At 45.8% G+C, this 70,677-nt stretch overlaps 1 protein-coding gene and 1 long non-coding RNA gene across 5 annotated transcripts; both read left to right on the forward strand.

The window, feature by feature from the left end:
- The first annotated feature begins 3,125 nt into the window (after positions 1-3,125).
- On the forward strand, positions 3,126-6,852 carry LOC148111616 (uncharacterized). The gene is made up of 4 exons (XR_015730387.1): positions 3,126-3,200; positions 3,349-3,444; positions 4,481-4,566; positions 6,553-6,852. It is a non-coding gene; the product is annotated as an uncharacterized LOC148111616 (long non-coding RNA).
- A 1,342-nt stretch (positions 6,853-8,194) lies between these two features.
- LOC148111617 (maestro heat-like repeat family member 5) lies at positions 8,195-49,593 on the forward strand. 4 transcript variants are annotated; one of them, XM_087880824.1, is made up of 29 exons: positions 9,376-9,473; positions 10,461-10,527; positions 13,934-14,109; positions 19,730-20,150; positions 20,869-21,005; positions 22,469-22,564; positions 23,608-23,724; positions 24,558-24,680; positions 25,213-25,362; positions 25,968-26,087; positions 26,648-26,727; positions 27,244-27,379; positions 27,738-27,833; positions 29,314-29,418; positions 29,995-30,130; positions 39,317-39,435; positions 39,771-39,920; positions 40,120-40,274; positions 41,878-42,025; positions 43,416-43,567; positions 43,928-44,065; positions 44,578-44,692; positions 45,599-45,742; positions 46,486-46,662; positions 47,207-47,356; positions 47,608-47,733; positions 48,065-48,167; positions 49,122-49,187; positions 49,307-49,593. In XM_087880824.1, exons 4-29 carry the CDS (start codon positions 19,769-19,771, stop codon positions 49,468-49,470), a joined length of 3,585 nt encoding a protein of 1,194 aa, XP_087736950.1. In that variant the 5' UTR covers positions 9,376-9,473; positions 10,461-10,527; positions 13,934-14,109; positions 19,730-19,768; the 3' UTR covers positions 49,471-49,593. The 4 variants fall into 4 exon arrangements, with proteins under 4 accessions (XP_087736952.1, XP_087736950.1, XP_087736949.1 ...); XM_087880826.1 differs by having other exon boundaries at positions 8,195-10,527; positions 19,730-20,008; XM_087880823.1 differs by lacking the exons at positions 9,376-9,473; positions 10,461-10,527; positions 13,934-14,109 and adding an exon at positions 19,041-19,227.
- Positions 49,594-70,677: the final 21,084 nt, after the last annotated feature.

Consider the following 70,677-nt stretch of genomic DNA (forward strand, 5'->3'; position numbering starts at 1 on the left):
CTTAGTTTACTGGCGAAGGCGTTGCGGTTCCCTTCGTGTTTACTGATGTAAAGTATGTCGTCCACGTAGACTAGGATGTATTCTGGTGAATCCCCCTCTCTCCTAGTGAAAAAACAGTTGTCGGCTATGGTTGCTGTAAATCCCATTGACTTCAGGACCTCAACCAGGCACTCATACCAGCGTTTGCCGGATTGTTTCAGTCCATATAGGTTTTTGTGAAGTAGCCAGGTGTCCCCCCCTGTTGGTCTCTTTACTGTGTGGTGCCCTAACGTATATTTCCTTATCTAGGTTGGCATGCAGGTAAGCTGTCTATACATTGAACTGATGTACCTCTAGTCCTAGCAGGGAAGCGATGACCAGGGCACTCTTGACACTTTCAGTCCTTACAGTTGGTGAGTAAGTGTCAGTGTAGTCTTCTGGGAACCTCTGGGCAAATCCCTGGGCAACCAGCCTAGCCTTGTACAGGTTTTGGCCACCCTCCAGGTTCTTGATTTTGAAGATCCACCTGGTACCTATCGTATTTTTGCCCTCTGGAACCTCGGCTGGAATGTAAACTTCTAGCTCTCTCAGACTGTCCATTTCCTTGGCCATGGCTGATTCCCATTTCGACCTCTCCTCTTGTGGTAGTCTCAATACCTCTTCATATGAGTTAGGTGTGATATGGTTCGTGTGTATGTGCATCTTGGTAATTGGTTCCTGGTTGATCTGACTGGCCTATCTGTCGTTTGTTCGGTGTCATGTAAGTACCTGGCTTCCTTTTGTGTTAGTGAGTCTACACTTATCTTGGGGTGATTCCCTTTCCATTCCTCAACCTTGATGCCTTGGAGCTTGGGTTTGTGTTCCTTCCTTTCCTGTCTATCTGCCGTTTCGTGTTTATCTTGCACTTGCTCGTCTGGCCTAGTCTCCTGCCTGGTGGATACCTCGTTGAGGTGTATCCTGGACCAGTTAGCTTGTTCATGGAATACCGCTGTCCTAGAGATCACGAATCTGTCGTTATTGTCCACAAATCTGAACCCCTTGGTACCTGGCTCGTACCCCATAAATCTCAGTCTCCTGGATACTTTGTCCCCCTTCCTGCGCAGCTGTTTGGGTATATGGACATCAGCAGTTACGCCGAATACATGTAGGTGTGCTATCTGTGGTTTTTTGTTGTACATGAGTTCGTATGGCGTTTTGTCTATTACACTGGACCAGGTTCTGTTGAGTGTGTAGTTTGAGTAAACTAAGGCCTCAGACCAAAAATGTTGACCAATTCCCGCGTCCTCTAAAGCGCACCTGATCATAGTCTGTAGCGTGGAATTTCGTCGTTCTGCGACACCGTTCTGAAAGGCCGAGAACGGGGACGACGTAAAGTGAAGCACGCCTTTGGATCTGAGCCAATGAGAGAAATCCTTTGACAGGAACTCAGATCCTCTGTCTGTCATGATTTGTTTGATTTGTGTGTTGTTTTGAGTCTCTACCCTTTTGTAGAACTCTTTGAATTTTTGGAAGGCCTCATCCTTTCGTTTTAGAGTATAGACGAAGCCATAACGACTATAATCGTCTACGATGGTGAGAAAGTATCTTTTCTTGTATTTCATGGATGGCCTTAGGGGCCCCACCAGATCCATATGGACTAAATTGAATACTTGTTTGGTGGCGCGTGAGGATTTCTTAGGTCTGGGTTTGACCTTTAGCTTAGAACATTAGCACACTGAGCACTCGAGGTAATTTTCACAACTCTTTATTTTGACGCCCTCGGTACAGTTGGCCATTTTTTGGATTACGGGGAAACTGGCGTGCCCTAGTCTCCGGTGTAGTAAGTGAACACAGTCGTCGTGCATGAGGTTGCCTATCGATGGCCTTCCCTGGGTGTGTTTGGTGGAGTGTGTTTCATGTGTCCTGTTCTCCTCACTCTCTGTCTCTCTCTCATTCACCTGTTCTTCCTCAGCTTTGTCCTGGTTAGTGTCCTTCGTGTATTCTGAGTTGGTGTATATGCTGGGTGTGTTATTCTCATGGAATGTTATGTATGGTAGCCCTTGCTTGATTGTCACTCTACCTACTCCCTCTCTACCCTTGCTGACGTGAGCCTTCCCTTCTGCAAAGGTTACCTTGATCCCTGATTCTTCACTGAGTTTTAATGCAGCCAATATGTTGTGGGGTATCTCCGGGACCAGTAATACCCCCTCTATTTTCCCTATGCCTGGTAGCGTAACTACCCCCCTGCCTGTTACCTTAACCTCGCTTTGGTTTGCAACCTTGATTGAAAAATTCTCCTCTGTGAATGAGGAGAGCAGTTTTTGGTTATAGGTCGTGTGGTTGGAGGCCCCAGAGTCCAGAAGCCACGAATTGGCCTCCCCATCCTGACATGTTATGTGGGTGCGCTCCCCTATCCCATATAATGATCCTGTTCTGCTGTCACGTGAACTATCCCTGTTCCCCCTCCTGTCTCTGGGATTGGGTGAGTCCCTGCGTCTGTACCTCTCTTCAGAAGTGTGTCTCTCTTTCTGTCTGAATCTATGTTCCGGTCTGCTTCTCTCTCTGTGGTTCTTGGGGCAGTCTCTCTTGAGATGTCCCCTTGACCCGCAGCTATAGCACTCTGTTACGCCATGCTGCCTGTCTTGGAAGGCTACTTTCTTTTCATGTTTATGTTCTCTGGAGGGACCAGAGCGGCTCCTTTTCAAATTGTCTTCAGCGATCAGTTTGTTAGACAGCTTCTCAACGGACAGGAGGCCTAGACTAACAGTATCTAAGTGTGCTAAGAAGCTGTCCCATGAGTGATCTAAAGAGTTAATTATTACACTCTTCATGATCTGATCTGATATGACTTCCCCCCTAAGGTGTAGTTCTGCCCTGGTAGCGTTTAGGGACACCAGGTGCTCGCTTATGGGGGTCCCTGGTTTGACTCTGGCAGAGAAGAAATCTTTGGAAATCTGGGTAGTGGTTGCCACACTTTCACTGTAAAATAACCCAAACATTTTTTGTATGATTTCTGACACAGTGAGATTGTGACCAATGCTATGGTAAATTGTGGGAGATATGCTAGAAATTAAAAGGTAAAATGCCCTATGGTGCATACAGTCCAACTCTAAAGTCCATGGTCTCTCTGGGGGGGTCATTAATAAAATGTGACATGTTTTCTTTTAGGAACACCACCTGAAGCTGCTGTCACCACTCTAGGATATTGCCCCAATCCATCCTCAACTTTGGAAAGTCACTTGGTAAGTTCCCAGCATTATTTGTAAAATTACTTACTGCAGGCTGCTGTCCATGGTTCTTTATGTGCCTATAACAGCAGTACGGCATGGGAACGCTTGCCGGCAGTTTAAAAGTCCCTCTCTGTAATTTTTTTCTTTTTTCTTCCTCTAGGTGAAACAGCGCATGCGCGAAGTCCATTTCAGCTCTGCCGTCATCGTGGAAGGACCTGTTCATTGCAGCTCCGGCGTAGAGGTCTCTATCTCTCAGGTAGGCCTCGGCTTCGGTCTTGGGGGTCCAGGTGTGCTCCGGAAGGTGTCGTCTTGCAGCGGCTTCGTCAAACTGAAGATCCTGATGGCGTTGGAGTCCCGGCGCCGAATGCAGGTAGCTGCCCAAATCCCTGCGTTCTGGGGTGCGTGGCCTGGGCGATCGGAGGCGCGGTGTCCTTGGGGTGCATAGGGGGGTTGGCGCGCTGGCGTGGGCATCGGTAGTCCTCGGGTGGGTGTTCCGGTGCCCCTCTCCTCGCTTTCCTTTTTGCTTGGGCCCCTCTGGTTCCCCTTTTGCGATTTTGAGGCCTGGGCTGAAGGCGGCGGCAAGGGTCTTCATGGCCTTATCGACTTGCCACTCGGTCGGGGTGCATCTGGAGTCCGAATCGGATTCTGTCCCCTCACCCCGGTCACTTTCTTCGCCGCTTAGGGTCGGGTATTTTTCGCGCGCCGGCCATTTTGAATTCTGGCTACCGATTGGACGGGAGTCGGCCATCTTGTCTGACCACGTGGTCAAAGATGGCCGCCGTTTCAAATTTTGAGTGGGGCTTCGCGGCTCGGTGACTGCTGTGGGGTCTTTTTGGGGCGATCCACTCACCGAGTTCAGCTTTTCGAGCTCCGGATCCTAGTCTTCCTCGCTCCTCGCCACATCGCGGTCCATTATGAAGCTTCGCAGGTCCGCGAGAAGGTTCTTGTCGCTGGCTCGCTCCTTTAGTAATCATAGGACGTCGAGTCGTAGTCTTTCTTCCTCCCGGTCATCATGGTCTGCTATTTTTCCTTTCTTGACCTCCCCCTTTTCTTCTGTTGCGGTGGCCTTGGGGTCGATCGAGGTTTCTGCCTTCCCTGGCGATCCCGCTGGGTTGCCCTCTCGTTGCTTCGGTGTCGTTGCCATCTCGTTGGCAGCGATGTGTCCTCATTGCGTGATCGGGAGTTATTGGGCCATAAAACCATCCTCTGCTACCATATTGTTACAGAATCCATGGATCAGGCCCAATAACTGGCACGAGTCAATCATTTGAATAAGTCTCTTTTATTTACAGGTTCATCATTACATCACATACTGCATCTGGAAGTGGAAGTCGGGGAAGAGTGTGTCTACTTTTTATACTTGTGGGCAGAGATTCAGGTAAGGAGTGGTCAGTGGGTGGTACTGACCAAGTGAGTATTGTAGTTAACCCCTGCACTACTGTGTCCCTGTTGACCCCTGGCATGAGTAAGGCATTTATTTCTGACAGGACCTGCTTGCGTATTCTGTACCCGTACCCCTAATTTAGTCGTAAGGTAGGCATGTTGTTTGCTGGGTAGAGGTTTGGTCAGGATGTCTGCGGCTTGCTCGGCGGTCTCACAATGTACAGCCTTAATAAAACCAATGTTTGTTAATTCTCTGACATGTTTGTGCTTAATGTCTATATGTCTGGACCTTTGGCCTACTGCTTCTGCCATGGATATGTCTATGGCTGCTTTGTTGTCCTCATGTATTACTATCGGGTAGGCCGATTCATTCATCTTTTGTACCATTGGAAAACTAGCGTGGCCTAGTTTTCTGTGTAGTAAGTGGGCGCACCCATCATGAATGGGTTTGCCAATATGTGGTTTCCCTTTGTGTGTTGTGTTTGTGGTGGGTTTGCCTCCTGCGGTGTGTTCTCCTTCACCCCCTCTATTTTCTGTGGGCATGCTTGTCCCTTTCTCGTTACTTTCTGAGTTAGTGTTTGAGTGCTCTTGGGGCACTAAGTAGGATAGTCCCCCTTCTATGATGATCTTTCCTATGCTTCTCTTTCCTTTGGTCATATATGCTTTCCCTTCCCTGAAGGTTGTCTCAATGCCCAAGTCTTTACTTAGTTTGAGTGTTGCTAATATATTGTGGGGTATTTCTGGGATGAATAGTACCCCCTCTATCTTCCCTATTCCATCTATGTGTGCGCTCCCTTCTCCTTTCACCAATACCTTGTTCTGGTTGGCTACATTGATGTGGTATTCCTTAGGTGTGAATGCCTCCAGTATGTTCCTATTGTTGGTGGTGTGATTGGTGGCTCCTGAGTGAATGAACCATGTGTTCCTTCCTTTTGCCTGGGTGTTTGGGTGTTGGTGGTCTCTAAGTTCGTATAGTGACCCAGTCTGACTATCCCTGGAGCTATCCCTATATCCTCTCCTGTCCCTGGGGTTGGGTGAGTCCCTGTGCCTGAACCTGCTTTCTGGGGAGCGCCTGTCTGAGTAACCTGGTTTGCGGCCTTGCCTTTCCCTATGGTAGCTGTGGTCCCTGTCCCTCTGGTTTCTGGGCAATCTCTCCTATAGTGATTCCTAGACCCACAGTTAAAACATTCTGGCTTATCTTGGTCCCTGGTCTGGAAGTCTACCCTTTTTGTTGGTCTGCTTTCCCTGAGGCTTGATGAGCGTTCCCTTCTCAGGCTGTCCTCCGCAATCAGCCTGTTGGATAACGTCTCTAAAGAGAGGTGCTCTATGTTGAGACTATCCAGTTGCATGATAAAGTTCTCCCAACTGGGGTTTAGGGAGTTTATGATGATGCTTTTCATGATATTATCAGAAATGGTTTCCCCCCTTTGTATGAGTTCTGCCCTGGTGGTGTTTAGCTTGAGTATATGTTCCCCCATGGGTGTCCCTGCCTTATGCCTGGCTGAGTAAAATTCCCTGGATATTTTGGTTGTAGTGGCTGCACTCTTACTGTAAAATAAATTAAGTATTTTTTATAGTATCTCTGCCACGGTTAAGTGGTGGCCAAGACTGGGGTAAATGCTGGGTGACAAGCTAGACATTAGCAGATAGTAAGCCCTGTGGTGCAAACGGTCAATCTCAAAAGTCCATGGCTTCTTGGGTGGGTCATCAAATAAGTACAACATATTTTCTTTCAGAAAAGCAATCTGTAGTTGGTGGTACCACTCCAAAAGATTGGCCCCATCTAATTTCAATTTGTAATTGTCAGCAGTGAAAGTTATATTACTTACAGTCTGTTGCTGTCCATGGTTCTTTATGTGAGTGAACTCACAATATGCTGGGGGAATGCTTGTTGCCAGTCTGAACTGACTTATCTCTATGTTCCTTGTACTTATCTCTATGTTCCTTGTACTTATCTCTATGTTCCTTGTACTTCCTGTAGGTGGCGACTGGGCATGCGCGAGGCTCATTTCGCGCCGGAGGTCGTCTGGTGAGGAGCTCCTTATTGCTGCTCTCAGGCCTAGGCCTAGGCCTGCTGGTGGGGGGCTGGGCTCGCTCCTGGCGGGCCCGTAGCCCTCCCTGGGCGTCGGATGCCATGGCTGGGCCCCTGCATCTTGGGCGAAGGCTGGAAGAAGGCGAGGAGGTGAGGCGGTCGCAGGTCGAGGATCCCTGGAGACGGTGGCGGCGGCTGTCGTAAGTCGAGGATCTCCCGGATTCGGCAGCACGGTAGCGGCGGTGTCAGGTATGCTTCCTTTAATATCCAGGAAAGAAAAACCCAAACTCAATCATTTTAAAGAGCTTAGTACTTTTACTGAATATGAAATGATCGCAACCCAGGTAAAGCTGGAAGTGAGCAAAATGCGCGAAATAGCATCTACTAAGCTTCTCCCCCCCCATGTCCATTGACCATCATCCAATCCAAAGGTCTCCCAAAGGTCAGGTGGCATCACGTCTGGCAACGTCATTCATCAGGAATGTAGGGCAGTTGGTCAGCCGGCCCCTTTGGAGATTCACTTTCGTTTCTTGGGAAGACACGTCCTACAATGGAAAAAACACCTCCTGCACCTTCCCCCCCTTCGCCCCCTTTACTAGTCCCTCCCCCCGTTTCTTATGGCAGCTGAAGCAGGCAAAGCTGAGGCTGACATTCGGCCCCTCTTGCAGAAGAGAAGTTATTCCTAAATAAGAGAAAGGGAAAAAAGAGAGAAACAGAATATATACAATAATTATGGTTTATCTGGGTATTTGGTATAGAATTGCTGTATTTTCTTGGGCGCTCGGACATCCCGTTTATTCACCCATTCAGCCGGAGACAAAGGGAAATGTTTCCAGGCTATCAGATATTGGACTTTACCATGGTGTTTCCTAGAGTCCAAGATTTCCTTAACTTCAAAATGTTGCTCCCCCTCTATGAGAATGGGAATTGGAGGGGTGCTTTGATCAGCCCTCAGGGGAGACGAGTGTTCAGGTTTTAATAAACTAACATGAAATACAGGATGTATACGTCTCAATGTTTTTGGCAATTCCAATTCAACTGTTACTGGATTAATCAGTCTAATCACACGAAATGGTCCTACATACTTAGGGCCAGTTTTTTCGACTTCTGGGTAGTCTGTAAATATTTAGTAGATAAATAAACTTTATCACCCACTTTATAAATGTGAGCTGGGGACCTTTTCTTATCGGCTTGCGCCTTATGGGCCCGGTGTGCCTCATCTAATGCCTTCCGAGTCACTGCCCATGTGCTCTTTAATTGTTCAATCCAATCCATCAAAGAGGGATTCTGGGGATCATCTTGTGGTAGCTCGGGAATGGGTACGAAATCCTGGCCCGAAGCGACCTTAAAAGGAGTGAATCCGGTGCTACTGTGTACGGAATTATTATATGCCACCTCTGCAAATGGCAACAAGTCTACCCAATTGTCTTGCTGGTAATTTACGTAACACCTCAGGTATTGTTCTAGAACCCCATTGGTTCTTTCATAGGCCCCATTTGTCTGAGGGTGGTGACTGGAACTCAGCCCCTGGGCGGAGCCTATCAACTTCAAAAACTCTGTCCAGAAACTGGAAGTAAATTGCACACCCCTTGGAGATCCATGTAGCCGGTAAATCTGCCGAATAAACAGTTTTGCAAGGGTTTTTGCTGAAGGGATCTTTGAGCAAGGGATGAAATGTACTTGTTTGGAAAACAAATCAGTTACTACCCAAATGACAGTGCAGCCTTCACTCTCTGGTAAGTCCACAATAAAATCCATAGATATTTCCTTCCATGGGGCATTCGGTCTGGCCACACCTTGCAGTAATCCAGGAGGTTTTCCTGGAGGTCTTTTAGCCGAGGCACATACTGGACAGCTAGCCACATATGCCTCTATGTCCTTTTTAAGTGCAGGCCACCAAAATTGTCTCTTAACAAGATGTAGAGTCTTGACAAACGCAAAGTGTCCCACGGCCTTGGCATCATGAGCATATTTCAATACGGTTGTTCTTAATGTGGTCGGAACATACAATTTCGATCCAACCCAAGCTAGTCCGTCACAAAGTGTGCATTCATTCGAGTGGTTCTTAAACCACTCGTCAGTTTTTAGCGCTTCTCGCAATTTTTCGAGTAAATCCCCCAAGAGTTCTGGTTCGGGTTTTCCCTGCGCTCTGGTAGTGACAGGTGTTGCCAATTGTGTCGAGGGGATCATAGGTTGAACCACCTCCTTCTTGATGCTGTTATACTGCGGCAATCTGGAAAGTGCGTCCGCCATGAAGTTCTTTCCACCAGGAAGATAACGTAGGGTGAAATTGAAACGATTGAAATGTTGGGCCCAACGAGCCTGTTTTGGTGATAGTTTGTGTGGTGTTTTTAATGCCTCTAAATTCTTGTGATCAGTCCACACTTCGAAAGGGTGTTTCGCCCCTTCTAAAAATTGTCTCCATGTTAACAGCGCCCATCTAACTGCAAACGCCTCTTTCTCCCATATGGCCCATCTCCTTTCCGTTTCTGATAGTTTACGGGACGTGTAAGCACAGGGTTGTAATATCCCGTTCTCATTCTTTTGCAAGAGTATTGCTCCTACAGCTACGTCACTGGCGTCAGCTTGTACTACAAAAGGTTGTTCCATGTCGGGGTGTTTGAGCATTGGTTCAGCCGCAAACAGCTGTTTCAATTTTTCAAAAGCGGCTTGACAATCCATAGTCCATTCTAGTGGTTTCGAGGGTTTGGGCTCTACTTCCCCTTTCCTTTTTAGCAAGTCTGTAATTGGTAATGCGGTTTCTTATGGCAGCTGAAGCAGGCAAAACTGAGACTGACAGGCAGTGGATCCTGGGCGACGTTGGAGGACCTCCGGATGGGCCAGGAAGCCTGGTGGAGGCCGCGTGGTTGGTGAGTCATTGTTTCTTCTCCTCATTCCGCGGCCTAGGGAAGTTGGTGCGGCGGGTGGCGAGTGCGAATCCTGCAGGTATTCAGTCCTGCAGGCGGCTGGGTCTTGGGTGTAGTTTTTGGGGTGCGTTGTCCCACGTGGTGTCTGCTGGCGTGCTGCAAGAGTTCCAGTGGCTACCCTGCTTCTCTTTTGGGGGTGCTGAGCGTCGGTTTGTTTCTTCCTGGCTCCTGGGGGCTTGAGTGCTGAGCCGAGTGCTGCAGCCAGGTTTTCGATTGTTTCGTCTGCTTCGGGCTCGATGGGTGAGCCCCCGCAGGCTTGTGATCTTGCTTGGGTGCTGTTTTGGGGGTCTTCCCCAGCGAAGTTGGGGTTCTCGCTGTTTCCCGCCATTCTATTTGAATCTCAGCTTCCCATTGGCTGTTGGCCATTCCAAGATGGCCACCGAGAGCATGGCGCGGAAATGAAATCCTCTATGTCCGGAGCTTCAGCTTGGGGATACCTTCCTCTTGCCGGGCTGAGGATTTCTTCTCTCTGTTGCTCGGTGCTCATCGCTGCTCCATTGCTTTCGAGTAGGCTTTGGAGTTTCGCAATGAGCTCCTCTTTGCTGGCAGTCGCTTCCATCATCCCCAGGATGGTGGATCGGAATTCTTCGTTGCTTGGTGGCTCTGCCCTTTCGCAGTAGTAGGTTTCTTCTCTTGGCCCTTCGTCCCTGAGTTGTGGACTCGGGTTGTAGTCTCCATCACCTTCAGTTGTGGTGGTCCTTGCTGTGGCACCTTCGAGAGCCTGCAGTTCTTTCATCTGTTTGATGTAGGCTCTGGTGGCCATTCTTTTCTCTGCCTCTGTCTGGGTTCTTGATTCTGCCATCTCTGTGAGTTGCGGGTAAACCGTCCTCTGCTACCAACCTGTGACTGATTTCTAGGATCTTACCCAATAACTCCAAACACAGGATGCAGTGAACCAATTCTCTTTATTGATCAATGTTTCTATTACAGGTATTTAGCTGGAAGTGGCCCCTGGACGCCTGGACCATGTCTTAAGTACCTGGGAGGCGGAGCTAAGGTAAGGAGGGGTCAGGGGAGGATCTAGGTGGATGTAGAGTTAACCCTTATCATACCTGGGATGGTGAATGGTGGGCATTTATACATAACAGAACCAGCCTATGCCAGTCTTCAAAGCCCTGAAACCTCATTGAACATCAGTTAACTCTGCATTCGTATTTGTCTTTATCTCCCCTCCCATTTGTGTTTCCTTATTTATTTATTTTATTAAGTTTCTATACCGCCCTTCTCCTGAAGGACTCAGAGCGGTGAACAGCCAGAAGATAAAACACAGAGATACAAAAATTTAAAATAGATTAAAAACGAATTAAATAATTTGGCTGAATTTAAAATACCCCATAATTTAAACAGATTAAAATTTGTATTTAAAATTTATATTTAAAAGGGGAGAAGATTTAGGCCAGGCCAGCTTGATGAAAGAAAAACGTTTTAAGCATTTTTGCAGGACTAACATCTCTGAAAAAGGGGGCAGAATGTCAGAACTGCAATCTTCAACTTGGCACTTCACTGGCGTCCTGCCACCAATTGTTAGGGGAGAGGATGGAGGCAATTGTCATGGACAGGGTAGAGTTGGCCTACAGGGAGGGCGTGTAACAGGCTTCAAAGAAACCACAGGTGTGAGAACCAGCCTGTTCCAGTCTTCAAGTCCACAAAGCCTGAGAAAAGAATGCAAACTCCACCAAGAGGCACCAAACATCTGAGCGGTTCCCCAAACACCTCCTCGGCACACCATTGGTTGAAGACGGACCGGTCGGGGTGGGTGGATGGGATGGTGAGAAGGGGAGAAATTTGCAAATTTTTGACCAGGAGCTTTAGTTCTAGCCGGCTTTTGCTGCAACCACTAATTCCTCTTTTAAAAACCTATCACTTCAACCAAGTGACACTTCAACCAAGTGTCCGGGAGGATCCCGGATCTGCGCACCTTCCGTCGCGCGCTTAAAACGTTTTTATTTCATCAAGCTGGCCTGGCCTAAATCTTCTCCTCTTTTAAATTTAAATTTTAAATACAAATTTTAATCTGTTTAATTATGGGGTATTTTAAAATTCAGCCAAATTATTTAATTCGTTTTAATCTATTTTAAATTTTGTATCTCTGTGTTTTATCTTCTGGCTGTTCACCGCCCTGAGTCCTTCGGGAGAAGGGCGGTATAGAAATTTAATAAAATAAATAAATAAATAAATAAAACGGAGTGGAGGGTCTTTCTTTCCTAACGACCTACTTTTGGCAAGCCTAACAACATCATCCTGGGCAAAGGAAGGAGGCCAGGAACTTCCTGACATGATTGGGATACCTACTAGAAACACTCACGTCAAAGGACTCTTCCACCACATTTTTGTTGCGATTTGGCGAGATCTGGCCATGAATGGTGTGGATGGGTTTTAATTGTTTTCTTTTATTGAAAAGTTTTACAAACAAGAATTTTTTTTCCAAATATTTCCCCTCCCCCGCTCCTTTCCCTCCCCCCTCTACCCCCCCCCGGACTTCCCAGAACAAAATACAGGTAAAACAATTAACAGTCATATGCTAAGCTAAGCTAACTAACTACAGATTCCTATCCCCCCCCTCGACACTTTAACTCACCTTTTACTTAACTAAATATACATACTCTTAACTTTTCCATTCATTCATAAGCTATTTGATACTCTTTAGTCCGATATTTGTTTTGAATATAATCAGTCCATCTTCTCCATTCCAATATATATTTTTCTTGTGAGTGATCTTTCAAATATGCTGAAATTTTCGCCATTTCTGCCAAATTTGCCACTTTTAATGTCCACTCTTCAATAGTAGGCAATTCTTCCTTCTTCCAGTATTGCGCCACCAAAAGTCTAGCTGCAGTTATTAAATTTAAAATCCATTTAGTCTCTATAACCGTACAATTATACCCAAGAAAAACAATTGTGGGGTAAACTTTATCTTCTTTTTAAGAATATTTTGGATAATCCACCATATTTTAATCCAAAATGCTTTAACTTTTTTACAAGTCCACCATATATGATAATCACAATCACATCTCCAACACTTAGATTGCAAATTCGGATACATACAAGCCAACTTTTTAGGATCTAAATGCCATCTGTAAAACATTATATAAAAATTTTCTCTTAAATTTTGTGCTTGCATAAATTTTACATTTGTTTCTATTTCTTGCATAAGTATCTTGGTTACCCAAACCATGTCTATTCTGGACCAGGACTTATGGGGGTTAGAATAATATGTGAATTTCTTTACCTCGGAATTATAAAATCTGCAACCATCTATTAAATTCACTTCTTGTACTAAATCCATAAAAGTTCTAGGCAGTACATTTTTCTTTTTTTTATTACTCTGATCACTGCTATAATCCTTTTTACATCTACAATTGCGTTGAAATCGCCGATCAAACATATATTCCCTATTTTTTCTTCTATTATCTTTTGATGTACTTTTTTTTGTAAAATTCTAATTGTCCACTGTTCGGCGCATAGATAACCACCAATAACATACTTTTATATTTAAATTTTACTTCTATCATCAATATTCTTCCTACTGAATCTGCATATCTCAATTTACACTCTATTCCTTCTTTAATGTACACCACTATTCCTCTTTTCTTTTCTTCCGCTAGTGTTACAAATGATTCCCCTAATTTTTTACGTAATAAGTATTTTTCATCTTGTTTTCTTATGTGTACCTCTTGAAGGCACACAATATCCATTTTTTGTTTTATCACTTTTCTAAAAATTTGATGTCGTTTAGCCAGAGAATTGAGAGCATTTACATTTAATGATAAGATTTTAAAATTTTGTTCCATTCCTTTGTGGTTCTACTATGCGATATTTCCTATTACTTCCTGTCCTTTCTCTTAGCTCTTCTTTTCACTCCTTCTTCCTCTTGAGGTTCCCCTTCTTCCTCTTTATCTCCTTCCTCTAGTAGTTTTTCTCGCTCTTCCTGTTTTTGTGTCCTTTAAGTCCTCCGTTCCGGTTCCTCCCTGTTACTATTTGCTCCTTCTATGCCCATCATTTGGTCATGCAGGTTCTGTGCTCTGTGCTGTGAATCCACTTTTATTTTTTTCCCTTGCCACGACACCACCATTCCTTCCGGTATTATCCATCTAAATGGTATATGCCGTTTATTTAATAATGTGGCTAGGAACCAATATTCTTTTCTTAGTTCTCTTATTCTCTTAGGTACTTGCTTTACCGTAATTATTTCTTTGCCTTTATAAAACATGGGTTCATTTTTTGTCATTTTATAAACAATGTCTCTTATTTGGAGGTGGGGGTGGGGATACAGTACAGCCTCAATTAATAGGACTAAAAACCCAATGTCAGACCAAGCTATAATAATAATGCAAATCCAGAGCATGTAAATAAAAATATCAATCTCTGCTATAATTTTCTGTTGATGTAATTTTTTGTTGCAGTGAATGAAACAATACTGATTTGGTGCGCAGGACATCTGCCAGGACCCCTCTGAAGGCTTCTCAGGGGGAGATGGAGCCTGGCCTGAAAGAGCCCCCTCCCTTGCCAAGGAGGCCCGAGAGGGAAAGGGCTCCGGGGAGAAAACGCTCACCAGACGCCGTCCTTCCCTCATATCCAGGTATAGGCGCTACAGGGCTGGGCTACCTATGGAACCAGCCTTGTCCTATCACATCAGCCCACCCCACACAATCAATCCATCCATCCCTCCATCAATCAATCCATCAGGACAGAGCCAGAAGGGAAAGGTGTGACGAATTTGCCAAGGCTCTGGGGGAAAGGTTTACCCTGAAGTCGTTGGGGCGGGTTGACAGGTACCTGGGTGTACATATCTTGGCCACTAAAAAGGGATTTGCATTATCCCCCCCCCCAAAAAAAGATTGAGGAGTTGTTGGCCAAATGCAAAATGGCGGAGTCTAACTCAACGCATAGCCCCATGCAAAGTGACTACTATAGCCATAATGACAAGGACAGCCCTGAGTTCACAGATAATAAATTTTATAGATCTGTGATTGGCTCCTTGCTATACATTAGCAATTGGAGCAGGCCTGACATCGCTTTAGCTGTAAATCTATTGTCCAGGCATGTGGAAAACCCAAAGGAATTCCACTGGAATGCTGTCAAGAGGGTACTTAGGTACCTCAGGGGCACGGCCGATGCCCTCTTTATGCTGGAACCAGAGAAGGGGAAGCCGGCCCAGCTCTCCGCTTACTCGGACGCAGACTGGGCTGGTGACACCAAGAGTAGACGGAGCACCTCTGGTTTCCTCATACTGCTAAATGGCTGTCCTATCCATTGGCATGTTAGGCAGCAAAAATTTGATTCTTGCTCCACGGCCGAGGCAGAATATGCCAGCCTATCGGGCACAACAAACGACTTGATTTGGTTCAATGCTCTGGTAATGAGCATCTGGGCACCTCCTACTCTGCCCATCCAAATTCAAGAAGATAACACGGCCGCAATTGGAATCTCGGGGGCGTACACGGTGGGCTCTAGGTCACGCCACATAGACATCCGCTACAAGAATGTCAGGTAGCTTGCCAGAATGGGGTTTGTACACATCAAACATTGTAATACAACCGACCAGTTAGCTGATCTGTTCACAAAACCTGTGCCCATTGACCGACACAACCTTCTGTGTAAGCGTTTGTGTTTGCTCCTGTAAACGATGCATCTGCATGTCTATGACGCCTGCTCACCCCCTCACTCATACTCACTGGCACCTGTCATTGGCTGGCAAGAAGGGGAATTGTTAGGTGTTTTGTGCCAGCCATGGCAGTTTCTTAAAAGGCCACCAGATGGGAGCAAAGAGGCACCTTTGATCCCACTGGTGGGCCAAAGGGCTCCGGCCCCTGCAGCCCCATTGGGGAGAGTTAATGGCCCTCCGGCCCCCTCACACTTTGGTAAGGGAGAGGCCAGGGGCCCCTCTAAGAATCCCTGCACAGGGGCTGCTCTTTGGCTCTTGTTCTAACTTCCTACAGGACTGAACCAGGGGCTCAATCCAGGCATGGATGCCTCCTTTTACTCTACTTTACTTCTAAATAAAGATTCAACGTGATTGCATCCTTGTGTGCTGCCTTTTCTTGGAAGTGGCCTCAACGAACCATCGATCTTTGTGAGATCCCTCACATCCCCATCATCTTTGCTGGTCAGAAAGTCAGAAAAGGGGTCATGGGACCCCGGGACATTGCAACCGTCATAAGTACATGCCAGTTGCCAAGCCTCTTGAGCTGAATTGTGGCTGTACGTCTAGGTAGCCCAGCCCCAGAGACGAGGCAGGCCCCCAACCTCCTGACCTTCCCCAAGAGCATGAAGACTCAACTCTGCCAGCTGTCTGGGGGCCCAAGGGGGCCCTGCAAGCCATGGGGGGGGGTTGGGGGCCGAAGGAGCTTCCTCTCCTTTCAACTCTGCAATTGTCCCTTTTGCCTTTTTTAAAAAAACAAACCTCTTTGGCTTTTTTTAAAAAAAACTTTGCTTTCAACTGCAGCTTTTGTCTCGTTGGAGAGTTTTACCAAAACTACTACAACACTTCAGCGATGATGGGCAGTGCAGAAACTGGACCCCCCCAAAAAATCATATATACAAGTAGTCCTCGATTTACGACCACAACTGAGCCCAACATTTTTGTTGCCAGTTGTTAAGTGAATCACTGCAATTCCTAAATTAGTAACATGGTTGTTAAGTGAATCCGGTTTCCCCCTTGGCTTTGCTTGTCAGAAGGCTGCAAAAGGGGATCACGTGACTCCTGGGACACGGCGACTGTCATAAATGTGAGTCACTTGCCAAAGGTCCAAATTCTGATCATATGACCGTGGAGATGCCAGAATGGTCATAAGTGTGAAAAATACTTTGTTCAGTGCTGTTGTAATTTGAACCAGCACTAAAAGAACGGTTGTAAGCCAAGGACTCCATAAGAATAGAATAGAATAGAATAGAATAGAATAGAATAGAATAGAATAGAATAGAATAGAATAGAATAGAATAGAATAGAATAGAATAGAATAGAATTAGAATTAGAGAGTTGGAAGGAACCTCGGAGGTCTCCTAATCCAACCCCCTGCCCATGCAGGAAACCCTACACCAGTATATCATATCTCCTATATCTCATATCTCATAATAAGAAAAATTAAAAAACCAAGCTCGGTAGCAGACTTAGCCAATCAAAGAACAAAGTTGATCAGCCTTAATCTTGGTTAGGTTCTTTTGAGATCTAGCACGTTGAGGGACACCATCACACTGGGTCATTCCATAGTGACCCCTAGTTTTGCTCCCCATAATGTCGCTAATGTTTTTTGTGGTTTTTTTGAGAAACTTTATTGAGATTTTTTACAAAAAAGAAAAAAAACATAAGTGTACTGACATTTTCAGTTAGTATCAGATGTGCAGTGTTTTAACTATATACATAAATAATACTTGGTGATATTTCAAATCACTTTTTACCGTTATTTAACACACCTTTAGGTCTTTCTTTCATTTTATCATGCATCCACTTGTACCACCTTTCCCACACAATATAATAAACTGACTTCTCATCATCGTTTAATTCATGAGTTAATTTAGTCATCTCTGCGCACTCCAATATTTTCCTAATTGTGAGCTCTTCTGGTGGTTGGGTTTTCTCTTTCCAGTACTGTGCGTATGCCAATCTGGCGGCTGTAATTATGTGGATCATTAAATGTATCTTTTCCTTTCCATATGGCTTCTTTACTATTCCCAGGAGAAATATCTCTGGTGTTAATTCAATATCTTCGCCAATTATTTCATATAACCATCTCCTGATCTTGTTCCAATATCCTTTCGCTTCCGGGCATGTCCACCACATGTGAAAGAAGGTGCCTTGACCGTGGCCACATTTCCAACAATTAGGATGTATATTAGGGTATATCTTTGCTAGTCTGGCCGGGACTAAATACCATCTATGTAGCATTTTATAATGGTTTTCCTTGTATGTCGCCGCTGTAGTCAATTTAAGATTCCTATTCCATGCCTCCTCCCATTCCCCAAAATTTATATCACGCCCTATATTTTTCTCCCATGCATTTATTTGATTCTTTGTGATATCTTCGGACTTGTCATCACCTAATAAATAGTTGTATAGTTTGGCCAGAATCTTTTTATTTGTTCCCATCAGGACTTTATCCAATCCATTTGATCCAAGTTCTAAACCGTATTGTTCTTTGTCTTTGTGATATCTAGATTTTATTTGTGAATAGGTCCACCAATCTAAAGTTATTCCTTGCTCTCGTAAAGTATCATTTGATTTAAGATTCCCTCCTTCGTCTAAGATATCTTTGTACCAGCCCATTTTCTCCATCCCCCATCTATTGGGGTGGATCAGGGCCTCCATCGTTGAGAGCCAACTTGGAATTTTTTTGTAATATCTTTGCCTAATCGGGGTCCATGTTTGTATCAATGAGTCTCTAATTTTATGTCTATGGAAATATGTCTTCCTTTTCTTCTCTACATCCCAAATGTGGGCATGCCACCCTTTTTGCAAATCGTGGCCTTCTAGGGTAAGAATCCTCTCATTTTCCAGGGTGATCCAATCTCTTATCCAGACTAGCTTAGCTGCCCTGTAATATATTTCCCAATCGGGGAGTCCAAATCCACCTATATCTCTTTTGCCCCTTAAAATTTTAATAGAAAACCTCGGTTTTTTCCCCTCCCATATAAATTCTCTGATGATTTTGTCTAATTCTAAAAAAAACTTTTTCTCTAAATTTACCGGTATGTTTTGGAATAAAAATAGTATTCTGGGGAGAATATTCATCTTAATTGTGGCTATCTTGCCCAAAAGTGATCATCTTATTTTCTTCCATCTGTCAAGGTCTTGTTTCATCTTCCTAATTAGGGGAGTATAATTGTCGTCTTTTAAGGTCGAACATCTTGATGTAATCCAAATTCCTAGGTATTTAATTTTTTTGGCAACCTGTAGTCCTAATACTTGTTTTTCTGGCTCTCAGTTGTATTCTTAATCAATACTTTGGTTTTGGTTTTGTTCAATGTGAAGCCTGCCACCTCTCCATATTTACTTAATTCCTCTAGCACTTTTGGTCCTGATTCTATGGGGTCTTCAAGGATTAAGGCTACATCGTCTGCAAATGCTTGCGTCTTGTAAATTTCCTTCCTGATCTTCAGTCCTTTTATTTCCTCATTAATTCTAATTTTCCGTAAAAGAACTTCTAAGGCCAAAATAAACAATAATGGGGATAGGGGGCAACCTTGCCTTACTCCCTTACTAATTTGGAATGTTTTAGTCCTATGCTCAGTGGCAGACTTAGCCAATCAAAGAACAAAGTTGATCAGCCTTAATCTTGGTTAGGTTCTTTTGAGATCTAGCACATTGAGGGACACCATCACAGTGGGTCATTCCATAGTGACCCCTAGCTTTGCTCCCCATAATGTCGCTAATGTTATCAAGGGGGTTATCCAGGGGACCCTCCATATCCCATCCCTATTATCTTGGGGAGTAAGAGGCCCCTTGGGTCATGACACCAGCTGTCCCCCATGAGAACATAATGCGGTGATGTCACAGCCCCTGGGGCAGAGATATAAAGGCAGAAGGGATGAGAGGGGAGCTGTGGAGAGTTGAGGAGAGTAGAGGATAGTTGAGTTCAGTTGAGTTGTGTTGAGCAGAGTAGAGCAGAGCAGAGCGGAGGGGAGTGTTCTACTTTGTCAAATACCTCGCTGAAGCCTTTCAACTTTTATTTCTAGTCTGTCTTTCACAGTTACGTTGTTGGTAGGTTGGGCTATAGTTTCTTTTTGCATGCAAAGAACGAGTTAAGCAACTCTGCTTTCTCTCTGCTGCCTGTAATTTCCTTGCCGTCTTCTCTCTTTAGGGGACTTTTAGTTTGGTTGCTGTGCCAAACCAGACAGTTGTAGAGGTACAAAGGAGAGACTCCCAAATTCCTCTGTAGATCAGCAGCTCCTTGGGCAGTCTGAGCTTCTTGACCCAGGAAGAACATGTGATAAATAGAGATAGATAGATAGACAACTAGATAGATAGATAGATAGATAGATAGATAGATAGATAGATGATAGATGATAGATGATAGATGATAGATGATAGATGATAGATGATAGATGATAGATGATAGATGATAGATAGATAGATAGATAGATAGATAGATAGATAGATAGATGATAGATAGATAGATAGATAGATAGATAGATAGATAGATAGGAGCACCAAGGACCCCTCCTTTCAACCTGGAGTTACAAAACTTCTCCTTTATTGACAGGATCTCCATCCAGTTCAAGAACTCCCTCTTCACGAGAGGATGGACCACATGCTAAAAAAGTTGCCCTTCTTGAAGAAGGAGGACAGCAAGGAGTCCCATCCACAAATTACGAATAATGACCCATGGCAGTGGAACAGTCACTTCTCTGGCTCCCACCCGTCCACTTCTTCGGCCACTCAAAGAACCACGCAGGTCTTGCCCCTTCTTGTAAAGGGTTCCCCAGCTCCAGTGGACATGAGCAAGAAGGTGCAGCCTCCAGCACTGGTGCTGCCAGAATTGGTGCGCAGGACCCCTCTGAGGGCTTCTCAGGGGGAAATGAAGCCTGGCCTCAAAGACCCCCCTCCCTTGCCAAGGAGGCCCGAGAGGGAAAGGGCTCCGGGGAGAAAAAGCTCTCAAGACACCATCCTTCCCTCATATCCAGGTATAGATGCTACAGGGCTGGGCTACCTATGGAACCAGCCTTGTCCTATCACATCAGCCCACCCCACACAATCAATCCATCCATCCCTCCATCAATCAATCCATCAGGACAGAGCCAGAAGGGACCTTAGAGGTCTTCCTTCTCCAGAGACCAATTGCATTAAGCAATAAGTTTCTCTTCCTACCTTCTAGTGCTTTGGAAAATAAGTTGGCCCCCTCCTCTGTGTGCCAGCCCCTCAAATACTGGAAGACTGCTCTCATGTCACTAGTACACCCTTCCTTCCTTTTCCTAACTACCCAAATCCAAATCCTGCAATCGTCCTTCATCAGGTAGGGACGTTATGGTGCAGACTCCATCAGTCAAAGAGTTTCGACTGTGGGGCCTAGGAAGAGGGTCTTCTCTACTGCTGCCACTGTATTAGGGAACATCTTACCCTCAGAGGTGAGGAAAGACCCCTCCCTCTTAGCCTTTTTCAAAGGCTAGATCTAAATTATAAGATTACAACATCATGAAATTTCAAAGCAATAAAAAATTCCAATTCCATATATAAGATGGTTGTCTAAGGACAGGAAGATCAGGGCCTCGAGACTTATGACACGTTTGACCCCTCCCTCAGGCTCAGCCTGGTGATCCACTACGCACTCCTTGTCTCTCTCTGCTTTGAGAAGGCTTGTCCTGTCGAATTGCCCATCAATCTCTGTCTGTCTCTTCTTCTCAGAACTCTCTGACGAGTCTTTCAAAAATTTATGGGAGAGCAGGAAGCCATTAAAAGGCAGACCCGTCAAAGAAATCTTGGATCTCATGGACGAGAGAGAAATATTAGAGACCATCTTGGACCATCTTCGTCCTTTCCAGGTAAGCAGCTGGGTTTGTGTCGCGGTGGGCCCTGAGGTCCATCGTGGAGAGGGTCCAGAAGCCAGGGCTGCCTCGGTGGAGATCATTTATCCCAAAAGTAGACAAATGTAGTTATGGAGAATTTGCTGAACTAGGGGGTCCTTGCTGGAAGGATCATGGAACGACCATGGAATGATTGCCTCAACCATTTTGGACTCCACCTCAACATCAAGACAGGATACTTAGGGACTGTCACCACCCCTGGAATGCTTCAAATCAATGGAGAAAACCTAAAGAAGGTGGACATTTTTTGGTATCTGGGATCCCACCTCCAATGTCAATGGTGACATCAATGGCGAGGTGAGAGCAAAGGAGAATGCAGCCTGGATACGTTGGCGAGAACTCACCAGTGTGTTACTGGACAGACGAATGGCCACCCATCTTAAATCGAAGACCTACAAGACAACCATCCGCCCTGTTGCACTGTCTGGCACTGAATGCTGGGCAGCAACAACAGGGACCGCAAGCTCTCTGCATGCCACGGAAATGCGAAATGGTCCTGAGTGTGAGAAACAGTCCATTTTTTTCAGTTGTAAACTATCCTTTATAACTTCGAACAGTCAGTAAATAAATGTTCTGACCCAAACACGACAAACCCTCTGAAGTGAACTCAAAGATTCCTTTATGAGGAGAGCCAGCAGCCCCGACAAAAAGTTTCTCTCTCACCACAGGCTAACAAGTCCATCCGGCAGGGAGAAGAATCGTTGTCTGCCACATCTATTCATCTCCGCCCCCTGCCTTTTATCCCCAGAGCTAGGGAGGGGCTTCGCTAGCAGTGGTGGCTCGTCTGTCCCAAGGACCGGCCCATAGATTTCCACTGCTCTCCTCTCCTCTGCCTTCTGTGTATCCGCGCGTCAGGCACTGGACCCAGATGTTCCTCCTCTTCCTCATCCACCTCCAGACCTGCGGTCTGTTGACTCACCATCTGAGGGCTGACGGATGGCCCAGGCTCCTCCTCTGTCTCTCTCTCTGCCAGCCCCATTCCCTCTTCCCCGTCGGAGCTCTCAGGTTGCCTTGATGCTGGCCCTGACTCCCACGCCTCCTCCTCCTCCTCCTCCTCCTCCTCCTCCTCCTCCTCCTCCTCCTCCTCCTCCTCCTCCTCCTCCTCCTCCTCCTCTGATTCGGCTGCTGGAGGGCCACAACAATAAATGGTGATAAATCAAGTTCTCACAATTTGTGGCAGAGATTTTCCAACCGTTCATCTCAAAAGCTGCCTCTGCTCCAGCTGATACAATCCGGATGGTCCTTGTTACGTGCTTCGTGTCTGTCCCAGCTAGAAAAGTCAAATTACTTATAATATGCATCCGGACGCAGAAGGGAAACCAATCCTCCCCTTGGAAACACACAGAAAGCTGTTCCTTCCTCTGCTCCTTCACTTTCTCACAACTTCTTTTTTGTTGTTCTTGTTGTTGTTGGCAAAGCAGATTCCTTCAGACCACAAACTGCCCAGGAGGAAAACAAGCGCATTGCCGCCCATCGACCAGAAGCAAAGCACGTCCCAGGTCTTGTCTAAAGACAAGGTAAATATGCGGAGGTTTTACACTTTTAGGGCCGCAGTTATCTTAGATGCAACATCAGAAGAGGACAGCTTGCCATGGCCAACTCACCGTGGCTGCCCACGAGCCACAGCAGACTCACCGCGGGTTAATTCAACCATTCCGTTCTCTCCAATAATGTTAAAAATCATTTTAACATTTGTCGTTTATGTTTCATTTGTCCCTCCTTTGAGGCCTCCTTTCTTTGACGCTTCTGTTCCACCATTTCCTCGATATTAGACAGACAATGAATAATAGAACTACAGACTTGGAAGGGGGCCTTGGAGGTCTTCTAGTCCAACCCCCTACTGAAGGAGGAAACCCTTTCCCATTTCAGGCAAACGGTTGTCCAATCTCTTCTTAAAAGCTTCCAGTGATGCAACACCCACAACTTCTGGAGGCAAACTGTTCCACTGGTTAATTGTTCTCACTGTTTGGAAGTTTCTCCTTGGTTCTAGATTGGTTCTCTCCTTGATAAGTTTCCATCCATTGTTTCTTGTCTTGCCTTCGGGTGCTTTGGAGAATAGGCTGACCCCCTCCTCTTTTTGGCAACCCTTGAGGTATTGGAACCCTGCTATTAGTGTAACTCTTGTTCCCTGGTGAGTTGGCCACGGCAAGTAGGCCATGGCTAGTTGGCCATGGTTAGTTGGCCAAGCCAAGAGGGCCATGGCAAGTTGTCCCAATCCACCACGGAGAGCTAATGCATGTAAAAAGATGAAGCTGCCAGATCTCCACAGAAACCATAAAGGATCTCAGGACGGCCAAACAGAGAATCAGCAAAGGGCACCTATGGGGATGGGGGAGGGGGGTTAAAGTAGCTTTTCAAGAAGAAGAAGAAAGTCAAAATGGCAATTATTGACTTATTAGATTCGTATGCTGCCCATCTCCCCGATCAGGTCACCCAGGACCAGTTTCCGTGTGCTTGACCACACGGAGTCCTTTTCTGATCCTAATTTCTCCTATATTTCCTTTTCCTGGCCGTTTGGTGGAGCTCCCTAGGACTCACGGACTCTTTTTCCCACCTTCAGATTAGCCTCTACAAATATTATGGCGTTAAACTGCGAAACTCAACACAGAAGGACCTGGTGACGGAACAGCTCCAAAGCCTTCTAAGTTTTTCACTCCAGGAAGAAACAGACCGAGAGGTGAGTGGCAGTGGGATGCCTGCGGGGGCTGAGACCTCCATCTTTGTGGGGTCCTTGGGGCTCTCTGAGCTTGGATGTTTTCTTGCAGACGTTTAGTGACCCAACTAGGTCACCTCATCAGTGCTAGAAGAGAACAGGTTTTGCAGAATAGAGGTGAAGGGAGGAGGAGGAGGAGGAGGAGAATTGTGGGGTCCTTGGTGCTCTCTTAACTTGGTTGTTTTCCTGTAGATGTTTCATGACCCAGCTAGGTAACATCATCAGTGCTAGAAGAGAATGGGGGTTACAGAGAGGAGGAGGAGGAGGAGGACTGTGGGGTCCTTGGTGCTCTCTGTGCTTGGTTGTTTTGTTGCAGACATTTCATTACCCAGCTAGGTAATTTCATCAGTGCTAGAAGGGCCTGGGGTTTGCAGAGAGGAGGAGGAGCAGGAGGTGGAGAAGGGGAGGAGAAAGCGGAAGGTAAAGACAAAGGGTTAGGTGCAAATAAGAGCCTTGGTGGTGCAGCGGACTAAAATGCTGTTAAGTAGCACGTAGCTGCCAGCTGCCGGCAATTACTGTGAGTTCAAATCTCACCAGGCTCAAGGTTGACTCAACCTTCCATCCTTCCGAGGTAGGTAAAATGAGGACCCGGATTGTGGGGGCAATAAGCTGACTTTGTATAAAAAAGAACACCGCTTTGGGGGGGGGGAAAAGACCTACTAAGCAGGTCTATACAAAAGTATGAAGGCTATTGCTTAACGCATTGTAAGCCGCCCTGAGTCTCCGGAGAAGGGCGGCATATAAATCGAACCTATAAATCAATAAATGTCCTAATTCACAAACATCGCTTTGCCTAGGGAATCTCGGAATCCATTCGAATGGCATCCTTTTGCCACCTGCCTGAGATTCTGGTGGCCCTGGAGGAGGCTGGCCAGTTCAGGCAGACAAAAGGACCGTTTGCAGTAGAAGCCCCCATTGAGGTAAGACCAGGGATGGGGTTGCAAGGTCTGAAACTCAGTGCAGAAGGAGGCTGGGGGATTCTGGGAAGGAGAGTCCAATGTGCTTAGAAGGACTTAGGCTCCAGGCTGTCAGGTCTCCTCAGATTGGTCATAGATCTCGTAGATGTAGGTGGTGCTGAAATTCTCCATCTCCATCTCCTGGAGAACTATTTTATAAGGCTAGAGAAGATTAGGAGCTGCCCCAACAAACACCTCGAGTAGACCCAAAGGTGCTTTTTCCAAAGGCTTGGGCTTGGTTTTTTCCTGAAGACATTTCGCTTCTCATCCAAAAAGCTTCTTCTCTTTTGACCCAAGTCAGACCTGAAGAAGCTTCTGGGATGAGAAGCGAAACCTCTTCAAGGAAAAACAAAGTCCAGTTGCCTTTGAAAAAGCCCCTTTGGGGCAACCGTGACCTGGATGACTAAGAAGCTCCATCAGTTTCCATCCATTGCTTCTTGTCTTGTCTTCTGGTGCTTTGGGAAAGAGTTTGACCCCCTCGTCTTTGGACTGACAGGACTCACAGACTCTCTCCGAGAGATGGATTCGGACCACATTAATACTCTGCTATGGCCAGGCAGTCCTGGGAGCGCAAGTAGAGGACATGATGCCTTTCCTGGACAACATTGTCTCAGAAATACTCTATCAGTATTCCAGCATGAAAAAGGTAGGCAGGTTTCCACCCTCTACTTCTCTTAATGCTGAGTTTAATCACAAGAACAATTATAATCCGGAGTCCTTAGCTTGTTTGATTTCTTAAAGACATTTCATGACCCAACTAGCATGTTGTGGGAGAGGAGGAGGAGGAGGAGGAGGAGGAGGAGGAGGAGGAGGAGGAGGAGGAGGAGGAGGAGGAGAATCTATGCTCTTGTTGCATTTATTATCCTCAAGGCAGCGCTCCTGCATTACACTCTTTCTTCCTTTCCACACAACAACTCTGTGACGTGTTTTGGATTGAGACTGGCCCCAACTCACCTAGCTGGCTCTCGTGCCTAGGGCGGGACTTGAACTCACAGTCTCCTGGTGATTGGCCCAAAGACAGTTGGCCTTTTTCCCTAAGGAGGAACTAGAACTCACCATCTCCTGGTGATTGGCCCAAAGTCTCTCAGCTGCCTTTCATCCTAAAGTGGGACTAGAACCCAGAGTGTCCAGTGATGTTTTGATTGGGGGCCCCCAGAGTTCAACCAAAGACAATCGGCTACGTAAAGGTTTCAGTAAATAAATACATCCTCTTCCTTCTGGTTTCTTTTCATTCCCACTGGGGTTTTCCAGGACGAAGGGCTGAAGAAAGCCTTCATGAGGTCCATCATCATGATCACCAAAGCTGTTGCCAACAGCAGGAGGCAAGACCTCGATTTGCCCCAGAAACAGGAACTGGTCACAAACATCGTTGTAAGTGGGGAGAGGGGGAGAGGCAGGTGCTCCTGGGCGTCTTTCTTTTTGGAAGTGAATTTGAACCGAATTGAATGCCAATCAATGGAGCCTGAAAGGTTTTGTTGCTAAGAGGGACATTTGTTAAGGGAATTCTGCCCATTGTACGACCTGTCTTGCCACCGTTGTTAGCCGAATCATTTTCGTTCAGTTAATCGCACGGCTGTTAAGGGAATCTGGCTTCCCAATTTTATATAGGTCATCAAGAGGCCACAGTTACCCACCCCTGACTTAAATCATGGTCACGGGACACTGCAAACTGCCATCAATGCAAGCTGGTGGCCAAGTGACCGAAATGGGGTCACAGGATCGCTGAGGAAGGGGCGCCTCTCGGAACTTGGCATCTGGGTCATAAGTAGTCCTGAAGAGATCCCTCAAAACTTTAAATGGTGGCTAAGTGACCAGTTGTAAGCTGGGGACTTCCTGTGTCAACCAGAAAAAGCGTAGGGCTGGGAAGAGGGCCAGCTGGAGGGTGGCCATATCTCAGGTTCTTTCTTAGATGGGTTTCCTTCTCTTTTCAGGAAGTCATTGAAGATGAGCCCGCGAGACCCTTGTCCATCGAAAATCTCCATCAAGCGATCATCACCATCACCTGCATGAGGTATGTACCTGCCAAGAGACAGAGAGAGAGAGAGAGAGACAGAGAGAGAGAGAGAGAGAGAGGAAGGAGGGAGGGAGAGAGAGAGAAATCCTGCATCCTGTTTTGGTCACCACAATATAAAAAAGATGTTGAGACTCTAGAAAGAGTGCAGGGAAGAGCAACCAGGATGATGAGGGGAGTTCTGATATTTGAGGGGCTCTCAGAGAGAGGAGGGGGTCAACTTCCCCTCCAAAGTAGCTGAGAGCATGATGAGAAGCGATGTATGGAAGCTTATCAAAGAGAGATCCAGGAGAAATTTCCTGACACCGAGAACAATCCATCAGTGGAACAGTTTGCCTCCAGAAGTTGGGGGTGCTCCATCCCTCGAGGTTTTCAAGAAAAGAGGGGACAACCATATGACTGGGATGGTTTAAGGACCATCAAGCAAGGGTTGGAGTAGAAGACCTCCGAGGTCCCTTTTAGCCTAATGAGTCTATGATCTTCTCACCCTCCTCCTCTTTTCTCGTCTTTCATCAGCCGTATGAAGCCCCCCTTGAACTCCGAGATGAGGTCTAAAGTGGTGAGAAAAAGCATCCAGAAGGTGTTTTCCTTGCCGGCTTACCTGGTGACAAAACTGAACGTGAACGGCCCAGGACAACCAGCTCAAACTCAGGTGAGCAGTCCAGATGGAGCCAAGCCATCTGAGATCCACCTGGAAATAAGCATGATTCAAAATCTCCTCCAAAACTCTGGATCCATCCATGGAGCCCAATGTCCTTTTGTTCCTCGTGTTCAGCCGAGAAAGCATTTCCTCCAACTCTGGAAGAAAAACCAGCCCTGCAAGACGGGCCACTCCGTTGATTGCAGAAGGGTGGACTTCAACTCCCAGAAGTCCGTGGCTGGCTCAGGATTGTTGGGCGTTGCAGTCCACCAGTCGTCCTAAAAGGGCCATAAGTTCCCCAGCCCTGGATTTCTTCCTCTTTCTTCCTTTACACCACTTCTTCCTTTAGATATTCTTTTTCTCCTTCTAGGATTTTTATGACCAGATGGTGACCACCTGCAACACCATGCTCACCGCCTTGCTGTCCGAGGCTCCCAATTTGGATTCCCTGCAGGATGTCTTGACGGTAAAGAGTGATTCTTTCTCGGGGTTGGTCAGCCAGATGTTTAGGCTGCATTTGGCGATTCTGTCCAGCTGTCGAGCCCCTCCCAAGGACCCGGGATAGGCAAATGTGGCTGTTGGGTGGACAACTCGTCCCATGGGACAATTCAACCATTCAATTGAACTCATTTCAATAGTTAAAAAATGATGTTCATTTTTGTCATTTACATTTGTTTTGTCCCTCCTCTGGCATCTTTTCACTAATGATTCTATTCCACTATTTCTCTGATATTCGTGTCTCTCTTGTCCCACGGCAAGGAGGAAGGGAGGGAGGGAGGGAGGAGATGATAATAAGAGTGAGGGAGGGTCTCAGGGAAGTCCACAGGTGCCCCTGACACGAGAGACGTTGAGCTGGCCACTCCCACCTCGGCCACGCCCCCCTCGAGGTCAAACACAACCTTGATTCGGCCCTCCATGAAATCGAGTTTGACACCCCTGTCATAGAGCCTCGCAGCTGTTCCGAGTAAAGCTGCCTTCTGCAATTGACCGATGCAGATTATGTCGATGCCGATGGGATTCATTTTAGCAACAGAAATTTTGGACTCATTGTGGTCATAAGTCGAGGACTACCTGTATTTGTGATGGTTGCAGCATCCTGGGGGGGGGGGTGTCACCTGAACACCATTGGCGAACTGCCCAACTGGCTTCCGACAAGCCAAAGTCTACGGGGAAAGCGAGATTCGGCTAATGACTGCATTATTCACTTAAGGACCACAGGGATTCGTTCAACCCTGGCAAAAAAAGGTCATAAAGCCAGTCACAAGTCGCCTAACATCCACCTTGGTAAGCACCCCAAATTCTGGTCGTAAGTCAAGGACTACTTATACAGGAAGTCCTCGACATACAGCCATTCATTTAGGGACCGAGCTGGGATGCTGCAACCGTCATAAAGATGAGTCATTGGCCAAGTGTTCAAATTTTGATCACGTGACCATAGGGATGCTGCAATGGTCATAAGTGTGAAGAATGGTCGTAAGTCCCTTTTTCAGTGCCATTGTAACTTTGAACAGTGACTAAATACTAATAGCACTTAGACTTACATACCGCTTCACCGTGGTTTACAGCCCTCTCTAAATGAGGACCCAGGTTCTTCTCCTATCTGGGTCCTCATTTTACCGACCTGGTAAGGACGGAAAGCTGAGTCAACCTGGAGCCGATCAGGATGGAACTGCTGAACTTCTGGCAGTTGGCAGAATTAGCCTGCAATACTGCGTTCTAACCACTGTGCCACCACGGCTCTAAATGAACTGTTGTAAGACTAGTTGTATTCCAGAAATCTTCAATTGCTACTCTAGTTTTCAGTCTAAAATAGACCTCAATTGACCAATGTCTCAAATTTGTTGAGCTCCTTAGATTTTCTCCCCAGTCCTGGCAACTTCTGTGGCTCTTCCAACTGTGAATCACAAATTCTTCCTTTCCTCCTCCTCCTTTGTTTTTCCTGGCAGCACATTAATCCCTGGATTGAATCTCCCAAGAGACACGAGAGAGAGAGGGCCATCAAGAGCATCAGACACCTCCTGAAGTTCGTTTCTGAAAACGTCAATTTCGACGTAAGTCACCGTTTGGGATGCGCAGTGAGATGTTTTCAAAGAAAGGAAGAAAAAGAAGAAAGTCCAGCTGCCTTTTGGAAAAAGCATCTTTGGGATGTGACCAGGAGGATAGAAGGAGTCCCGCTTGATGAAGGGGTTGGAGGAGAAAACCTCCACAGTCCCTTCCAGCAATTGAGGTTCTGGGATTCTAAGGTTCTATGATTCTGTGATTCAGAGATTCAGAGATTCAGAGATTCTGGGATTCAAAGATTCAGAGATTCTGAGATTCAGAGATTCAAAGATTGTATGATTTAGAAATTCAAAGATTCTAGGATTCTAAGATTCTATTATTCAAAGATTCTAGGATTCACTGATTTTATGAATCTATGACTGATTCTAGTCTTCTAAGATTCAAATATTGGATAATTCTAAAATTCTAAGATTTTATGTTTCTAAGATTCTGTGATTCTAGAATTCTAAAAGGTAGGATTCTAGGATTCTGTGGTGCTATGGTTCCTATGCTCTGATTTCAGTTGGCTGAAACCTTCATGAGCCCCCCTTCTCATCTTTCCCCTCCTTTTTGCTTCCTTTCATTAGCCCACAGGTGACTTTTCTTTGCTGGGACAGCTGGTGGCTTTGCTGGGCCTGCACGTTGGCGACACCAGCAAAGAAGTTGGCCAGACGTCCGCAGAGGCCGCCTACCACCTCCACCACCTCATCATGAGCAAAATGGGTGAGAAAGTTGGACTCCAAGGGCTGCCAGGAGCCCAGGGATGCGCACTGCCCAGGAGAGCACTGGGTGGCACAGCTTGTGGCGTGACCAAGACCCCGGTCGTTTGCCTGGGCAGAGATGCCTGGAATTGGCCGTTGGTATTGGCACCTCTCAGGGCCAGGGGTCATTTGAAGACTGAGTTTCTCACGTTAAGTGGATCCGTTAGGCCAGTGGTCGGCAAACTCATTAGTCAACAGAGCCAAATATCAACAGTACAACGATTGAAATTTCTTTGGAGAGCCAAATCGGTTAAACTTAAACTAGATAGGTAGGTACATTGTTTATTGCAAAAGTTTTACAATTACATTTTCACCCCTTTTTTTCACCCCCCCACCTCCCTCCCCAAACTTCCCGTCCTCCCTAACCCTCCCTAACCCTCCCCCCCCAGACTTCCCTATTATGTACTCATAACTAATAACACTGATATATATACCTGAACCCATCCCTCCCCCTACATAATTTTCCCTCTTTGTCTCTTTATATTAAAATATTTCTAATACATTGTTTTCAAATAAAAGCTATTTGATACTTTCTAATTTGGTATTTGTTCTGAACATATTCTATCCACCTTTTCCATTCCCATTCATAAGTCTCTTGTGAACAATCTTTTAAATATGCTGAAATCTTCGCCATCTCTGCAAAACTAGCCATCTTCGAAGTCCATTCCTCGATAGTAGGCAAAGCTTCATTCTTCCAATATTTACCTATCAACAATCTTGCTGCTGTTATCATATACAATATTAATTTTGTTTCATCCCGTGTAAAACCCTTAACTATGCCCAATAAAAACAATTGTGGAGAAAATTGAATTTTTTTCTTCAAAACATTCTGCATGACCCACCATATTTTTATCCAAAAAGCCTTAACTTTCCTACAGGTCCACCAAACATGGTAATACGTAGCATCCAAACATTCACATCTCCAACATTTTGGCTGAACATTAGGGTACATACATGACAACTTTTTAGGATCTAGATGCCATCTATAAAACATTTTATAAAAATTTTCCCTCAAATTCTGCGACTGTGTAAATTTAACATTCTGAACCCAAATTTTTTCCCATGTTTCCAACATCACTGGTTCTTCAAAATTTTGTGCCCACTTAATCATACAATCTTTAACTAATTCCGTTTCTGAATCCCTTTCTAGCAAAACATTGTAAAGCCTTTTAATATGCATTGGACCTTTCTCTCTTATATGTCTAACCAATTCTTCCTCATGCAACATAATACCAGTTTTTTGGTCCTCTTTCCATCTCAATTGTAATTGATTATATTGTAACCAGGTTAAATTAATCCCTTCGTCCAACAGTGTCTGCAATGTCTTCAACTGCCATCTGCCCGCATCTGTAAAAAGAACCTCTTTGTATAAAAACCCCCCGAGTGACATTATATTTGTATTCCACAAGGTATGACCAAGATCCAGCCATAGCGGTATTTTATAATCCCATTTGAGTCGGTGCTTCTTCCAAACTCTCATCAAAGAGTCTCTAAGTATATGACTTTTAAATACTTTATCAACTTTGTCATCATAAAATAGGTAAGCATGCCATCCAAATTCAAGATCAAAACTTTCTGCATTCAATATTCCAGCCTTTTTACTTCCAAACCAATCACTTGTTAAAGTTAAAGCTGCTGCATCATAGTATAACTGTAGGTTTGGAAGTTTAAGGCCTCCTCTTTCTGGAACATCTTGCATAATTTTCAATTTCACTCTCGGCTTTTTCTCGTTCCAGACAAACTTATTAAGTCCAGTTTGCCAAACTTTCAGTTGTTTATCACTTTTAAGCACCGGAATCATTTGAAACAAAAACAGAAATCTTGGCAAAATGTTCATCTTAACTGCTGCTATTCTTCCAAGTAAAGACAGTTGCAGCTTTTTCCAAGTCCCCATGTCTTTCTGAACCTCTCGCCACAACACCTCATAGTTATTTTGAAACAATTTCATGTTTGATTCTGCAACCTGAACTCCAAGATATTTTACCTTAGGTACAATTTCAAAACCTGCCCTCCTTTCAAACTCATGTTTACGATCTTGTGTCATATTTTTGACTATCATTTTAGTCTTTTTTGAGTTCACTCTGAAACCTGAAACTCTACCATAGTCTTGTATAATGTCGTTCATCAAGATTATTGATTCCATTGGTTGTGATAGGGTAACCACCAGATCATCTGCAAATGCCTTTACTCTATAATCCTCTTGCCTTATCATTATGCCTTTCAAAATTTTTGAGTCCCGTATTGTATTTAGCAAGACTTCCAATGTTAAAATAAATAAAAGTGGGGACAACGGACATCCCTGTCTTGTTCCTTTTTCAATTTTAAACTCTGTCGTCAAACTTCCATTAATAATAATCTGTGCTTTTTGCTCTTGATAAATTGCTGAAATTGCCTGTGTAAACTGGTCCCCAAAGCCCATCTTTTTTAAAGTCTTTAGTAGAAAATTCCAATCCACTCTATCAAAGGCCTTCTCCGCATCCAAAAAGACCAGCACTGCAGAAATCTGTTTATTCTTATCAAGATATTCCAATAAGTCTATTACTTGCCTTACATTGTCCTTCATGTATCTACCCTCAATAAATCCCGCTTGGTCCTCATGAATCACCTTTTGGATTACTGGCATCAACCTGTTGGCTAATACCTTCGCGTAAATTTTATAGTCTGTGTTCAAAAGAGATATTGGTCTGTAGTTCTCTGGTTTTTTAGGACCAACTTGTTCTTTTGGTATCAAAGATATATAAGCAGTTGTCCAGGATGGGGGTATTTTACCCCCTTGTTGAATATTACAAAATAAATCTCTAAGTTGTCCCACCATTTCAGCTTGTAAAGTTTTGTAATACACTGCAGTCAAACCATCCGTGCCAGGAGCTTTGGCTGTTTTTAGCTGTTTAATTGCTGCTGTTATCTCCTCCTCTGTTATAGGATAATTCATTCTTTCCTTTTGTTGATCAGTAATTTTTGTAACTCTCTTATCCTTTAAATATTTTTCTATAAGTCCATTCTGCACCTCATCTTTGGCATATAGTTTAGTATAATAATCCACAAAAGCTTCTTTAATTAGTTTTTGTTGAAAGATTTCTTTCCCTCCAATATCAATACTATCAATAGTCCGTATACTTTGTTTTTTCCTCAATGTGTAAGCCAACCATCTGCCCGGTTTATTAGCATTGCAAAATGTATTATGCTTCGCGTATTGTAAACTTGTTGCAACTTGTTCCGCCATAAGCATTTGGAATTGGTCTTTCAAAAGTTTTATAGCACTTCGTATTCTTTCATCTGTTGGGTTTTTAATAAGTAACTGTTCTTTATTCTTTATTTCCATTTCCAACTCAGATCTTTTCTTTTGTCGGAACAGTCTATGTTTAGAATTCATGTAGATAAGTACCCCTCTCATATAAGCTTTACTTGCATCCCAAACAATTTCAACTGGGGTACCTTTATTCAAATTTATTTCAAAAAATTCTTTCAAATGCTTTTTAAGTTCTATTATATTTTTTTCATATCTAAACAGGTTCTCATTTAATCTCCAAGAACGTCTCTCAACCTTATCCATCTCGATTTCTATCCATACAGGACTATGATCAGTCAAAATTCTTGGAAAAATCTTTGTTCTTTTTGTCTTAACAAGTAGATCATTTGACAACAAGATAAAATCAATCCTAGAAAAAGATCTATGTCTATCAGAAAAAAAAGTGTAATCCAATTCATTTGGGTTATGTATTCTCCAAACATCTTTTAGTTCCATATCTTCTTTCATATCAAAAAAGGTCTGTGGTAATCTAATTCTAGACTTTGCCAAGCTCTTTTTATCTAATTTAGAATCAATTACTCCATTCCAATCTCCCATAATTAAAATAGATCTGTAGTCCCATTGCAATATTTTAGTATGTAACATCTTGTAAAAATAATCCTGTTGTTGGTTGGGAGCATAAATTCCAATCAAAAGAATTTGACCATTTGCTGTAAACAATTCAATTGCTACAAATCTACCATCTTGATCTACTTCTATAACTTTTGCTGTTAATTTTTTATTTACATAAATAACCACACCATTCTTTTTCTGCGAAGTTGAAGATATATAATGTGCTCCTAGTTTTGAGTTTATCAAATATTTTTGATCTTGAGTTGTAATGTGCGTTTCTTGTAAACATATTATATCATTATTAAATTGTTTCAAATATGTAAATAATTTTTTCCTTTTCTGTGCTGAATTCAACCCATTGACATTCCAAGATAAACACTTAAAGGTCATTAGCCTCTTCATGGAGCGCGGAGCAATATGCTTGAAGTTGATCCACAAGCTTCGATCTCGCTCCTCCCATAGCGCCAATCTCTTGTGCAGTGCTCTTAACTGCCTTCTTGTCTTGTCTTTCCTGTTGTTGTTGTTGCTTCTGTTTAAGTAGCTTGGATTGAGCTCTAGTTATACGTTGATCTTTAACTTCAGTCAACTGAATCAGATCCAAAATTGGAGAAGAATCCAGCGATGGCTCACTCAGAATACCTCCTTCTGCACCTTGCACGTTTTCTAATTCCTGCTTAGACTGTTCTTTCAATTGCCTCTCTTCACTCTCCTTAATCTCCAGAACTGTAGATGTACGTGGAGATGGTGTTCTTTCCATAAGAATAGTACTGTAAAAGTGTTGCGCCTTCTCCACGGTATTCAACCGATATCCTTCTCCCTTATATCTGAAAATTACCCCAGCTGGTGCATCCCACCGGAAGGGTATCTGTAAATTTTTCAATTCCTTAACAAGAAAACCAAATTCTTTTCTAGCTTTCAGCATTTTAGGAGGTAACTCTTTAAAAATTACAAGCCGTGAGCCCCCCACTTGTATAGAGGTGTGAAAAGATTTTTGCAGGATATCATTTCTAATTTCTCTCTCAGTAAAGTATATGACCACATCTCTGGGTAATTGTCTTTGCCTGGCCACCCAAGAGTTCACTCTGTAAATTTTATCTATTTTATGAAATACCAAATCAGGATTAACTTGTAAAATCTTAGCCAGGGCTTCAGAGCAAACTTGTCTCAAGTCCTGTCTTTCCTCCTCTCGAATTCCCCGAAGCCGTATGGCAAATTCCATCGCCCGGAATTGTATCATAACAATCTCATCTTCAATTCTCTGCATTTTATTGTCAACTTCATCAATTTTATAATCATTGTCTTTCATCCTAACATTAACTTCTGATTTAAATTCTTCAACTTTAAAATCAACTTTCCCAATAAAATCTGCCAGGCCAGACGCCACTTCTGATATTTTTTTGGTCACCATAATTTGATTCTGTTTCACCATGTCTTTAATTTCATTAATTTCCTGCAAAAATTCCTGATGTGATTTTTGAAGTTCCTGTTGTGATTCTTGAAATTTATCATCCAAAGTTTTAGAAATAAATTCTTTTAAATCTGCCACATCAAATTCTTTTTTCTGAGTTTGTAACTGTTGAGCAGGGGGAAGTTGCGTTTGCTGTTTGTGTGTGGGGGATCCCCCCCCTAATGCCTTCCCTTCCTGCTTCTTTGAAGCCATCCTGGCTCGTGATCTAGTTTTTCTAAAGAGGGAGGTTCCTTTTCCTTTCCCTCCTGCACAAAGACTTCTAAAAAAGTCCCCCAGATTTGATCAAACAAGGGTTAAAATAAAGCAAAGTCCAATATTGAAAAGGGAAAAAATTTCCCAGTTATTTCTCTTATAACAAGCGAGGCAGCTTAGTAGCAACTTGGAGACTTTGTAGCAAAACAAAGTAACTTCACCAATCCACACTCACTGGCTCGTTAACTCTGAAGCTAGGCGCCATGTTTTTTCAAAGCACTTTCACTCATTTGCATTTTCTCAGATTGAAAAGTCAACAAAGTGCTAATACTTGCGTTTCCAAATTTCAGGATTCAGGTAGTTTCGCTGTTTATTTAAAGCTGGTTCTTTCGCTTTAAGTTTCCTGCAGCCGGCTTGTTCTGCAGAAGCAGAATCGTCCCACGCCGCCCGGAGTCTCAGCAGGTTGGAAGGGAGCCGCGCCTGTTTCCTCCCCAGAAACGATTCCCTGGGGGGTTACAGGGGCTCGACCTGTGCCCTGCTATCTCTCCTCCAACAATCCTCAGGATTTTGAAGTTTTCGAGCCGCTTCTCGATCGCGAAGCAGCTCTACAGGCGGCGGGGCTGGCGGAGCTTCAAAGAGCGCCGCCGTCGCCGAAGACAAGGAAACCGGAAGTCCTCAGGTAGGTACATTGTTATTAACTTAATTAGGGTACTCCTAAACTGGCCTTTGCTAAGAACGTCCTCAATCTGATGGAGGTACGTTCGCTGAGGTCGACCCCTTCCATCTCTCCCATCCACACTCGTCCTGTATACTTCTTTCGTCTATCTCCTTTTGTTCATCCTCTTTATATGTCCAAACCATCTCCTCGACACTACATCTTCTTTCACTCCACAACGTTCCCTAAAATTAACTTAATAAACTTTACTTAAAGTTTTAAGTCTTAGTTAAACTATAGGTACGTTGAATAAAACTTGATCTCATACTTAATAACGATATTATTTATTGATAAAATTAAATTTCTTACAATTGACCTTACAATATCCATAAAATTAAATCATGACAATGACTGACAAACACTAATGTGAACAATGGCCTTGCATCTCCTTGGAAAGTTTGAGTAAGTCAGGTTTGTATGTTGTTTTTAATTTTAGGCACGATTCCAGGTTCTCATCAATAAGACAACTTCTCAATTTACTCTTGATAAGGTTCATGCTTGAAAATGATTGTTCGCATAACTATGTAGACCCGAATAAGGAAAAAAAAAAGGAAAAAAAAAAGAAGACATTTTGACTGTTCTGTCTTTCACTGTTTTAGCAGACAATGGTAACTCTTTAATTTTTTTTAGAATATCGGCTTTGTTCTTAAAATCCCGAAATAGCTCTTCGGATGCATTTATAAAACAACTTTTTATGTATTCGCCGTCTGTATATGGTTTTCCTCTCTTAGCAATCTTTTGACTAACCACAAAACTTGCAATATTAACATTGTTGGAAGATTGAATCCAGTAATTAAATACAGAACTTGATTTTTCTTGACTCTTCTGAAGTTCCTCAACTGCTTTCTTCCTTGCATCACCGACAGGATATTTACTACTGAATGGCACGTGTTTAGTTTTAAAGTGTCTCTCCAAATTTGATTTCTTGTTATGCACCAATTTTTCCTGACAAATAAGACAGGTCGGAAGGCCATTTAAGTTTTGAACAAACGCGAAAGTCTCGGTCCATTCAACTTTAAATTCATGGTTTTCGTCTTCCGTTTTTCTTTGCTTCTTCTTTGTAGCCATGTCAAACAGGGCACCTAAAAAAATGTTTCATTTTATAATAATAAAGCCACCAACACAAAATAATTACAATTCTTAAATTGATGACAAAAATACCTGTAGGATTTGCAGCTGGTTGGAAAAATACAGGTAACTTTATGCTCCGAGTAGTTACTTTTGTCACCCGCGCGTGATTGGCGGATGCGACTAGCACTAACCACTGCACAAGGAGATTGCTGACTGACTGGCTGACTCAACTCATGCATGAATCGCGTGCGCCTCTCCCACGCTGCGTATCCAATGGCCCACCTGCGCCGCGTCTCCCGTTTCCCGTCTCTCGCCTGCAAGACACCCCCACTTCTTCTAATGCCACTTCTTCAGAATAGACTCGCCCAGGCCGAAAACCGACTTCTGCGCATGGGCCACGAAGTTTCAATCACAGTGTGCGTGCGCGCCCGCAGGTGGTATTTTGTGGAAGAGCCACACTCAAGGGGCCAAAGAGCCGCATGTGGCTCGCGAGCTGCAGTTTGCCGACCACAGAGTTAGGCTAGGCATCTGCCACCAGCCAGCCTGGGCTTGTGAGTCTTGGCACATGGATTGGGTCTTAGCGTGTTTTGCAAAGCCACCTTTTAGTCATTGGATGGCTGCATGTATTGCAGGGAGCCAGAAAACGGGTTAACCAAGTTACGGGTTGAGTGGGCATTGTTAAGGAAAGAGCTAAAGAGGGTTTATAATTGCAATACATTATTTGTTAATTTTATAGTTTCAACCCCATTTTACGTGTCTTCTAATTTTTAATTGGGAGCCGTCCACAATCGGTTGAAAGACAGGCACTTATATCAATGGTTTACCTAAAGAAAAGGATCGGTTAAATTTGGCTAGTTAAAAGCTTAACCCAGTGGCAACTTTAAGCCATGTGGATTTCAATGCCCAGAATTCCCCAGGCAGCACACAATCAATTCACAACCTAATGCTTCATTTGCACATCAGACCAAGGTAGTCTGGGTTAAATCCGGTTAGATTCATTCATTCGTTTGTTCATTCGTTTGTTGGTTCATTCCTTCATTCCTTCATTTATGTAATTTGTCTCTTATGTAGCCCTATATTTCCCCTCCATTTACAGTCCCATCTATTGTGTTAACCTAGAAAAGGGGTTACAGGTAGTCCTTGACTTACAACAATTCATTTAGTGACCATTCAAAGTTTAACCGGCACTGAAAAAAAGTGACTTGTGATTGTCTTTCACACTTACGACCGTTGCAGCATCCCCATGCTCACAGGATCAAAATCTGGACACTTGGCCACTGACTCCGATTTATGACGGTCGCAGTGTCCCAGGGTCATGTGATCCCTTTTGTGACCTTCTGCCAAACAAAGTCAATGGGGAAGACGGATTCACTTAACAACCGGGTTGCTAACTTAACTGCTGCGGCAATTCACTTAACCACGTTGGCAAGAAAAAAAATCGCAACCTGAGGCAAAACTCGCTTCATAACTGTCTTGCTTAGGACTCAGTTGTGGCCGTAAGTCGAGGACTGCCTGTAATTGGACCACTAAAGAGGTCATTGTACCTGTTTCGTTCCTGATCAGTGAGATAAGAGAAAGGAGGGGGGCAGAGAAAGAGGGAGCGAGGGGGGAGGAGGAGGACTGGTGTCTCTGAGCTTTGTTGTTTTCTTGTGAAGGTTTCATGACCCAACTAGGTAACGAGAAAACCACCAAGCCCAGAGAGCACCAGGGACCCCTCAGGTCAGCCCTGAGCTACAGATCTTCTCTTCTGTTGGAACGACTAAACCGGCCGTCAGACGAAGGATGTTCAGAAGTTCCGAATGCCAAAATCTGACCTTCTCTTGTTTTCCTCCCTCCAAAGCCAAAGAAATGGATGAGAAACCTAGAAACAAGAAGGGGAAGGTCGTCACTTGGCTGAGGGAAGACTTCTCCTTTTCGGGCCCAACAATATTTTATAATAACGTCTCCAAAATGGCTACGGTACGTTTTCGTTCAGCATTTTGCCTGGCTTCTTATTGACCTTCCTTTCTCTCCTCCTCTTGACCTGGAGATACTCAAAAAAGTCAATATCACAGTGGGGACGGCAGGCTCCAAAGGCCGGAGGGTGGATATCCATCCCCCACAATGTCTAGGAGCAGGCGATCTCGGCTGCCATGTTGGCTTCTTTCACCCACATCCTAATATCACGTGGTGGATGTCATGGAATACGGCCTGCCTCTCTACATGGGGTGCTGTCCCCAGATACGGGTCAAAGTCTCTGGCTTGTCAAAACCCTGATGCATCTCTTCATGGTCTCCTTTTCTTCTTTCCGATAGGCCTTTGGCGAGCATCTGAGCCCGTCTCAAATAAACGACCTGATCTTAAAAGCCCTGGCAGCTCTGACACACCTGGACAAAAACATTTCACACACTGCGGGACTCCTGCTCAATTCGTTCTTGGAAGAATGTGGGATGGACATGGAGGAGGTAAGAAAATGGCACGGTTTGGAGCAAAAGGGATAGAGGAGATTTTGTAGAAAAGAAAGATGAGAATGGGTGAGACCTTGTTGACTTGGTGACAACACTTCAGCTGGATTTAAGAAGGCTAGGGTTGGATGGAGACCACCAGGTAATCTTAGGGCTGTTGAGAAAGTTGGTCATCCCTTGGATTTCTCTTTTGCCATAGCTGCCCATGATCCTCAAGGAGATCTACCGACGTCTCCCGAAGATCTTGGACCCTGCCACCAAACAACAAACGCTAAAGGCAGTGTGTCACCTGGCGTCCAAACGGGTGAACAAAGTCGTGGATATTCTCCTCGAGTGCTCGGTGGCGTGCGATGGGTAAGAAGAACCTCAAGGAGATGTGCCTCCTGTTTTCTTGTACTCTACAGAGATTCTCAACCATTTGCGATAGGGGTGAATATCTGTAGCTTGGGGTGGGCAGGTCATGTGCTGATTGGGGGGGAGGTTGCATTGGGTTGGTTGAGGGCCAGTGCAGTCGCTGGTTGGCTGTGCAGTCGATCTGAATTCTGAGAGCTTCCTAGGCTGGTTGTCTCCACCATCCAGGTCATGATTGTCCCAAAGGTGCTTTTCCAAAAGGCAGCTGGACCTCCTTGGTTTTTTAACTTTCTTGGTCGCCACACTGTAGAAACAATGCAGAGACTCTGAAAGAGTGCAGAGAAGAGCAACGAAGATGATTAGTGAACCGGAGCCTAAAACATATGAAGAAGAGTTGCAGGAATTGGGTCTCTCTAGTTCAATGAAAGGAAGGATTGAGGGGGGACAGGATAGCAGTGTTCTGATATCTGAGGGGCTGCCACAAAGAGGAGGGGGTCAACCTATTTTCCAAACCACCTGAGGGCAGGCAAGAAGCAAAGGATGGAGACGAATCAAAGAGAGAAGCAACCTACAATGTGCAGAACTTTCCTAGCAGTGCAAACAATTAACCAGTGGAACAACTTGCCTCCAGAAGTTGTGGGTGCACCATCACTGGAGGTTTTCAAGAAGAGATTGGACAGCCATTTGTCTGAAATGGGATAAGATTTCCTGCCTGAGAAGCGGTTTGGAGTACAAGACCTCCAAGGCAGGGGTGAAATCCTCTGGTTTGGTCTGGTTCGCCCGAACCGATAGTAATAATTGCTACTGTTTGCCCGAACCGGTAGTAAGAAAAAACGCTTTAAAACGTACGACAATCAGCTGTGCCGGGCAATGTCGGAACCTTTTTGTAATTTCTAATTTCAGCATTTTTTTACTACCAGTCAGCTGTGAGAAAATCAGCTGTGCCTGATTGTCTGTGAGGTTCCTGTTTGTTGCAGGGGCCATTTTGTGTAAAGTCCAGCTGCCTCTGCATTGTATGTGAGTCAGTTGTGTAGCTTTTGTGTTACTTTTGTGTAAAGTGTGATCGTTTGCTTTTGAGCTCTCTGTGATTCAGTGAGGTTCTGCACTGTGTGTGAATCAGTTGTGCAGCCACGCCCACCCGGACACATAACCACCAAGCCACGGCCGCCTGGTCATATGACCACCAAGAAACGCCCACCCGGTCACATGCCCACCAACCAACGCCCACAGAACCGGTTGGGAACATTTTTGAATTTCACCACTGCTCCAAGGTCCCTTCCAACTCGGTCCTTCTGTGAAAAGCACCTTTGGGTTAATTCTGTAGACACACTGCTCCTAGAAACCTCCCCTCCCTTGACCAGTTCTGGGTTCTCTGGCACTTCCGGTGGCGCAGAGGCCCTCCTTTGAATGGCTACTAGACAAACGGTTGCAAGTCGAGAACTACCTGTAGCTATATCTTTTTCCATGCCTTAAAGCAGTTCATTTGGCCATCGGTTCTCTAACCCTTTCTTCCGTTGGGGGGGTTAATCTATCTGGAATGGCCGTCTCTTTGAAAATGGGGAAAGAATCTGATTTTTTTCCCCAATCCATTTTTCCACCTGCACAGAAGTGCCAGGGAACTGTGGAGGGCGCTGGCTGCAGACCCCTATGCTAACCTGAAGATCATGAAGCCCCTCCTCAAAAGGCTTGATGACCACGATCCCAGCACCGAAGCTATTGGGAGGGGAACAAGCAAATCCATCATGCCCATTGCGGTAAGCCCTCAACCGGTGGCTCTCCTTTCCTGAGATCTGCAGGTGGGCCAGGCCTGAGGAAAGGGGAAGGGGCTGAGCAGAAGAGTCACCCTCGGGGGTCTCCTCATCAGGAGCAGGCACGCCCTGGCTGGAGGGAGGCAGAGGGCAAGCTGGTGGGGGCTGAAATCGGAGCAAAATTTGACGTAAGCCCCCCTTCCCCCCAAAATGCCCCATTGAAAGTAGAGGCATCTGTGGGCTTCCTCACCAGAACAGCTTTGATATTCATCCATCCATCCATTCATCCACCCATTCATCCAGCCAGCCAGCCAGCCAGCTCTATCATCTATCCACCCATCCATCCATCGGTTCATCTATTCATTAATCCATTCATTCATGTATCCGTTCATTGATTTATTCGTTTATTCATACAATCCTTCATTTATTCATTCCTTTACTCATCCAATCATTCATAATTCAATTGATTCCTTTATTCATTTCTTACGTTATTTCTTACAGAAATAACTAAAAAAGAGTTCGATTTAAGAAAATACATGATAGGAACCAACAAAGGCAAACACCCAACGGAGTACTTTGTGTCATATCTTATTTTAAATATTCTTAATCTGTATTTTTATTATGTGTTATATTGTTTTATTACGTTGTTGTAAACTTCCCAGTGTCAGATTGCTCAGATGGCCGGTGGAGAAATTTAATTAATTAAGACCAATAGATTTGTAGTCCAGGTTTGAACTGTGGGGTCCTTGGTGCTTACTGAGCTTGGTGGTTTTCTTGCAGATGTTTCCCGACCCAACCAGTCTAACCCTACCTCTAAGCCTAACTCTTCCAGCACTGAGGATGTTACCTAGCTGGGTCATGAGACATCTGCCACCAAAAAACACATGCTCAGACAGCACCCAGGGCCCCTCCAAGGACCCCTAAGAGGTGGAGAGTCAAGAGCCCACTTAGGAATGAAGACAAACAGAGAAACGTGAGGTTACCGATCTCTTTGTCCCCAGTTCTGTCTCACTTGTGCTACTCGTTGTCTCCCTTTTGTCCTGTATCTACACCCCACTGGCCTCTCAAAGTCTGGAGGGGGTGTAGAATGGGAGTTTCAGAAGTCCCACTTCTAGCAACCTTTTGCTCCGTGTCTCAGACATGGACTTTCCTGGCTCAGGTTTCATGGACATGAGGATTTTTTCTTTCTCTGGGCACAATGAGAATGTATCTGCCGAACAAAACTCTGCATTGGCGACAAGAAGGGCATCCAGCCAGGAAAGCCTCAGCTCCATTCAGTTGCCCAGACTCCACCCCGCAAGGGATTAGGGGGTCGTTAAAAGAAGAAATAGATGATGATGAGGAATCTAAGTAACCTGATGAGCCCGAGCTGACTCTCCTCTCCTCCTGTTTCTAGGCCACCAATGCGCTCTCCTTCCTCCTCTCGCTTCCTGAGGCAGCAACCATTGTCCAGCATAAGTTCTCCAGCCTGCTCCTGGCGCTCGTGACGCACATCTATTTTCTGCTGGGAGCAGGCAAGAGCGGGTCAGAACAGACCTACCATCTGGGGTAAGGAATCTCCTGGGCCCAATCTGGATCCTTTCTCCATTTCTGCAAAGCTCAGGAAACAGTCGTTAAGTGAACTTTGTCCCATTTTGCAACCTTTCTTGCCAGAGTGGTTAAGTGAATCATTGCACTGGTTAAGTCCCATGGTCGTTAAGTGAATCTGGCTTCCCCGTTGACTTTGCTTGTCAGAAGGTCCCAAAAGGGGTTCGCGTGACTCTGAGACACTGCGACCGTCATAAATATGGGTCAGTTGCCGAGAGTCTGAATTCTGACCACATGACCATAGGGATACTGTAACGGTCGGAAGTGCAGGGGGATCAGCTGAATGATTGGCACCAACTCTTCTGCCTTTGTTTCATTTAGCAACGCAGTCAAAGCCGTCAAACACCTCATCTTGCGCACCGGCTATCAGGAGGAGTTCAAGGACTTAGATATGGTTCAATGTTGGGCGATGCTGATGAGTCCTGAAAGTGTGTTTGAAGGCATTTTCCACCTGGTCCGGTAAGAAATTAAAAGTCAAAAGAGCTTGGCTGCGAGGGTGAGAGAGGGAGGGGAGGCAGAGGGAGAGGAGGAAGAAGAGGAGGCAGAGAGATAGGGGGAAGGGGAGAGAGAGGGAAGGGGAGAGGGAGAGGGGAGAGGGGAGAGGGAGAGAAAGAGGGAGAGAAAGAGGGAGAGAGACACACAGAAGGCAAAAGTGAGAGAGAGGAAAGATTAGAGGGGAGGAGAGGGAGGGGAGAGGGAGAGGGAGAAAGAGAGAGGGAGGGTGAGAGAGAGAGGGAGAGGGAGAAAGAGAGAGGGAGGGTGAGAGAGAGAGAGGGAGGGTGAGAGAGAGAGGAAGGGTGAGAGAGTGAGGAAGGGGAGAGGGAGAGAGGGAGGGTGAGAAATTCTCTAAATGGAGTAATTCATTGAGTAATTCATTTATCGATCATTCAGCTCATGATTTCTCTAGCTTGGTGATTTTCTTCTCCCTAACCAGCAGATCTTGTCTGATCTCTCCATATTTATTCTCTTAGGATCTTGTTCAACTATTCGAAACATGAGCTGAAGGTCATGCTCCGACAGGCTGAGACCTACGTGCGCCACCCCGATTTAAGACACAAAACCATTGGGATGGTTTTCTTTTCGGAGGTGAGGAGACCTTGAGATGCACCCCAACCTTCTGGAGCTCAAGGAAAGTTGCCCAGGGTTCAACAGAACTTTATGGTTAGAAACTAGAAGTTGTGGGTTCTCCATCACTGGAGGTCTTGAAGAAGAAACTAGACAGCCATTTGTCTGACATGGTAGAGGTCTCCTGCTTCACCAGGGGGTTGGGCTAGAAGACCTCCAAGGTCTCCTGGTATTCTGTTAATCAGTGGAATGGCTTGCCTCCAGAAGTTGTGGGAGGGAGGGAGGGAGGGAGGGAGGGAGGGAGGGAGGAAGGAAGGAAGGAAGGAAGGAGATTGAGGGAGGGAGGATGGGAGAAAGGGAGGAAGGAAGACTCAATGACCCCAAATTCCTTTTACTTTTTGCATTATTTTTTGTATTCTTGCAACTATCATTTACACTACCTATCAGACAGTCACAAAAGGGATGACGTAACCTCGAAACACTGCGACCGTCATATATATATATATTTATATGCCGCCATTCTCCCGAGGGACTCAGGGCGGCTTACAAAAACAATATCCAATACAAATCACAATAAATTAAAATCAACAACCCAATTAAAACAATTTAAAATTATAACAATGTACACCCATAACGGATCAGTTAAGTTGACGAAAGAGCCACATCTTCAACTCAAATATGGACCGGCAAGTACCCAAATTTTGATCACATGACCATGAGGATGCTACCATGGTCATAATTCTGAAAAATGGACGTATCTCTTTTGTCAATGCCGTTGTGACTTTCAGCGGTCACTAACCGAGGACTGTGTTTATTTTCTTTTTCTCTCCCCGTAATGGCTGAAAGTGGCATCTTTAGTCGAGGCTCTCAGGGAAGTTCTCTTCCTTGGCTTGGCTAACGCTCCATATCTCCACTCTTCTTCTTCAGCTGCTGTTTCACCCGGAAATTTGCCAATTCTTTGTCATCCAAGACATCCTCCAGGTGCTGAAGGAATGGATGACCCAGCCATATCCGCTGATACAGACTTTCAGCGTTAGAGGACTGGGGAACCTCATCCAACACCCGTTTGAGGTAAGAGATGGGGGGCAGGAAGGGAGTGGCTTCCAAGGTAGTAGCAGGTGTGACCTCGCTCTCTGGGAAGTCTACAAGGCTGGGAAGGAGAGAAGAAGGAGAAGAAGAAGGCAACCAGCAGAAAGAGGACAGCTAGAGTGGTGTCTCTTCTACAAAGATGGCTGCAACCCTGGAAGATCTGAAGGTGCAAGTAGAGGCCAGATCCTCTTGGAGGACATTTGTCTGAAATGGTATAGGGGTTCTGGCTTGAGCAGGGGTTGGACTCGAAGACCTCCAAGGTCCCTTCCATCTCTGGTATCCTGTTAAGGACCAGGGGAGACCTGAGAGCAGTCTTCCAGTATTTGAAGGGCTGCCCCAAAGAAGAGGGGGTCAACCCATTCTCCAAAGCCCCTGAAAGCAGAACGAGAAGCAGCGGACGGGAACTCATGAAGGGGAGAAACAACCTGGAACTAAGGAGAAATTTCCTGACCCTGAGAACAATTCATCCTTGGAACGACTTCCCTCCAGAAGTTATGGGTGCTCCATCACTGGAGCTTTTCAAGAAGAGTTTAGATAACCATTTGTCCAGCAGAGTCTAGGGTCTCCTGCTTGAGCAGGGGGTTGGACTGGAAGACCTCCAAGTTCCTTTTCAACCCTCTTCTTCTATGCTCTGTGGCCTTCTCTTGCGTTTGTCATGATCGCTGTGAGACTCAGAGAACTCCAGTGACCGTTTAATTGCTCGTTTCTTTCCCTGCTTCCTCCAGAAGAACATCTTGGAACCCCTCTTGATGCCAGTGCTAAACTGCGCTTGTCACGAACAGAAGACGGTGGCAAAAGAAGCTATAAGGACCCTGCATTTCCTCCTCAGGAACCTCGATATCAAAACCCATGCGGTGAAGGCAGTCAACCTCATTCCGCTCCTTCTAAAACATTTTCATGATGTAAGTCAACCAAATCATAACAAACTGGTTTTCCACCTCTCCCTCCCTCCCTCCCTTCCTCCCTCTCTCCCTCTCTTCCCTCCCTCTCTCCCTCTCTTTCTCCCCCTCCTCACTCCCTTCCTCCCTCTCTCTCTCTCTCTCTCTTTCACTCTCTCTCTCTCCCTCCTCCCTCCCTCCTTCCCTCCCTCCCTCCTGCACTCCCTTTCATTCTCCCTCTCCCTCTATCTCTCTCTTTCTCCCATAAAGATGGGAGAAAGTCCAGAAGGAGCTGCTGAGATTGAACAACTGTGGTCTAGATCAGGATTTCTCAACCTTGGCAACTTTAAGAGGTGAGGACTTCAACTCCCAGAACTCTCCAGCCAGCATACTGGAGTTGGGGTCCCCATCTTTGGGGCAACCATGACCTGGATGATTGACCATCTCCATGGACATTGAACTGGGAATAGGTGTGCTCTGAACTTGTGTGTTCTCCTGCAAACTTCAAGAAACTTCTGCATGGCTATTCTGCTATTGGAGGGACTAACCTGTCTCTCTTCCTTCGTAGGACGACATCGAACTGAGGAATACCTCCATCACCATTTTTGGCTTGCTCCTGAAAGGACTGAAGGAGTTACGGAACAGTAATATGGCCGAAAACATCCTGAACAGCCTTATTCCCCTCCTCATACAACTGTCAAATGATCGGACAAAAGAGGTGAGTTGAAGGGCTGGCTAAGCTGAGCTCCTGCTCTGATCATGCTACCTTCACAGAGACCACTCTGTACCCCCATCTTCACTCAGAGCAACGTGGTTGTACCACGTGGACACTCTGGAGAATGCAAAGACATTGTAGACAATCCTGAAGTTGTGGGGTCCTTGGTGCTCCCTGAACTTGGTTGTTTCCTTGAAGACTTGTTTCATGACCCAACTAGGTGACAGGATCTCCCTCTTTCCTCCCTCGGCCAGGTCTCCAGGAAGACCCTCGACTCCTGCGTGTCCTTTATGAACTGGGGGGGCTTTCCCAGCAACTTGTTTGACTATGAAATGTACACCAGTCTTCATAGCATGTACTCCAACATCTGCTACGTGGTTGTAAGTAGGAGCCAAGCTGGCCTCTTTTCTTCCAGATTAGAGTAAACTAACCATTTATTTCTTTATTTTGTCCTGCCTTTCTTATTTTGATAAATAGTTCAAGACGGTGGGCATCCCTAATACTTCTTCTTTTCTTCACAACAACCCTGTGAGGTGGGTTGCCCTGAGAGAGAGGGACTGCACCAAAGTCACCCAGCTGGCCATCGTGACTAAGGAGGGACTAGAACTCCCAAAGTCACCCAGCTGGTTTTGACCAAGAAAGCGGCCCCTTGGTTAAAAAAAAAAAAAGCTCTATAGTTCATTGGCTTCTTTGTTGCCTTGTTTTCCCCAGATGAATAAATGCAAGCAAAACCTTCCTGCGATGTTGGATCAGATGCTGGGATTCCTGAGGAGCCGGAACTCTTCCCATCGCGAGGCAGCTGCCCTCTTAATTGGTAATCACCAATGCCAACTCTGGAAGGAGGGCAGGAAAACCCAAGACAGGCGGGCGGCCTTGTCACCAAAAGAATCTATGCAGAATTAAGCCATGTCGCTTAATCAGACTGGAAGCTGCTCTTATACCGTGTGGCTTCTCCGGAACGGCTACGATCGCGCAACAGTTTCTCAGGCAGTTCCTGCCCTCTTTCTTAAGGGTATCGCTGCCGTTGTTAAGTGAGCCACATGGTTGTTAAGTGAATCTGGCTTCCTCCCGGATTTGGCTCAGCCGAAGATCGCAAAAAGTGATCTTTGACCCCCAAGACACTGTAAGCGTCATAAATACGAGTCGGTTTGCCAAGCATCCGGATTTTGATCTTGATGTGGCATCGCTTCTAAGTGTGAAAAGCAGTCGTAAGTTCCTTTTTTCAGTGCCATTGTAACTTTGAATGGTCACTAAATGAACTGTTAGAAGTCGAGGACTACCTGGCCTGTATCCCTCTCTCTTGTATAGGCAAACCCACAGCCGTGGCTTTTTCTCTGGAAATATTTCCAGCTGGCCTCCCATTCTAGTATTAACTGGATTCAAGGCTGCTTAGATTTTTTCCCAAGATGATGGTTGTTTGCACAGTCCTAGAACATAAAGTAATAGAGTTGGAAGGGACCTTAGAGGTCTTCTAGTCCAACCCCCTGCTAAAGCAGGAGACCCGATTCCATTTCAGAGCAGTGGCTGTCCAATCTCTTCGTTAATCTCTTCTTGAAAGCCTCCAGTGAGGCCTGGAGACAAAAACAGAGGAAGAACGGCTACCCCTCGTCCTTCTTATTATTAGACAGACCCAATCCCTGGAACCATCCCGTAAAGTCCCAAAGCGACTCTTCCAAGTGGAAACCAATGAATTGCGCGTTTTTTTCCTGAATCAGTCGATTTAGCCGTCTCTGTTAACCCCACCAACGTTTTCTTTTTACGTGCCCAGGCTGCTGCGCGCAATACATGCAACCGGAAGTGATGACTTCCAAACAAATGAAAGAAGTTTTCCTGGGTGAGTTTCAAAGTTCCCTCGCTTGAAACAAGGAGTTTTTCTCCAGAAGCTCTGTCGCTGATCAGGGCTGGTTCTCACGGTTGATCCCGGAAATCCTTTGTTTTCTGGATTCGTTTCAGGTCTCCAGGATCTGCAAGGCGATTCCGAAGCCTCAGTGGCTCAGGCTGCAGCTGACTCAATGCAAGAAATCTTTCGGCAGTGTGGCCATCTGATCAAGCCGGGTCTTGTTAGTAGTCAACTCCCCTCCAAAGGCATCAGGAGGATCTCCGAGACCAAGCAATAATAGTTTCACAGTTTCATAGTTTCCATTATTGTCATGGCACCTCATAGAATGAAATTAAGTGCCATCCTCACTGTATATTATACTTTTTAAAAACCCTATAAAAATAAAACAAAAACACACTTCCTTCACATTGTATGCAATTGAATTAAAAAACCCTCGTATTGTATTCATATTGCACTGTACGTAGAATTGTATAGTTACTGCTCTGGGATAGAAGCTGTTTTTCAGCCTATTTGTCCTTGTTTTTATTGCCCTGTACCGTCTGCCAGATGGTAATAGTTCAAAAAGAGGGGGGCCCAGGGTGAAATGGATCCTTAAGGATGCTTTGAACTTTCTAAAGCCAGCTATAAAGCTCTTCCAAAGTGGGGAAGGGGCAACCCATGACCCTCTGGGCACCTGCCTTCCAGCTGGTCTTTGGGGAAAGCGAGGAAGCGTGAAGATAATTCTTACATCGTGAAGGACCACGAAGGAACGTCGCAGAAACAAGACCTGGCAGGGAGATTGTGGAAACAGGCCCTGGAGACAGACAGAACAATTTAATGTCAGAGAGAGGAGAAGGTTCCACGAGAAGGTCACAGAGCCACAGGTGCTATTGGAGAAGGGTGGTAGCAACCATCAACCATCAACCATCGATGATATCTGGAACATCTCCACTCTTGCTCGTCTTCCAACAGAAATAGGAACGCCTAGAGTAGGGCAGATGCAGAGAGCTGAACACTCCGTGGGGGGAGATCTAATGTCCTCCAAAAAGATGCTCATTATTATCCACATAGATGGAGCATTGAATAAAAGCCTTCGGGAAAACCTCTGGATCCCAAAGGCGTCTTCCCATGGGCCCTGATCTCCTTTGGAAAGCATGCGACGTTTCTCAACTTAGTTTGTTAAGCCAGAAGGTGGCCGAGCACTGGTCCCCTCCTCATATCTGTTCCTGGCAGTCCTTTCAACTTTCAGCCCTGAATGAGCCCAGCCTCATAGGTTGTAAGTTGGACCGGTCATAAACCAGGTCATCCTGCGTCCGTGATCGCTTTAATGACTTTTAAAGGGATTAAGGGAGTTGTTCAGTACAGACATTGTCAATAATCATATATTCATGTGCGTCTCCTAGGGGAAATTGTTTTGAGAATAGAAGAAGAAGAATAGAATAGAGCTGGAAGGGACCTTGGACAGGGGTGAAATGTAAAATTTCTTACTACCGGTTCTTTGGGCGTGGCTTGGGGGGGGTAATGTGACTGGGTGGGCATGGCCAACTTTGTTTTTTTAACTTTTCAAAGCATTTTTTCTGCAAATGCAAAAAAATGCTTTGAAAAGCCTCTGCCGATCAGGCAACACAGCTGGGATTGTCAGAGGCTTTTAAAGCATTTTTTAAAAAAGCCTCTCTGCCAATCAGGCAACTCAGCTGGGATCGGCGGAAGCATTTTTTCGGCGGAAGAGGTTGTAGAAAAAATGCTTTCAAAAGTAAAAAAAAAAGCCTCTGATGATCGTGCGGGTCAGCTGGGCATGGTGTGTGTGTGGGGGGGGGATGCAGGGATTTTTGCTACCGGTTCTCCCAACCACCCGCCGCCATCGCTACCGGATCGGGCAATCTGGTCCGAACCAGGAGATTCACCCCTGACCTTGGAGGTCTTCTAACCGAACCCCTGCTCAAGCAGGAGAATTTACACAATCTAAGATAACTTTGTCCTCTTAAAAGCCTCCATTGATGAAGCACCCACAACGTCTGGTGGCAGGCTGTTCCACTGGTTAATTGTCTTCTTTCTTAGGAAGTTTCTCCTCAATTCCAGGTTGCTTCTCTCCTTGATGAGTTTCCGTGGTTTCTTCTCCTGCCTTCTGGTGCTTTCGAGAATAATTGGACCCCGTCTTCTTTGGGGTAGCCCCTCAAATACTGGGAAACTGCTATCATGTCGCCCCTAATTCTTCTTTTCTTTAGAAAAGAATAGCGTCTAATTATGGTAGATGCCCCAAAGTGGAGAAAGGCAGACCAAAAAGGCATAGAAATATCAGGACAGCTAGTTCTCAACTTATAACCGGTCATTTAGTGTCCGTTCGAAGCTACAATAGCACTGAAGAAAGTGTTTTACGTCCCTTTTTCACACTGATGACCGTTGAAACATGGTTGGTCCTCAACTTACGACCACAATTGAGCCCAGAGTTTCTGTTGCTAAGTGAGACATTTTTAAGTGAGTTTTGTCCCATTTTACGAACCATTCTTGCCACCATTGTTAGGTGAATCTCTGCAGTTGTTAAATCAGCAACAAGGTTGTTAAGTGAATTGGCTTTGCTGGTCAGACGGTCGCAAAAGGGGATCACGTCATCCTGGGACACTGCAACGGTCGTAAATGTGAATCAGTGGCCTAGTGTCTGGATCTGGATTGTGTGACCCTGGGAAATGCTGTGGAAAACAGCCCTAAGTCACTTTTTCCGTGCCCTTGTAACTTTGAATGGTCACTAAATGAACTGTTGTAAGTCAAGGACTACCTTACCCCAAGGCTTTCCTTTCTTTTCGTTCTCCACTTTCCGTTTCCTTTCTTTTCGTTCTCCACTTTCCGTTTCCTTTCTTTTCGTTCTCCACTTTCTGCCAAGTCTTTCCAAATTCTTCCAGCAGATGGTGGCATAATCTTACGAGTCTTTCCTCAGCCAAGTTCTGTAAAAAAATAATAATCAGAATTTGATTTTGGAATGTTGGAATTTCCCGATATATACGGCATACCTTGTTTGAACTTTCTGAACATGTCCCGGTCAGTTTCTCCACATGATGAGATGGAGGAATAAGACTGAAGAAGAAGGTTCGCAAAAAAGTCAGGAAAAAATCGAGATGGAAAAATTACAATCTTTTTGCCTGGGGAGGATAGTAGTAGTGAAAATGAATGACTAGACTTTTATTTAGGGACATGATTTGTTTTGAAAAGTTATATTAAGTAATCTTACGTTTGAATTGTTATGGGCTACTGACCAAACTTTCACTTTTGTCCTGAAGTATATTAACACTAAAGTTAATTTTAAGGAATGCTTTGCTGAAAATTTATATAAGCTTATAAAGAATGTTTTGTTGAAGAATAAATATAAACTTGTGGGGTATAAGGAAAATATAAGTGGTGCAAGGGTTGAGGGAAGGTCTTTTACAATATTTTTTATAGATATCAAATAGTGAAGATGTTATTTGATTATAAGCAGTGTATTTGTAGAGAATAAGATGAATAAGTTTATGCAAAGTTATTAAGTAAGGCATGTTCCCAGGAAGAATTAATATGAGTTTATGGGGTAATGACTAGAAATAAGGTTTTTACAATATAGTTTATTTAAGATTGGTTAAAATATTTTGTCAATGGTTAATATATGTAAGGGTTGGAGATGTGATGGTTAATTGTAATTGGGTGCTGATTGTGCAATGCTGGAAGAAAGAAGACTTGCGTATTATTGAAGAACGGACAAGAATGAAGTTGGATTCATTATTTTCAAACAATAATCGGTTTAAATAGTTATATTCAGATACGAACAAGGGGAGTTAAAGTGTAAAAGGGAGATAAATCTATAGATAGTTAGCTTATGTTTTTTTTATATGTTTGTTAAATGCTATAGCCTGTATTTGCTCTGGGAAGTCGGGGGGGGTGGGGGTGGGAGGGTTGGGCAGGAGGGGGGAGGAGGGAAGGGAAAATATGTGTAAAATTAAAAAAAACTTTTAATAAAAAAAAAGAAGTGGTTTGGAGTAGAAGGCCTCCAAGGCAGGGGTGAAATGCTACCAGTTTGGGCAGGTGAGCCCGAACCGATAGTAATAATTGCTACCTTTTGCCCAAACCGATAGTTTAAAAATGCTTTAAAAAGTACGACAATCAGCTGAACCAGGCTTTTTTAAAACTTTTTTTTAGCATTTTTTTACTACCAATCAGCTGTGAGAAATCAGCTGTGCCTGATTGTCTATGAGGTTCCTGTTTGTTGCAGGGGCCATTTTGTGTGAAGTCAAGCAGCTTTTGCATTGCGTGTGAGTCAGTTGTGCAGCTTTTGTGTTATTTTTGTGCAAAGTGCAATAATTTCTTTTTGAGCTCTCTGTGATTCTGTGAGGTTCCTGTTTGTTGCAGGGGCCATTTTGTGTGAAGTCAAGCAGCTTTTGCATTGCGTGTGAGTCAGTTGTGCAGCCACGCCCACCCAGTCACATAACCACCAAGCCACGCCCACCCGGTCAACTGCCCACCAAGCCACGCCCACAGAACCGGTAGGGAAAATTTTTGAATTTCACCACTGCTCCAACTTCCAACTGGGTCATTCTGGGAAAAGCGCCTTTGGGTTAATTTTGGAGACACGCTGCTCCTGGAAACCTCCCCCCCCTTGACCAGTTTTGGGGTCCCTGGCACTTCCGGTGGCGCAGAGGCCCTCCGTGAGGGACGGCCCACTGAACTCTCAGCCACGGAGGGTGCGGTGTGGCTTGCCAACTCCTCAGCAGATGTGGCAGGGGAACGGCCAACGTTTTACCTGCCTGGGCTTCCTTGGAAAGCAAACTTCGGGAGTGGACCAGGGTTTCCGTGCTTCGGAAGGCTTTCATTGCTGCAGAGAAGAAGCAGCAAAGGCCCAGGAGCAACGTAAGCTTCCTGCCATCAGATCAGTTGGCAACCCTGGCTCCTTCACAGGGAGATACCAACCCAGAGGAATATATGGGCGGTCCTCGACTTACGACACAAGTGAGCCCAACATTGCTGTTCTGAAGCAAGACAGTTGTTAAGTGGATTTCCCCCCATTTTACGAACTTTCTTGCCATGGTTGTTAAGTGAACCACTGCAGTTGTTGAGTTAGAAACAGTTGTTGAGGAAAGAAGGAAGGAAGGAATTAAGGAAGGAAGGGAGGGAGGGAAAGAGGGAAGGAGGGAAGGAGGGAAGGAGGGGAGAGGGAGGGGGAAGAGGATATGGGAATGACCTTTTAAAGATATTTTAGGACTTTTCTTGTCACATCTGTTAAGTGAATCACTGCAGCTCTCAAGTTAGAAACATGGTTGTTAAGTGAATCTGGTTTCCCCACTGACTTTCCTTGTCAGAAGGTCGCAAACTGTGATCGCTTGACTTTGGGACACAGCAACGGTCATAAATCTGAACCAGTGGCCAAGCGTCTGATGCTGGGCTTTTTTTCCCTGGCAGCCAGCAAACACTCTGCTGCCCATTGGGAGACTAAGGAGACTATTTTTATATTTATGTGTTTTATCTTGTGGCTGTTCACTGCTCTGAGTCCTTCAGGAGAAGGGCGGTATAGAAATTAAAAAAAAAAAAATTGGAGCAAAATTTGGCATAAGCCCCCACCCCCCAAAATGCACCACTGAAAGTAGAGGCATCTGTGGGCTTCCTCGCCAGAACAGCTTTGATATTCATCCATCCATCCTTCCATCCTTCCATCTATCCATCCAGTCATTCATCCATCCATCGGTTCATCTATTCATTAATCCATTCATTTATTTATTCATTTATCCATCTATTCCTTTGTTTATTCGTTCCTTTATTCATCCATTCACTCATGTATTTATTGATTCCTTCATTCATTTCTTATTTCTTACAGAAATAATTAAAAAAGAGGAGGGGAAACCAGTTTGTCGTGATTTGGTTGACTTTCGTCAGGAAAATATTTCAACAGGAGAGGAATTAGATGGACCGCCTCAATGCATGGATGTCCGCAGCAAGGTGCCTAAGGAGGAAATGAAGGGTCCGGAGAGTTTCCTTCGCTACACTCTTCTCTGGGTGACAAGCGCAGTTGATGACCGGCATGAAAACTGGCCCTGAGATGTTCTTCTGGAGGAAGCAGGGAAAGGAACGAGCAATCAAACACGGTCACTGGAGTTCTCTGAGTCTCGCAGCGATCATGACAAACACAAGAGAAGCCCACAAAGCATAGAAGAAGAGGGTTGAAAAGGAACTTGGAGGTCTTCCAGTCCAACCCCCTGCTCAAGCAGAAGACCCTAGACTATGCTGGACAAATGGCTGCCTGGTCTCTTCTTGAAAAGCTCCAGTGATGGAGCAGCCACAACTTCTGGAGGCAAGTCGTTCCAAGGATGAATTGTTCTCACAGTCAGGAAATTTCTCCTTAGTTCCAGGTTGTTTCTCTCCTTCATCAGTTCCCATCTGTTTCCTCTTGTTCTGCTTTGAGATCTTCTCCAAGAGGATCTACTTGATCCTTCAGATCTTCCAGGGGTGCACCCACCACTCTAGCTGAGTCCATCCTGTTCCTGATGATTGTCTTCTTCTCCTTCTTCTGTCCTCCCCAGCCTTGAAGACTTCCCAGAGAGTGAGGCCACACCTGCTACTACCTTGGAAGCCACTCCCTTCCTGCCCCCCATCTCTTACCTCCAAGGGGTGCTGAAGAACATATCCCAGTCCTCTCACGCTAAAGATCTGGATAAGAGGATACGGCTGAATCATCCATTCCAGGAGAACCTCGAGAATGTCTGGCGTCATAAAGAAGTCTCCAACCTCCGGGTGATACAGCAGCTGAGGAAGAAGAGTGGAGATACGGAGCATTAGCCAAGCCAAGGAAGGGAACTGCCCCGAGAGCCTCGACTAAAGATGCCACTTTCAGCCCTTACGGGGAGAGAAAAAGAAAATAAAGACAGTCCTCGGTTAGTGACCACTGAAAGTCACAACGGCACTGACAAAAGGGACATGCCCATTCTTCAGACTTTCAGACCATTGTAGCATCCTCATGGTCATGTGATCGAAATTTGGGTACTTGCCGGTCCATATTTATGACGGTCGCAGTGTTTCGAGGTTACGTGATCCCTTTTGTGACCGTCTGATAGGCCAAGTCAATGGGGAAACCAGATTCACTAATTCATCAGATTGACCACCGTAAGAACTGCACTGCAGCGATTCACTTAACAACTGTGGCAAGGAAGGTCAAACAATGAGGCAAAACTTGCTTAAGAACTTTCGCTTAGCAACAGAAATTTGGGGCTCAGTTGTGGTCGTATATCGAGGACAACTTTTAGACGGAAATCACTGAAAGATCTGGTTTATCCTAAGTATTCGACCACGGCATTGGCTTAAGGACTGCTGAAATCACTTAGTGACCACTGGAGGTTCTATGACAGTCATATGTCGAGGACTACAGTATGGCAAAAGGTAATGTAAATGATAGTTGTAAGAACACAAAACTGCCTATAATTCAAAGAGTAAAAGGAAATTGTGGTCATTGAGTCTTCCTTCCTTCCTCCCTCCCTCCCTTCTTTACCCTCCCTCCCTCCCTCCCTTCTTTTCCCTCCCTCCCTCCCTCCATCCCTCCCTTCTTTTCCCTCCCTCCCACCTTCCCCACCAACAACTTCTGGAGGGAAGCCCTTCCACCGATTAACAGACTAGCAGAAGACCTTGGAGACCCCCTGCTCAAGCAGCAGACCCTCTACAACAGGCACCCTCAAACTACGGCCCACGGGCAAAGAATACGGCCCGCGGGGTGGTGTGATTAAGCCCCGCCCCTTGCCCCGCCCCTAACTGCCTTATCTCCCAGCGAGCCAGCTGCAAGGCCAGCTGAGGGCCAGCTGAGGGGTGATCTCGCCGGTGCAGCCTGGAAAAGCAGCTCTGGGCTTGGAAAGAACTCCTTCAAATTAAAAGTCTTTAAAACAATTTAAACGGGGGCTTAGGAAGGAGAAAGGCAAAAAAAATGAATCGGCCCCCTCTTTAAAACGTTGGAGGACCCCTGCTCTACAACCTCAGACAAATGGCTGTCCAGAATATTGGGGTGCATCCCAAGGTCTCCTCACCTCCGAGAAGAAAACCTTCCCGATGGTCTTCTCTCTTAGATCGGGACGGGGCAGGTAGGTGTTGGCCTCTCTGAACATCACCTTCAGCCCCAGTTTAGAGAAGCTGAATAAGTTCCCAAAAGAGCAAATATGGAGAGCTCAGACGAGATCTGCTGGTTAGGGAGAAGAAAATCACCAAGCTAGGGAAACCATGATCTCAATTCAATTACTCAATGAATTACTCCATTGAGAGAATTTCTCACCCTCCCTCTCTTTCTCTCTCTTTCTCTCCCTCCCTCTCCCCCTCCCTCTCCCTCTCTCTCCACCTCCCTCTCTCTTTCCCTCTTTCTCTTTCTCCCTCCCTCCCTCTCTCCTCTTCCTCTCCCCTCCCTCTCCCCTCCCCTCCCTCTCCCCACTCTCTCTAGCTTTCTCTCTCTCTCTCTGCCTTTTCTTCTTCCTCTCCCTCTCCCCTGCCCTCCCTCTCCCACCCGCTGCCACTTGTAGCCAACCTCTTTTGTCTTTTAATTTCTTACAGGACCAGGAAGAAAATGGCTTCGAACAAACCATCAGGAGTCACCGTCATGTCCCAGCATCTAACCTTCTCCAACTGACTGAACTCCTCCTGATAGCCGGCACATAATATTAAATTTTTGATGGCTTGCACTGCATTGCTAAATCATGAGGTTCATGAGGACTTCCTTGACGGGTCTGCCTTTTAGCAGCTTCCTGCTCTCCCATAAAATTTTAAAGGACTCGTCAGAGAGTTCTGAGAAGAAGAGACAGACAGAGATTGATGGGCAATTCGACAGGACAAGTCTTCTCAAAGCGAAGAGAGAAAAAAATGTGCTTAGACCAGACTGATCCTGAGGGAAGGGTCAAACGTGTCATAACTCTCGAGTCCCTGATCTTCATATTCTTAGACAACCGTCTTGAGGAGGAACTTTGAACTCCATATATGGAATTGGAATTTTTTCCAATTCCATATATGGCGGAGGGGGTCAACTTATTTTCCAAAGCAGCAGAAGGCAGGAAGAGAAGCAACGGATGGAAGCTGCTCATGGAGAGAAGCAGCCTGGAATTAAGGAGAAACTTCCTAACAGTGAGGACAATCAACCAGTGGAACTTCTTGCCACCAGAAGTTGTGAGTGCTTCATCACTGGAGGCTTTTAAGAAGAGACTGGATAGGCATTTGTCTGGGATTGTGTAGCATCTCCTTCTTGAGCAGGAGGTTGGACTAGAAGACCTTCAAGGTCCCTTCTGGCTGTGTTCTGATAGATAGATTGATTGGTAGTGTGGGATGGGCTGATATGATGGGACAAGGTGGTTCCATAGGTAGCCCAGCCCTGTAGCGCCTATACCTGGATATGAAGGCAGGACGGTGTCTTGAGAGCGCTTACTCCCCCGAGGCCTTTCCCTCTTGGGCCTCCTTGGAAAGGGAGGGGGCTCTTTCAGGCCAGGCTTCATCTCCCCCTGAGAAGCCTTCAGAGGAGTCCTGGCAGATGTCCTGCGCACCAAATCAGGGAGCACCAGCGCTGGAGGCTGAACCTTCTTCCTGACCTCCAATTGAACTGGGGAAGACGTCACAATCAGAGGCAAGGCCTCCATGGTTCTGGCTAAAGAACCGGATGGGTGGGAGCCAGAGAAGAGGACTTCCTGATTGTCCCACTGACGCAGGTCATTGTTGCTGATTTGTGACTCTGACTCCTTGCTGTCCTTCTTCAGGAAGGGAAGCTTTTTCAGCCTATGATCCATCCTGTTGTGAAGAGTGAGTGTTGGAACTGGAGTAGAGTAGAGTAGAGTAGAGTAGAGTAGAGTAGAGTAGAGTAGAGTAGAGTAGAGTAGAGTAGAGTAGAGTAGAATAGAATAGAATAGAATAGAATAGAATAGAATAGAATAGAATAGAATAGAATAGAATAGAATAGAATAGAATAGAATGAGCTGGAAGGGATCTTGGAGGGCTTCTGTTCCAGCCCCCTGTTCAAGCAGGAGAACCTATAGATTTCAGATAAGTGGCTGTCTAGTTTCCACTCTAGGGATTCACTTAACAACGGTGGCAAGAAAGGTTGTAAAATGGGGCAAAACTCACTTAAGGACCGTCTCTCTTAGCAACCTCAATTTTGGCCTAGATTGTGATGGCAAGTCAAGGGTTGCCTGCGTTTCAGTTTCCTTGCAGACCATCCAGAATCTCTTCCTTTGTGAGATGGACAATCCTTTCGCTTAGATGAAGAAAGAAAGAAAGTTTGTTTTGAAGGGGGGGGGCGATTTTGGTGATTCAATGCAGCTTCTGGTTTCAGAGCTGAGTTTGCTCCAGTTGCTTTAAACACCGGCAGCTCTTTAAATTTCGAGTTTCTTGGCCTCTTCAGCTTTGAACAACCTTCATGGCATCAGATCTCCCTACCGTCAGTTTTGCACCTAACCATTCCTTCTTTCTCACGGGGTTACACGGCACATCAAGGTGTCTGCGCTTTCTCCAGAGATTTGGGCTGCCATTCACTTGCTGAACGTTTTCTGGATTGGACACAAATAGTTTCATTACTGGAAGAGACTTTAGACATGAAATAAACGCTAATAAGTCAAACAACACTATGAGAGCGTGTTATGTTCAGGGTCCCAGCGTCTGTGAGAAATATACCCTATTAATAATGTCTTTGTGTATTTTGAATGCCTTCACTGAACATAACTATCTGCTGTTTCCACGAGTCACAGCTATTGTCTTAATCAGTTGAACTTTGAACTGAGTAGAATTCTCCAATTATTTCAGAATAAGAGAGTTGGAAGGGACCTTGGAGGTCTTCTAGTCCAACCCCTAGCTCAGGCAGGTGACCCTACAATCATCTCAGACCAATCTCTTCTGAGAAGCTTCCAGTGTGGTTGGAGTTTCAACTTCAGCTTCAACTTCTGGAGGCAAGTTGTCCCACTGGGTGAATGTTCTAACGGTCAGGAAATCTCTCCTTAGTTCTCGGTTGCTTCTCTCCTTGATGAGTTTCCACCCGTTGCTTCTTCTCCCGCCCCCTTCTTCTTTGGGGCAGCCCCTGAGATATTGGAAGACTGCTATCCTGTCTCCCCTGGTCCTTCTCTTCATCAAACTAGACATAGCCGCCCTGAGTCTTCGGAGAGGGGCGGCATATAAATTCAATTGATTAAATTAAATTAAATTAAATTAAATTACCCAGTTCCTGCAACCGTTCTTCATATGTTTTCGCCTCCAGTGGTATTAAGACTTCACGGGCTCTTGATTCTCTCCCTCTGTTTACGCAGCCCAGAACTGTGTTGGCTTTTTTGGCAGCTGCTGCACACGGCTGGCTCCTATCTAAATGGTTGTCCACTAGGACTCCAAGACCCCTCTCACAGTCACCACTATTGAGCAAGGGACCACGTCTACGGTACCTGTGCATTTGGTTTTTCTTGCCTAAAAGTAGAACCTGGCTTTTTTCACTCTTGAATTTCATTTTGTTAGATAGCGCCCAATGTTCAAGATCTGTCAAGATCCTTCCGTATCTTGAGCCTATCTGCTGGAGTGTTGGCTATTCCTGCCAGCTTGGTGTCATCTGCAAATCTGATGAGTTCCCCATCTCTCCCCTCCCCATCTCTCCCACCAAGCCATCAGTGACCGTCTGATAGGCCAAGTCAATGGGGAAACCGGATTCACTTAAGAACCGTGTGACTAACTTAACAACTGCAGGTCGTACAGTGGGGCAAAACTTGCTGAAGAACTGTTTCGCTTAGCAGCAGAAATTTGGGGCTCAGTTGTGGTCGTAAGACGAGGACAATCTATAGAAGGAAATCACTGAAAGATCTTGTTTATCCTAAGTATTCGACCACGGCATTGGCTTAAGGACTGCTGCGATCACTTAGTGACCACTGGAGGTTCTATGACGGTCATATGTCGAGGACTATACTATGGGAAAAGGTAGTGTAAATGACAGTTGTAAAAATACAAAACTGCCTATAATGCAAAGAGTAAAAGGAATTTGGGGTCATTGAGTCTTCCTTCCTCCCTTCCTCCCATCCGCCCTCCCTCCCTCTGCTTCCTTCCTTCCTTCCTTCTTTCCTTCCTTCCTTCCTTCCTTCCTTCCTTCCTTCTTTCCATCCTTCCTTCCTCCCTCCCTCCCTCCCTCCCTCCCTCTGCTTCCTTCCTTCCTTCCATCCTTCCATCCTTCCTTCCTTCCTTCCTTCCTTCCTTCCTTCCTTCCTTCCTTCCTCCCTCCCTCCCTCACTCACTCACTCACTCACTCACTCTCTCTGCTTCCTTCCTTCCTTCCTTCTTTTCTTCCTCCCACCTTCCCCACCAACAACTTCTGGAGGGAAGCCCTTCCACCGATTAACAGACTAGCAGAAGACCTTGGAGACCCCCTGCTCAAGCAGCAGACCCTCTACAACAGGCACCCTCAAACTACGGCCCACGGGCAAAGAATACGGCCCGCGGAGTGGTGTGATTAAGCCCCGCCCCTTGCCCCGCCCCTAACTGCCTTATCTCCCAGCGAGCCAGCTGCAAGGCCAGCTGAGGGCCAGCTGAGGGGTGATCTCTCCGGTGCAGCCTGGAAAAGCAGCTCTGGGCTTGGAAAGAACTCCTTCAAATTAAAAGTCTTTAAAAACAATTTAAACGGGGGCTTAGGAAGGAGAAAGGCAAAAAAAATGAATCGGCCCCCTCTTTAAAACGTTGGAGGACCCCTGCTCTACAACCTCAGAGAAATGGCTGTCCAGAATATTGGGGTGCATCCCAAGGTCTCCTCACCTCCGAGAAGAAAACCTTCCCGATGGTCTTCTCTCTTAGATCGGGACGGGGCAGGTAGGTGTTGGCCTCTCTGAACATCACCTTCAGCCCCAGTTTAGAGAAGCTGAATAAGTTCCCAAAAGAGCAAATATGGAGAGCTCAGACGAGATCTGCTGGTTAGGGAGAAGAAAATCACCAAGCTAGAGAAATCATGATCTGAATTCAATTACTCAATGAATTACTCCATTTAGAGAATTCCTCAACCTCCCTCTCGCCTCCCACTCTCTCTCACCCTCCCTCTCTCTTTTTCACTCTTCCCTTCCCTCCCTTTCTTCCCCTCTAACCTTTCCTCTCCCTCACTTTCGCCTTCTGTGTCTCCCTCCCTCCTTCTTTCTCTCCCTCCCTCCTCCCTGAGACTGATTTCTAGGATCTTACCCAATGAATCCAAACACAGGATGCAGTGAACCAATGCTCTTTATTGATCAACGTTTCTATTACAGGTATTTAGCTGGAAGTGGCCCCTGGACGCCTGGACCATGACTTAAGTACCTGGGAGGCGGAGCTAAGGGAAGGAGGGGTCAGGGGAGGATCTAGGTGGATGTAGAGTTAACCCTTATCATACCTGGGATGGTGAATGGTGGGCATTTACACATAACAAATCCCCCTCTAAATGCCCAACAGTTGGACCTGTTACAGAATCCGTGGATCAGGCCCAATAACTGGCACGAGTCAATCATTTGAATAAGTCTCTTTTATTTACAGGTTCATCATTACGTCACATACTGCATCTGGAAGTGGAAGTCGGGGAAGAGTGTGTCTACTTTTTATACTTGTGGGCAGAGATTCAGGTAAGGAGTGGTCAGTGGGTGGTACTGACCAAGTGAGTATTGTAGTTAACCCCTGCACTACTGTGTCCCTGTTGACCCCTGGCATGAGTAAGGCATTTATTTCTGACAAATCCCCCTCTAAATGCCTGACCTGTGGCTGTGGATCTGACTGTTTAAATGGTGCCCAAGGGCGGATATTGAGTTTGGATACCAGGTGTGAGTGTTGCCTGCCCTGTAGTGGTTTCGTGAGTATGTCTGCAGTCTGTTCTTCTGTGTCGCAATGTATGGCCTTTACAAATCCGATTTTAGAGAGCTGTCTCACATGCTTGTACTTTATGTCAATATGCCTGGATCTCTGCCCTACCGCATCGGCCATGGAGATTTCTATAGCGGCCTTGTTGTCTTCGTAGATGTTTATCGGATACGCAGGTTTGCACCACACACTGGCGAGTAGGTCGTCAAACCAGATGAGGTTGTTTGCGGCCTTGGATAGGCATATGTACTCCGCCTCTGTGGTTGAAGTGGCCACTAAGTTTTGCTTACCCGTGTACCAATGCACCGGACTATTGTTCAAGTAGAATACGTATCCTGATGTGCTTTTCCAGCTTTTGGTGTCACCGGCCCAGTCAGCATCAGCATAGCAGGAGAGGACGGGCTCATTGGACGGCTCTGGTTCTAGGACTAGACATGCGTCGGCACTTTGCTTCAGGTACCTCAGTACCCTCTTTACAGCGTCCCAGTGGTACATGGTGGGTTTGCCTATGTGCCTGGACAATAGATTAACTGATAATGCAATATCTGGCCTGGTCCAGTTGGCGATATATAAAAGAGAGCCTATGACTGACCTGTACAGTGTGTTGTCTTCAAACTCGGGTGATTCACCATGTGTATTTTTTAGGAAGTCCGGCTGCATGGGTGATTCACACCCCTTGGCATCTGCCATGTTGCATTTGTGTAGTATTTCTTCTATCTTTTCTTTCTGGGACAGTTGAAAGCCCTTAGGTGTTTCGTTGACCTGCACGCCTAGGTATCTGTTTATTTTCCCTAGGTATTTTAATGTGAAGTGTTCACTTAGTTTACTGGCGAAGGCGTTGCGGTTCCCTTCGTGTTTACTGATGTAAAGTATGTCGTCCACGTAGACTAGGATGTATTCTGGTGAATCCCCCTCTCTCCTAGTGAAAAAACAGTTGTCGGCTATGGTTGCTGTAAATCCCATTGACTTCAGGACCTCAACCAGGCACTCATACCAGCGTTTGCCGGATTGTTTCAGTCCATATAGGTTTTTGTGAAGTAGCCAGGTGTCCCCCCCTGTTGGTCTCTTTACTGTGTGGTGCCCTAACGTATATTTCCTTATCTAGGTTGGCATGCAGGTAAGCTGTCTATACATTGAACTGATGTACCTCTAGTCCTAGCAGGGAAGCGATGACCAGGGCACTCTTGACACTTTCAGTCCTTACAGTTGGTGAGTAAGTGTCAGTGTAGTCTTCTGGGAACCTCTGGGCAAATCCCTGGGCAACCAGCCTAGCCTTGTACAGGTTTTGGCCACCCTCCAGGTTCTTGATTTTGAAGATCCACCTGGTACCTATCGTATTTTTGCCCTCTGGAACCTCGGCTGGAATGTAAACTTCTAGCTCTCTCAGACTGTCCATTTCCTTGGCCATGGCTGATTCCCATTTCGACCTCTCCTCTTGTGGTAGTCTCAATACCTCTTCATATGAGTTAGGTGTGATATGGTTCGTGTGTATGTGCATCACATAGTCATTTAACCTTCTTGGTAATTGGTTCCTGGTTGATCTGACTGGCCTATCTGTCGTTTGTTCGGTGTCATGTAAGTACCTGGCTTCCTTTTGTGTTAGTGAGTCTACACTTATCTTGGGGTGATTCCCTTTCCATTCCTCAACCTTGATGCCTTGGAGCTTGGGTTTGTGTTCCTTCCTTTCCTGTCTATCTGCCGTTTCGTGTTTATCTTGCACTTGCTCGTCTGGCCTAGTCTCCTGCCTGGTGGATACCTCGTTGAGGTGTATCCTGGACCAGTTAGCTTGTTCATGGAATACCGCTGTCCTAGAGATCACGAATCTGTCGTTATTGTCCACAAATCTGAACCCCTTGGTACCTGGCTCGTACCCCATAAATCTCAGTCTCCTGGATACTTTGTCCCCCTTCCTGCGCAGCTGTTTGAGTATATGGACATCAGCAGTTACGCCGAATACATGTAGGTGTGCTATCTGTGGTTTTTTGTTGTACATGAGTTCGTATGGCGTTTTGTCTATTACACTGGACCAGGTTCTGTTGAGTGTGTAGTTTGAGTAAACTAAGGCCTCAGACCAAAAATGTTGACCAATTCCCGCGTCCTCTAAAGCGCACCTGATCATAGTCTGTAGCGTGGAATTCCGTCGTTCTACGACACCGTTCTGAAAGGCCGAGAACGGGGACGACGTAAAGTGAAGCACGCCTTTGGATCTGAGCCAATGAGAGAAATCCTTTGACAGGAACTCAGATCCTCTGTCTGTCATGATTTGTTTGATTTGTGTGTTGTTTTGAGTCTCTACCCTTTTGTAGAACTCTTTGAATTTTTGGAAGGCCTCATCCTTTCGTTTTAGAGTATAGACGAAGCCATAACGACTATAATCGTCTACGATGGTGAGAAAGTATCTTTTCTTGTATTTGATGGATGGCCTTAGGGGCCCCACCAGATCCATATGGACTAAATTGAATACTTGTTTGGTGGCGCGTGAGGATTTCTTAGGTCTGGGTTTGACCTTTAGCTTAGAACATTAGCACACCGAGCACTCGAGGTAATTTTCACAACTCTTTATTTTGACGCCCTCGGTAAAGTTGGCCATTTTTTGGATTACGGGGAAACTGGCGTGCCCTAGTCTCCGGTGTAGTAAGTGAACACAGTCGTCGTGCATGAGTTTGCCTATCGATGGCCTTCCCTGGGTGTGTTTGGTGGAGTGTGTTTCATGTGTCATGTTCTCCTCACTCTCTGTCTCTCTCTCATTCACCTGTTCTTCCTCAGCTTTGTCCTGGTTAGTGTCCTTCGTGTATTCTGAGTTGGTGTATATGCTGGGTGTGTTATTCTCATGGAATGTTATGTATGGTGGCCCTTGCTTGATTGTCACTCTACCTACTCCCTCTCTACCCTTGCTGACGTGAGCCTTCCCTTCTGCAAAGGTTACCTTGATCCCTGATTCTTCACTGAGTTTTAATGCAGCCAATATGTTGTGGGGTATCTCCGGGACCAGTAATACCCCCTCTATTTTCCCTATGCCTGGTAGCGTAACTACCCCCCTGCCTGTTACCTTAACCTCGCTTTGGTTTGCAACCTTGATTGAAAAATTCTCCTCTGTGAATGAGGAGAGCAGTTTTTGGTTATAGGTCGTGTGGTTGGAGGCCCCAGAGTCCAGAAGCCACGAATTGGCCTCCCCATCCTGACATGTTATGTGGGTGCGCTCCCCTATCCCATATAATGATCCTGTTCTGCTGTCACGTGAACTATCCCTGTTCCCCCTCCTGTCTCTGGGATTGGGTGAGTCCCTGCGTCTGTACCTCTCTTCAGAAGTGTGTCTCTCTGTCTGTCTGAACCTATATTCCGGTCTGCTTCTCTCTCTGTGGTTCTTGGGGCAGTCTCTCTTGAGATGTCCCCTTGACCCGCAGCTATAGCACTCTGTTACGCCATGCTGCCTGTCTTGGAAGGCTACTTTCTTTTCATGTTTATGTTCTCTGGAGGGACCAGAGCGGCTCCTTTTCAGATTGTCTTCAGCGATCAGTTTGTTAGACAGCTTCTCAACGGACAGGAGGCCTAGACTAACAGTATCTAAGTGTGCTAAGAAGCTGTCCCATGAGTGATCTAAAGAGTTAATTATTATACTCTTCATGATCTGATCTGATATGACTTCCCCCCTAAGGTGTAGTTCTGCCCTGGTAGCGTTTAGGGACACCAGGTGCTCGCTTATGGGGGTCCCCGGTTTGACTCTGGCAGAGAAGAAATCTTTGGAAATCTGGGTAGTGGTTGCCACACTTTCACTGTAAAATAACCCAAACATTTTTTGTATGATTTCTGACACAGTGAGATTGTGACCAATGCTATGGTAAATTGTGGGAGATATGCTAGAAATTAAAAGGTAAAATGCCCTATGGTGCAATACAGTCCAACTCTAAAGTCCATGGTCTCTCTGGGGGGGTCATTAATAAAATGTGACATGTTTTCTTTTAGGAACACCACCTGAAGCTGCTGTGACAACTCTAGGATATTGCCCTAATCCATCCTCAACTTTGGAAAGTCACCAAGTTCCCAGCATTATTTGTAAAATTACTTACTGCAGGCTGCTGTCCATGGTTCTTTATGTGCCTATAACAGCAGTACGGCATGGGAACGCTTGCCGGCAATTTAAAAGTCCCTCTCTGTAATTTTTTTCTTTTTTCTTCCTCTAGGTGAAACAGTGCATGCGCGAAGTCAATTTCAGCTCTGCCGTCATCGTGGAAGGACCTGTTCATTGCAGCTCCGGCATAGAGGTCTCTATCTCTCAGGTAGGCCTCGGCTTCGGTCTTGGGGGTCCAGGTGTGCTCCGGAAGGTGTCGTCTTGCAGCGGCTTCGTCAAAGTGAAGATCCTGATGGCGTTGGGGTCCCGGCGACGAATGCAGGTAGCTGCCCCAATCCCTGCGTTCTGGGGTGCGTGGCCTGGGCGATCGGAGGCGCGGTGTCCTTGGGGTGCGTAGGGGGGTTGGCGCGCTGGCGTGGGCATCGGTAGTCCTCGGGTGGGTGTTCCGGTGCCCCTCTCCTCGCTTTCCTTTTTGCTTGGGCCCCTCCGGTTCCCCTTTTGCGATTTTGAGGCCTGGGCTGAAGGCGGCGGCAAGGGTCTTCATGGCCTTATCGACTTGCCACTCGGTCGGGGTGCATCTGGAGTCCGAATCGGATTCTGTCCCCTCACCCCGGTCACTTTCTTCGCCGCTTAGGGTCGGGTATTTTTCGCGCGCCGGCCATTTTGAATTCTGGCTACCGATTGGACGGGAGTCGGCCATCTTGTCCGACCACGTGGTCAAAGATGGCCGCCGTTTCAAATTTTGAGCGGGGCTTCGCGGCTCGGTGACTGCTGTGGGGTCTTTTTGGGGCGATCCACTCACCGAGTTCAGCTTTTCGAGCTCCGGATCCTAGTCTTCCTCGCTCCTCGCCACATCGCGGTCCATTATGAAGCTTTGCAGGTCCGCGAGAAGGTTCTTGTCGCTGGCTCGCTCCTTTAGTAATCATAGGACGTCGAGTCGTAGTCTTTCTTCCTCCCGGTCATCATGGTCTGCTATTTTTCCTTTCTTGACCTCCCCCTTTTCTTCTGTTGCGGTGGCCTTGGGGTCGATCGAGGTTTCTGCCTTCCCTGGCGATCCCGCTGGGTTGCCCTCTCGTTGCTTCGGTGCCGTTGCCATCTCGTTGGCAGCGATGTGTCCTCATTGCGTGATCGGGAGTTATTGGGCCATAAAACCATCCTCTGCTACCATATTGTTACAGAATCCATGGATCAGGCCCAATAACTGGCACGAGTCAATCATTTGAATAAGTCTCTTTTATTTACAGGTTCATCATTACATCACATACTGCATCTGGAAGTGGAAGTCGGGGAAGAGTGTGTCTACTTTTTATACTTGTGGGCAGAGATTCAGGTAAGGAGTGGTCAGTGGGTGGTACTGACCAAGTGAGTATTGTAGTTAACCCCTGCACTACTGTGTCCCTGTTGACCCCTGGCATGAGTAAGGCATTTATTTCTGACAGGACCTGCTTGCGTATTCTGTACCCGTACCCCTAATTTAGTCGTAAGGTAGGCATGTTGTTTGCTGGGTAGAGGTTTGGTCAGGATGTCTGCGGCTTGCTCGGCGGTCTCACAATGTACAGCCTTAATAAAACCAATGTTTGTTAATTCTCTGACATGTTTGTGCTTAATGTCTATATGTCTGGACCTTTGGCCTACTGCTTCTGCCATGGATATGTCTATGGCTGCTTTGTTGTCCTCATGTATTACTATCGGGTAGGCCGATTCATTCATCTTTTGTACCATTGGAAAACTAGCGTGGCCTAGTTTTCTGTGTAGTAAGTGGGCGCACCCATCATGAATGGGTTTGCCAATATGTGGTTTCCCTTTGTGTGTTGTGTTTGTGGTGGGTTTGCCTCCTGCGGTGTGTTCTCCTTCACCCCCTCTATTTTCTGTGGGCATGCTTGTCCCTTTCTCGTTACTTTCTGAGTTAGTGTTTGAGTGCTCTTGGGGCACTAAGTAGGATAGTCCCCCTTCTATGATGATCTTTCCTATGCTTCTCTTTCCTTTGGTCATATATGCTTTCCCTTCCCTGAAGGTTGTCTCAATGCCCAAGTCTTTACTTAGTTTGAGTGTTGCTAATATATTGTGGGGTATTTCTGGGATGAATAGTACCCCCTCTATCTTCCCTATTCCATCTATGTGTGCGCTCCCTTCTCCTTTCACCAATACCTTGTTCTGGTTGGCTACATTGATGTGGTATTCCTTAGGTGTGAATGCCTCCAGTATGTTCCTATTGTTGGTGGTGTGATTGGTGGCTCCTGAGTGAATGAACCATGTGTTCCTTCCTTTTGCCTGGGTGTTTGGGTGTTGGTGGTCTCTAAGTTCGTATAGTGACCCAGTCTGACTATCCCTGGAGCTATCCCTATATCCTCTCCTGTCCCTGGGGTTGGGTGAGTCCCTGTGCCTGAACCTGCTTTCTGGGGAGCGCCTGTCTGAGTAACCTGGTTTGCGGCCTTGCCTTTCCCTACGGTAGCTGTGGTCCCTGTCCCTCTGGTTTCTGGGCAATCTCTCCTATAGTGATTCCTAGACCCACAGTTAAAACATTCTGGCTTATCTTGGTCCCTGGTCTGGAAGTCTACCCTTTTTGTTGGTCTGCTTTCCCTGAGGCTTGATGAGCGTTCCCTTCTCAGGCTGTCCTCCGCAATCAGCCTGTTGGATAACGTCTCTAAAGAGAGGTGCTCTATGTTGAGACTATCCAGTTGCATGATAAAGTTCTCCCAACTGGGGTTTAGGGAGTTTATGATGATGCTTTTCATGATATTATCAGAAATGGTTTCCCCCCTTTGTATGAGTTCTGCCCTGGTGGTGTTTAGCTTGAGTATATGTTCCCCCATGGGTGTCCCTGCCTTATGCCTGGCTGAGTAAAATTCCCTGGATATTTTGGTTGTAGTGGCTGCACTCTTACTGTAAAATAAATTAAGTATTTTTTATAGTATCTCTGCCACGGTTAAGTGGTGGCCAAGACTGGGGTAAATGCTGGGTGACAAGCTAGACATTAGCAGATAGTAAGCCCTGTGGTGCAAACAGTCAATCTCAAAAGTCCATGGCTTCTTGGGTGGGTCATCAAATAAGTACAACATATTTTCTTTCAGAAAAGCAATCTGTAGTTGGTGGTACCACTCCAAAAGATTGGCCCCATCTAATTTCAATTTGTAATTGTCAGCAGTGAAAGTTATATTACTTACAGTCTGTTGCTGTCCATGGTTCTTTATGTGAGTGAACTCACAATATGCTGGGGGAATGCTTGTTGCCAGTCTGAACTGACTTATCTCTATGTTCCTTGTACTTATCTCTATGTTCCTTGTACTTATCTCTATGTTCCTTGTACTTCCTGTAGGTGGCGACTGGGCATGCGCGAGGTTCATTTCGCGCCGGAGGTCGTCTGGTGAGGAGCTCCTTATTGCTGCTCTCAGGCCTAGGCCTAGGCCTGCTGGTGGGGGGCTGGGCTCGCTCCTGGCGGGCCCGTAGCCCTCCCTGGGCGTCGGATGCCATGGCTGGGCCCCTGCATCTTGGGCGAAGGCTGGAAGAAGGCGAGGAGGTGAGGCGGTCGCAGGTCGAGGATCCCTGGAGACGGTGGCGGCGGCTGTCGTAAGTCGAGGATCTCCCGGATTCGGCGGCACGGTAGCGGCGGTGTCAGGTATGCTTCCTTCAATATCCAGGAAA

The sequence above is a fragment of the Pantherophis guttatus genome, chromosome 18, assembly GCF_059756535.1.
Source record: "Pantherophis guttatus breed Tessera chromosome 18, ASM5975653v1, whole genome shotgun sequence".
NCBI lineage: Eukaryota > Metazoa > Chordata > Lepidosauria > Squamata > Colubridae > Pantherophis > Pantherophis guttatus.

Excerpts from the sequence above, each read along its gene's own strand:
- LOC148111617 (XM_087880824.1), top strand. The coding sequence starts at position 19,769 with ATGGACCACATGCTAAAAAAGTTGCCCTTCTTGAAGAAGGAGGACAGC. Across the intron at positions 42,026-43,415 it reads AATCCATCATGCCCATTGCG|GCCACCAATGCGCTCTCCTT; the intron begins GTAAGCCCTCAA and ends TCCTGTTTCTAG. Across the intron at positions 49,188-49,306 it reads AATGAAAGAAGTTTTCCTGG|GTCTCCAGGATCTGCAAGGC; the intron begins GTGAGTTTCAAA and ends GATTCGTTTCAG.